This window comes from Pseudonaja textilis, chromosome 4 (assembly GCF_049901715.1).
Source record: "Pseudonaja textilis isolate UNSWEBS1 chromosome 4, rPseTex1.2, whole genome shotgun sequence".
NCBI classification, from domain to species: Eukaryota; Metazoa; Chordata; class Lepidosauria; order Squamata; family Elapidae; genus Pseudonaja; species Pseudonaja textilis.
In genome coordinates this window covers 58,772,557-58,833,504 of record NC_141993.1, presented here as the reverse complement: position 1 = coordinate 58,833,504, position 60,948 = coordinate 58,772,557, and the positions used below count along the sequence as shown (strand labels likewise).

The following is a 60,948-nucleotide window of genomic DNA, read 5'->3' as shown; positions in this document are numbered from 1 at the left end:
AAGGAGGGGGAGGCTTATAATCATGATTTTGATTATAAGCCTCCCCACTCCCCTTGTTTGAATGCTGTCCCAGGCCGGCTGGGAACTGATTTGGAGAACAGTGAGCCCCACCCCCTCTTGCCTTGGAAAAGTCCTCTCCCAGCCTTCGAAATTGGTTCCAAAGGCAGCAAGGAAGCCGCAGGGGGCTGCTGCCAGCCACATTTGAATGTCGCTCCTCTAACTTGGAGATTGGACACCAAATGCCACTTGCATTTGCACAGCATCGGGGAAGGGGTGGGGGGAGGGGAAAGGATCCTCTGAATTGGTGTCACCTCCTGCCTCTTGCCTCTGCACATCGAGGAGGTTGAGCGGCTGCCAGAGATGCTCTCAAGGGAAGATGTTGCAAGTGGGAGGCTCCACCTCCCCCAGAAGCTTCTCTTCCTCCTCGACAGAAGCGCTCATGCGCAAAGCACTCACTGCCCCTCTGTCCCCCAATAAGCTGCATCCTTCCCGCTGAGCGTGAGTGCTTCTGGCGAGGAGGAAGAGGGGGTTGAGCCTCTCCCTTGCAACATCTTCACCTGTGGGCAGCCGCTTCCTACGCATCAGGAGGTCCGCGCTCTTCCCGCTATTGCTCGGCCTCCTCGATGCACTGAGGCAGGAGGCAGCAGCCACGACACAGGAGACTGTAGAATTGCCCCACCTCCCTGCCTCAGCATGCTGAGGCCCACCAAAAATTTCTCATGGCCCACCAGTGGACCACGGCTGACTGGTTGGCAACCGCTGCTCTGAGTAGTTTACAATGTCAGCATATTGGCCCCAACATCTGGGTCCTCATTCTACTGACCTATGAAAGATGGAAGACTGAGTCAACCTTGAGCCCCTGTCAGGACTGAACTCCAGATTGTGAGCACAGTTAGCCTACAATACTGCATTCTAACCACTGTGTCACCAGGGCAGTGAATGCATAGTAGAACATCAATAAAGAAACCTAAGCAGGAAATGAAAAACAATTCAGATAAAGAATTATACTATACATTTTTTTAAAAAAAAATAGCTTGAAGTCAAAGAAAAATTATGTCAGAGTATTACTCAATAATTCCAAAACCAAACAATCCTCACAAAGCCATAGTAGACAAAACTCAAGAAGCAAACATTATTTAATTTGCTGAATTTGCAAATGAACATTCAATAATAAAATTGCAGAAATATCAAGCATTTTTATCAGACTCAAAAATCTCTAATACAATTTCCCCAAACCAGTGGTATTCAGAGGAATTACAATTTTCAGTTTTACAAAATTCTGCATCCCAAACATCTATAAAGATGCCAGATTAGGGAAATAAGCCCTAGTAACGATTATTGAAGATTAGATTCACATCCTATCTGGAAACAGCTTAACTTAGGGTTTTTTATATTTTATACACTGCCCGTGTCAGAGCTGCCTGAAGTTCAGCAGGAGGAAAGACTCCAAACTCAGTGACAATACCACCAGTTATCAGTTCATGAGGAGTGACATCAAAGGCTGGATTCCAAACACCAATGCCTAGGAAGAAAGAAAGTATATGTGCTGTTCCATTAGTGTTATATAACAGATGTATTTATTTCATTAATGATAAATGTTATGGCTTGGTTTTAAAAAAACAGGAAACAAGCATCTCTAAAAAGAGAAGATGCAAAAAGGATGTCTAAATGCTTTACAACTAAAAATATTACACAAATGGTAGGCAACTTGATGTCCTTCAAAAAAACTTGGGACTAAATTTCCATAATCAATTGTCATTCTTCAAAAAGTAGATAATAGCTTACTAGACTGTCATGCATCCAAGGAGATTCAAGTCAGAATATATTTTCTTGATCAATGATGACTTACTCAAAATATATACATCATCTAGATTCATGTAAGCTGGGGCAGCTACTGTTAGATCACTGATTACAAATAATACTGAAAATATTAGTATTCTATCATATCTCCTTTCTTTACATACAACCTTTGTTTACATGTAACCTTCCAACATTTTGCTACCTGGTGCTGCAATTCGTACAGCATTGATGTCTGTCAGTTCCTGGCTTGGCCGCTCCTCAATAATGATCTGCCCTCCATGTTTTAATTGCAGGTCACAGGAAGTGCTGGGTGCTGCCACATAGAAGGGAATCCCGTGGTATCTTGCAGCAATTGCCAGTTGATAAGTACCAACTTTATTGGCAGTGTCTCCATTAGCAACAACCCTGTCTGCTCCCACAATGACAGCTGGATTACAAAAAGAAGGACAATGGCAATTAAAAGCCTAATGCTAAATGTCACTGCCAGACTATTCAGAATAAAGAATAAGGGGAAAGTAGAAGAGAACAAGGAGAGCTTGCTGTGGGTTGTTTTGGGGTTTGTTTGTTTTTACAAAATTTCCCTAGTGCCAATTGTATTCCTGCTCCGCATTTTCCAGAATCAGGTACATGTTCCCAAAAGTTTTTAAAATTTCCTCAATGTGGAAGAGAGGGAACAATTCATTATTTTTCTTGTTCTTTATGCCATCTCCTAGTTGGCTTGTTGATTAAATTCCTAATGGTGGGGTTCACACAATACATAAGATAAAACTTAACAAGTCAGAGGATGGCTTGGCATGTCACGTGTACTAGGCTATTCAGTAAGAAAATATAATTAGGGATCAGCACATAGAAAACAGAACTATACCTTTCACAGAACCAAGCTATATATTTTTATATGCATTGTAGCAGCAGTCCTCCCAGAATTTCAAGCCCTTTCATCTGAAATCCTTTTAAGTGAAGATTAGAGATTCAAACTGAGACTCCTTACATAACAAACACTGCTTTCAACTCTGACTTCCATGTAGCCATATATTCTCCCTTCCAACAAGATTCTCCTTTGGATATCTGTACATGGTTACTATTGCCAATTCTACCAAGGAATTCTGAAGGCTGGAACTAAACTTTTAGTGGTCATTAAGTTTGTTTATTATACAACTAAATAGAATGCCCAATACCAAGACATCAGTATTGCTAAGATGACCCGAGCAGCATTTTCTTTAACAACCTGTGCTCTTGAACTCTTGGCCAACCATTGACTCACATGTACACTCATATCCTAGCATGAAATCTAGAAATGACAGGAGTAATGCGGAAAAAGAAGAAAACAAGACATCTACCTGTTATCTTTTTTTCTTTCATTGCCAAGGAGGCCATGCTATCAGCAATGAGTGTTGAAGGCACCTGCTCATATACTAATTCATAAGCAGTCAGCCGGGCACCCTGATTGTATGGCCGTGTTTCAGTACAGTAAACATGCTCCAGACAACCCCTGGCATGTAACGAGCGAATGATACCTATGAAGCAATGTTACAAACAAGTCAGAATAACAAACCATATAAAAGGCTACAAGTTGTCAACATACCAAGCAATTTGGAGTCTTCCTTCAGATGTTGAGAGCTGAAATCTTAACAAACTTGAAACACTGAGGAAGGCCATTATAAGAGGTGACATCTCTTACAACCAGTACTTGCACTTACAACCACTATAGCATCCCCATGGTCACGTGATCAAAATTCAGATGCTTAACAACTGGCATGCATTTACAATGGTAGCAGCATCCTAGGGTAATATGATCACTATTTACAAACCTTTCCAGCCAGCAAAGTCAATGGGAAAATCTAGATTCATTTAGCAACACAACTCTTTTTACAACTGTAGTGATTTCCTTAACAACCATGACAAAAAAGGGCATAAAATTGGGTCAACTCACTTAAGCCTCTTGCTTGTTTGTTTACTTGTGTCAGAAACATCACAATTAAAATAAGGAATACTTTATGTCATTAAACTGATAAAATTGTATGTCATTTTAATTGTATAAAACATAAAAGGAGCGTGCCCAAAGAATGCATGCTATTAACACATTTGGGAGTCCCCTGGACAACTGCTTATAGCAGGAAATTGCTCATCCTTTCAATCAAGAAGCATCCAAGGTGTGGCAATTTCCAACAATCTTGCTTAGCAATGGAAATTCTGATCCAAACTATGGTTGTAAGTCAAGGACTAACTGTATTACCATAACCTCTTACCCTTTTGTCCCAAAGGACAGAAATGGTAATGCTTCTGGAATGCAGAAATGCCACTTACCAAGTGCAGTGCCATAACCAGCAGTGGCCAATGAGCCAGTGTTGCAGTGAGTCAGGACTCTCACTTTGTCCTGCCCTATGTGTTGCAAAAGATGGCAAGCTCCATGTTCCCCAATGCTTTTGTTGTCTTCCAGGTCTTTGTCCAGCAACGCTTCTGCCCAGTTGATCACACTACAATAAGAGGTTATACAAACTTGCATGTTTCTTGCTAACAGTTTGGGGGCAGAAAGAAGATAGGGTCTTGAACCCTCACCTTTCGCGTAAACTATCTGGAGTAGTCCCTTCATGTTTTGCCTCCTGCTGGACAAAATGTCCCAGCTCCTGAGCTGCCCGGGCCATGTTGACAGCAGTAGGTCTGGCACTTATTAAGTAGCTTAGTGAGTCCAACACGAAAGTCTCCAGGTTACCCAAACTCGGTTCTTCATTTCTTTTATTATGCAATTCCACTGCCAAACACAGACAACCTATAATGGCAATGGCTGGAGCGCCTCGCACCTAAGAAGAGATATTTATTTTCAGTTTAAAATAAACACACATAGAAAGCGAGGAACTTCATATTCAACACAAATAGAATCAGGTAGAAAAGACTGTACACTGGGGTAACAGCAAGCCAAAATTAACACCTAATGGCTGTTCTCATAAAATGACTGTCCAAGGACAGGCTTGACTACTCATCAAATGAGCACCACAAAGTTGCATTTACTAGAAGGCCAATGGGGTAAACTTGCTCCTGGATATCTTTTCAATCCTCCAGCATGCTCTTTTTCATTCCTAGGCTTTCAGTTTACATGTTATTCCCCACCCCCACCCCGCCACATAGATAAGAATATTTCTTATAAGGTCTTGCCTTCAATATCCACTGATTAAAATTTTTCCAATGAGCCAAAGGAATCTATATGAGATCTAGAGACATGAATGTAAATTTAAGAAATACTGCTGTGTCATTTTTTCAATATTTTTTAACTAAAGGAATCTAGAACAAAATAATAAGAGGATAGGAAGCTTCATAGGAAACAAGATAGGTGTATGGTACTCAGGGTTAAAACTGTTTATAAATACTGAAATGTTCCTAAAATAATGGAAAAGATTATTTGGAATTATCTGATCCGAATTTTAAAACGACAACTTCAAACATTTAGAAAAATGACCTGATGGAAATTAAGTCCTACTAAGAACACTTGAAAAGAGAAATAGGAGAGATAAGATCACAGTTTGACAGGTTGCTAACACAGAAGGTGAAACAGAGTGATTTTCTATTAAACTTGAAGACCAAACATGAACCAATAGGTGGAAATATTAAAGTAAACTGAAAGCCTGGGGATGAAAAAGAGCATGCTGGAGATTTGAAAAGATACCCAGGAGCAAGTTTACCCATTGGCCTTCTAGGATAAAGTTACGATAAATTTTGTTCCCCCAGTTAATTGAATGGTTACTTAACCTGATTTTTGTAATTTGCATGTCCCATAAATTAATCAGATTAATTAGGTTTGCAGAAAACAGTAGGCTAAAAAGATTGTACAATATACTGAACATCCATCTTTTTCTTATGAGGAATTTGCTTCAATGCAGGGATGGTTGTCCTCTTCCACTGAGTATGCAGCTTTGGGAGGGACGCACATGGAGCAGTGAGGGAGGAAGGAGATACCCGCCTAGCTAGCCAGATGAGCTGAATCAACCCTGGTGATCAGTGGATGTGAGGGTGATCTGGCTGCGACATCTGTCACCCCATTGATCGCCAGGGTTGATTCGCTTAATGCAGGTAATCTAATAGGGAAAGGATTTCCAGGTATTCATCCTGGAAGAGATCAGGAGGGCCAAGACTTTGTCTGTAGTAGAAAGAGAGTATGCCAACATTCCAAGAATAATAAAAGTGAGATAGATAGAAATAAATAATTTGTAATGCAACAATGGGTTTATTTATATATTTTGCTGGTTTTGTAAATGAATTTACAGTACCATATTACAGTACCATATTATAATGCACTGTTGGAATAGATCATGATGGACACCTATCTATCACTAGAAGTCAAAAAATATTGATGGCATATAGTCATCTGTAAATATATCTTACTGATTAATATTTTATTAATATTAAATTTTGTATTGTAAGATTTCTAGAATCAGAAGAATAGTTGGCATGTAAAATTAGTTTTATAAATCTGCTAAATCTAGCCATATGAACCTCAATATTTCAATGATTTTGTAGTGGAACGGTATGACTTGAGATGAAGCAGATTCTTTCTGGAAATATTTAGTGAGATAAACTAAACAAAAATATGATTCCCAACATCATGCCTATTAATTAGAGTCTACAAAGCCATACTTTATATAAGTATATATTAAATAAGAATCTAAAACTCTTTTTAAGTCCTCACCTATTCTGTTTCTAGGATAGCTAGTGCCTCCAGTTAGATTACTGAAAAACTATTTTTGATGGAAATATTTGTGATGTTTAACATAACATCTTTCCGCTGGCCAAATACCAGTGACTTCTCAAAGACCAACCTACTATGACTTAGTTCACATATTACACTAAAATATAGAAATAAGAAGTCTTCCGTTAACAGTAACTGGGACTGGAATTTCCAATGCTAAGTGATGTAGTTGCAAAAAGTGACAGCATTGCTTAACAATGGCAATCCTGGCAATCCCCACTGCTGTCATTAAGCAAGTATCATTGGTCATTAAGCAAGACCCAGGGAGTCTCAAGGAGGTTGGCAAGCAGGTAAGATGTGGCACACAGCGGAGCTGGGATTGGCTGCTGCCAGGCAGGGGAGGGGGTAAGCGGTAACCAGAACCACTTGTATCCTTTTTTACCAGCTTTCCCATTGACTTTTGTTGTGGGTGGCTAGCAGAGAAAGTCACAAATGGTGATCACTTGACGATAGGACGCTGCAACTATCTAAGTGCAGGCCGGTTGCCAAATGATGATCAAATGACCATACTTAGGGTGCCCAAACTTCAAGAACTGGACATAAGCTTTCTTTTTCAACACCTTGGTAAACAATTTGAACAATTGCTAAATAAATGCTTGGTAAGCAAGAATTGCCTGTAAATTGAATTTAACATAGACGTGCAGTTACTCACTTAAATTAACTAGTTTTCGACTGCCTCCTGGTGGCCAATGTAATTGAAACCCTTACACAGGATATACATAGGGTAACAATAGAAAAATCCCCTTTTCCCCCAAAGGTGGTACCGAAGTCATATAAATCTTTGTAAATAAGGATATAACATAACATCTGTATCTCTTTCTGGTCTGAGAGTTAAAGAAATGGAAAGTAGACTATATTGATACCATTCTAATAATAAACTTGCACAGATTTATAGGATAAGAGATATATACCTTAGTAATGGTACCTGTGAAAAGAGATACTGGGATAGTAATCAATCAACAATATAATCAGCAGCATTGTTTGTTGCAAAAAATGCAAATGCAATTTTAAGGCTGCATCAGGATTTTTAATTCCCAAAAATTTGAACTACTTTTACATTGCTCAAGTCCCATCACAACAGAGGTGGTATTCAGCAGGTTCTGAGCAGTTCTGGAGAATCGGTAGCAGAAATTTTGAGTAGTTCATAGAACCAGCAAATACTACTTCTGACTGGCCCCATTCCTATCTATTCTCTGCCTCCCGAGTCTCAGCTGATCAGCTGGGTCTTCTTTTATTGCCCTGCACAGGATAACCGAGCTGGAAAGCAGGTTAGTGGGGTGGGGTGGGAATGAGATTTTGAAGTAACCTTCCTCCAGGAGTGGGGTGGGAATGGAGATTTTACAGTATCCTTCGCCTGCCTCACCACCAAGTCACGCCCAGAGAACTGGTAGTAAAAAAATTTGAATCCCACCACTGCATCACAAGAATTATATCCACCCAACATAATAAAAAAGTAAAAATACTGTATCAACTGTGGTAAAAATTACCTGTATACAATATCTTATACAATGGCTGAATTTGGGTAAAACATGAACCACAATTCAACCCAAAGCCTTATTTAATCCTAGCGTGGTGAACAATCACTAGATAGCAATAGCACTTAGATTTGTATACTGCTTCCTAGTGTTTTACACCACTTTCTTCGTGGTTTACACAGTCAGCATATTGCTCCCAACAATCTGGGTCCTCCTAGATGGGATCATAACGTTAGTTTTGCTAGCACTGCGTACTGGCTGTTGGGGTTTTTGTAGCTTAAATTTGGTGCTCCAGATGTGGGTTGAATATGGAGTAAGATAATAGTAAGCATACCTGTGCAAATGATTTAGTCATTGTATGTCATATTAAAACCCAAACATGGATTGTTCACTTTGAATTAGCATGCTTTGTGAAGACTGTCCTTGTGGCTGAAAATACGAATTTTGGCTCACCATAGGAGCCAATTATGATTGATTCAACACACTGAAAGACTACTTTATCTTTCTAATATGAACACAATCGCGACTCTTTTATCTGTTGTCTGAAATCCTTATGTTCCCTCACTTTTACTCTTAGCTTTGCAGCACTTTTAACTCTGCAGTTAAAAGTGAGTCAATCCTCAAAATCGCAGAGATTCTACAAAGACTTTGTAACACCAACGCCCCTCGGTACTACGTGGCGGTGAGTCCAATTACCGTGCTTTTTAGAGATACACGTGCAACGTTCTTTAGCTGAACTCGGCAATTGCTATCTGGTCCCACCCCCCTGGCAGCACCTTCATAGACCGAATGGCCTCCCAGCCCTGGCGAACGCTGCTTATTTCCTCATAGAGTGTCTGATGAGGCAGCAGAAGCTGGTTGAGAATCTGCAGGGATCCCCTGCGGTAGCGAAGCGCTTCCAAACTCATGGCGATCGCAATTCTGAAGTTGCATTGGTCGGAAGATCCCTGGTCACCTACGACGCGACTGAATCGGCCCTTTGCCGACGTCTCTGTTGGGTCCTAAGAAACGTCGGCGCAAAATACCTTTTATCTCAGGCTGATTTCATAGCATATCGGGCTACAGAACTCCGGATGATCAAAGGCGGCAGCAAAGCTTTTCTTAATATTTGTATCTGGATTTTGCCAGCGCAGACCTGGCACTCTAACTAAATCAGGATTAATTGTAGAATTTATATCCTTCTGGGAGAAATAGACACTTTCAAGAATATTATGCCTAAAATAATTTTTTGGATTTTTTGCTCAGTTGTCTTAATTACAAAACGTTAATGCAGCTGAATAACAACAACAACAACAACAACAACAACAACAACAACAACAACAACAACAACAACAACAACAATAATAATAATAATAATAAATAATAGACTGGAGCTTTTGAGCTACCAGCCAACCCCAAAGGCTGAGAATCTTACCAAAGATTCACCAATAATAATAATAATAACACTTTATAGTAATTGTATGTGTATACACAGTATACACATACAACGAAATTCACATTTTGGCAGTAATTTGGACAAAAACAAATTAACTAGTGGAACAGTTTGCCTTCAGAAGTTGTGGGTGCTCCATCACTGGGGGTTTTTTAGAAGAGATTGGACAGCCATTTGTCTGGAATGATGTAGGGTCCCCTGCTTGAGCAGGGGGAGTTGGACTAGAAGACCTCCAAGGTCCCTTCCAATTCTGTTATTCTGTATATACTATTGTCCTCAAGAAATTCATTTGAATATCTTTATAAGGGTTCATACTTGTTACTATGCAAAACTGTTAAAAATAAAGTGATTTATTTTGGAATTACTGTCATAGACAGTAGCCATTATGTGATTATTTGTAATAACTTTTTACATGGCTTGAATATACATTTGTATGAAGAATAGCCAATATTCTGATTGGGTTCATATCTTATGATGAACATAACATTAATTGTCCAGTTTTAACAAGGATAAACCATCATTTGTCCTTTGGCACATTAAAAATGTCTATATTAATGTACTAAATTGCTTGAGTTGTGTTTTACCATTTTTCTGGTTAAAAGCCCAAATCCTGATTGGCAGATATAATTAAAATGAATGTTGAAATATATAATCTATAAATATATAATCATAACGAATTGTGCAATCCTTTATTTCATCGAGAACATGCATTTTAAAAGTCCTGTTGGATTCAATGGGCTTATTCGTAAACAAGCATGTAGAGATTATGGCCTTGTTATTCTTTCATGCTAGAACAGTTAAATTTCTGGATATAGATATAGATCTAGATATAAAAACTTATAATTTCTGAACTTTACTGGTCTTGACTGCTTAGTTCATGAGTTCAGCAGCTGGTCAATGGAATAATTAGCAGATGTGTAATGGAACAGATAGATCACACCAAAATCATAAACTGAAATTCAGGCCAGATTTTTAAAATTACCATCTGCTCAATAAAGAGTTAATGAAGTAGATTAATATATTTTCAACAAAAGCCTCTTGAAGGATATTTGACACCCAACCCAACATCTGTCTGGTTGAAAATCATGACATAAAGATTGTTATCCAAATTGCTCTATAAAATAAGGAGGACAGCCATTTCAGATAATTAAAATCTGTGCAAATAACGTTGGCATGCAATGACAGTGTTGTGTTGGAAGATGATTTATGATCATCCAAAAGCAAAAATGAATGTACTAAGTTCCCACTGGTTCATAGCTCTCATTTGTTTTTCCTTCAAGCAAAGCCTCTGATTACAAATTCCACTATTTCATCTTAAACTGATACAAAATAATCTTCTGCCTTTTGCTCATTACTGCTACTACAAAAAATTCCTATTTCATTACCCTTTCCAACTGCACTACACACCAGCAAACCACATAATGAAATGGAAAACATGCAGTAAGGTTTTAACTTAGTTACTTTGTATCAGCTATTATCTGTTGACAACTACTTTTTAGACACTGACATGAAATACCCTCTTCATCTCACTACATTTATACTTTCAAAGTCCAAAACCAAATATTGCATGGTATTATTTGTTAAAATTATACTCAGTGTTTCCTTCAAGGGATAAAAGCAACGTATGGGAGATCTCCCTTCATTTTATTTCTCCATTTTATTAATTTCACTGAGTTTGTGAAGTAAGTTGGATTGAGAGAATAACTAGCCTAAAGCCACTCAATGATTTTCCATTTCTTGGTTCTTTGCAGTAGTAATCCAACAGCTTAATTACTAGTCTTCAATCATTATAGAATTGAATATCCTGAACAGATGGCTTTTCTATTTTCCTATGAATCTACCATATGTACTTAATGTACAGTTGAGGACCAGATAGTAAAAAATAACAATGGTCACATAAAGCAGTTAACAGATTACAAAGAACAGAGAAAAAAATCAAATGTATTTAAAAAATTAAGACTAGATTGTGTGTCAAAAGGCATTCTTTTTTAAATGTTTTATTAGATTTTTATTTTTAATAAATCAATATCAATACATGAACAGTGTTGCCTCGGGTATAATTCATTTTGTTAGACCCAACATTCCTTAATTGTAACAGTAGAGAATATTGTGACTTTCTTAGAGATTTCAATAAGAAAGCTTCAGAATGAACTTTCAATTTAAAAAGCATGGTTTCTGATTATGTTCCTTCCATATAACTACTGATGTGTAAGGAAGTTAGCTCTAAGCCAGGGGTCTTCAAACTTGACAGCTTTAAGACTTGTGGACTTGAACTACCAGAATTCCTCTTCCAGTCATGTTAGCTCAGGAATTCTGGGAGTTGAAGTCCACAAGTCTTAAACTTGCCAAGTTTGAAGACCCTTGATCTAAGCATTAGGTATGGCACAGAGGACAGCTAAGGAAAATATGCAGTCTGCACATACGCAAATATGCTCTTGAAAACAGGTATTTTGAATCTCCACCATCACCTTCAAGGTATCAAATATTTCTGAGATGAGCACTATTCTGTGTGGGGCAGAGGATGTTGTAAGTGTAGACCAAAGTAAAATAGTGATGACTTAAAGGTGTGGATCTATTGTTTTATACATCTGAATCAAATACACTCTTTTTTCACAATAGCAGAAGGTGAGTTAAAAGTTGGCAGTAAGAATCAGGATGCTTGATTCTTTGAGATCTCTTTATTAGTTAGAATCAACTAGGGCAGTAAGAATCAAGATGCTTGATTCTTTGAGATCTCTTTATTAGTTAGAATCAACTAGGGCCACAAGTGTCAAACTTGATCGTGTCACATGATGTATCGTAACGTATCAGATCATGTGACGTATTGCGACTTATCATAAGGTTTTTTGCCTTTGCAGAGCAGTGGTTGGCTTGTGGCCTGCGGGCTGCCAGTTTGGCACCCTGTCTAGGCTAAAGACTCATTCTCCATTTTCCTGGGGATAAAACACTAATGAAAAAAAAATGAAATTTATTGATCATGCATCAGAAGTAGAGGAATAATATCAATAAAGCAGTGACAATGGGAACCTGAACAAAAGACAATCCTATTTTTTTTATTTTTTTATTTGGTTTGTCAATTGCTTACAAGATAATAGGTATAAGTAAAAACATAGTTATGAATGCATGGATACATATAAGAAAAATAAAAGAAACAATAGGACAGGGACGCCCCCTACAGACCTCTTAGGAAAGGGGTAAGGTCAACAGTAGAAAGTCTAAGGTTAAAGTTTTTGGGGTTTGGGGAAGAAACCACAGAGTCAGGTAGAGTATGACCACTCTGTTGCTGAAGCCGTATTTCCTGCAATCAAGTTTGGTGCGATTAACCTTGAGTTTGTATCCATTGTTTGTTCTTGTATTGTTATGGTTGAAGCTGAAGTATTCATTGACAGGTAGGACATTGCAACGTATGGTTTTATATACTATACTTAGATCGACCAAAGGTGGCGTAATACTAGATTTTCTAGGTCTAGAATTTCGAGTCTGGTGGCATAAGGTATTTTGCAATGAGTAGAGGAGTGGAGAACTCTTCTTGTCAAATATTTCTGGACTTTCTCAACTGTGTTAATATCAGATATATAATGTGGGTTCCAGACTGATGAGCTGTATTCGAGTATTGGTCTAGCAAATGTTTTGTATGCTCTAGTTAGTAGTGTAATATTATCAGAGAAATCCTATAGGATGACATACACAATCTTCAAGTAATTCTAGACTGGGTAGCCATTTCATTTCCATTTTTAAACTTAGGTTACTGCATTTGTATTTATTTTACATAAACAATCATTTCATTTCATTTTCCTATATTTAATTATTCCAGTTAAGGCCCGTTTGAGAAAGAAAAATAAGTATCCATATAGAAAAATGCAACTCTTTCATTTTGAACATATTTTTTAAAATCCAATAATTGTTAATCATCAGGAAAAACATGCACAAAGTCTGCAGATTTTTCCAGCCTGGCTTTAAAAGACAGTTCAGTAAATCAGGATTTATTTTATATAGACACAATATGAGCTTTAGCCAGTAAATATGTATGGTACATTTAATAGTTTCTTGTAAATGCTCGGAACGGCTCCATTTAATAGAGAATGTCAAAAGAGTGGAGTAAGCTCCTCTTCACTTTTTCTTATCTCTATCTTTCTTTAATCTCCAAATCCTAGCTCAGAAGGGGCGCCGGAAGAGTATTTGCCCGACATTCTCGTTTAGTTTTTGGTTATCGCGAGAACAATTGAAGCCGGAAACTCCACGTCGGTGAATTGAGCTCGGAGCGGACCTCGGCAAGTTGGGTGGCCTGAGCAGCCGACACCACCGCTATGGTAAGTTGAGAGTCTCAAAAACAGGAGTTTTACTGGAGGCTGCCATATGAATAGTAGGCCCCGGAGGGCAGAGGAACGTAGCTGGATCGAACAAGGGTCGAGTCAGGAATACGTGTGGAAGAGACTCGGTTTGTTTGCTTCCACCTCCATTCATGCAAGAGCCTCCGCGTTGCTCTTCCAAGCAGCTGTTTGTGTAGGTTAGTCGATAGAAGCGAGGCGTGTTCCTGAGCCGTGCAATAAGCAGAAATCCAACCGTGACTTTTATTCCGAATATACTGCGAGAGCAAACCCGTCTTTGATGATTTCTTTGCAAAATCTGTTTTCCGTCGAAAAATGGCAACGCTGTTTAAATGGATAGGGCGAGGAGAACTCTTTTGGTTGATTTGGACCTTGATTTCATTTATTTCTGCCAATTTGCCTTTGCAATAGATGCTGTTGAATCAAAAGAGCCCGCTTGGGTTCATACGATTTGAATTTTTTCGTTTCTCTTTGTTGTGGGAACCTTGTTATCATCATTGTCATCTATGATCTGAGAGAATTTAATAGCTAGGCATTACCTACTGGTTCAATTTTTTGTCAGTTATTTTACCAGGACTTAGCTCATTATCTACTCCAAATGTTGCTGGGGAAAGGAGAGGCTTTGAAGTACATGCTCTGTTATAATATGATAATATGAACAGTCAACAATGCTGTAATGGTTGCTTTCATTCATGCCCTTTTCAGACTGTATAACAGCCTAACCCGACAATCACTGTTGGCAGCAAGGAGACTTTTCTGTTTTGTGGGGTTCCACCCAATGGCCATCCAGATGTTGTCAGTATGGATAATGATTGCCTTAATGTAGAATATTAAATTAAGACTAAAAAATAAGTGCCAGTGCCCCATAGCTAACCCATGTGTTAGGACCTAATAGTTGAGTTATTGGTAAAGTTGCATGATTCTTGTAATGATTTTCCATTATTTGTTCAAAACTAAATCTGCATGTTCCAGAGGTTTAGAGGTAGAAATGTGTATGTTTAAATACATTTTTGAACAGAGTGCAGTTTTATGACTGAGAGGAATGAGACTGCCAGGTTGTTTTTAACTGAAATAGTGTCATGACTTGATCCAGTACCATCAGGTCTGATTAGTTCAACCTTTTCAGAGTGTTCCTTTTTTGATTATTGTATTTCATTTTCAGACATGAGTGAAGGACTAGAAATCTGGAACATAAAAATATAAAATCTTCATGATTTGCCAATGACTTTTGCTCTTAATAGTTATGATTATATTAAAGAGGCATCTCATTTAAAAAAATTATATTGAAGCTTTTGCTTTCAGTGTTTTACAGTTCTCACAAGTTAGAGGTCTCTTGTTCCATTTGTCCAATTGCATTCCTGCCCATTTCTAAGAGCTGTCCAAACTGTTTGCTAATATCACTACTATGATTATTTTGTATTGCCATAAATCTTATTTTGATTAATTTACATAATAGTTGTTCTCTTTTTACACAGTAATGAATGTTTTTGTGAAGTCAATAGCAATATTTGTTTACTTGCTTTGTTTTATGGTCTGGGGTTCATAAATTCATGAAAAACTTCAAACATCACCTGTATGAGAAACTAAACTGACACATTGCAGGAAGAATGATAGTATATTCTTACATAAATATAACTAAGCTTTTATTTTCATTTTTAATAGATCTGCTTGTGTTTGAAATAGCCTAATAAATTTTCTTCTGTTTAGCCTCTCCGACTTGATATAAAGCGGAAACTAACAGCTCGATCTGACCGAGTGAAGAGTGTGGACCTGCATCCCACAGAACCATGGATGTTGGCTAGCCTTTACAATGGCAGTGTTTGTGTTTGGAACCATGAAACACAAGTAAGCCTGATATTAAATATAGTTGGTAACCCTTGTGAAAAGATAATTGTTTTATGGAGATAGATTTATGCAAAAATAATACTCCTTATGTATGTTTTTTTTAATTAATTTGATGCAATACATTTTTTACTTAAGTCTCATGTCCTCCCATTAAAGGTTACATTTATAATATTAGTATTTTTCCTTGTCTCTTTTTGAATTATTCCCCCACCTCTCAATACCAGGTTTATGTAGCATTAGAACAAAATTATTGTAAAATTATAGCTCTAGCCTAAGAAGGCAATAATTTACATGGCAAATAATAACCCTTTGAAAAATCTTATTTGCGTGAAAATAATCAAAACTATTTTATTTTCAGACACTAGTGAAAACTTTTGAAGTATGTGACTTACCTGTCAGAGCAGCTAAATTTGTGGCAAGAAAGAACTGGGTTGTTACAGGAGCTGTAAGTTGTTTCTTTGTGTCATATGTATTTCTGAAAGTCTACTGAGATAAGCTATAGTTTACTTAAGTTAGAGATCCTGATGTTTAAATTTAACTGTGATAATTTTTATGTACAATTATACTTCATATCCACAGTTTAACAATTAAAATTTATTCCTCATCTTAATATGGAAATTTAGAATTTTTAGTTTGCCTGCACTTCTGAATTTTCTCCAAATTAACTATTTCCTAGGGTGAGAACGGCTAATCGTGCATGCTTTACTTTTGTTGTATTTCCCTGATCATATTAGCAATCAATATGTTGACTTTTGGTGCCTGGCCTGGAATTTATGTTTTATTATTAGGGCTCATTTTTGTTCTGTTTATTGATCTGTTTATTAGAGTATTTTAGGTTAGTCTGTCTCTCTGATTTGATATTTTCATGGGGGTGCAATGGGTCAACAGATAAAGACGCTGAGCTTGTCAGCTGAAAAGCTAACAACCTGCTTCAAGACCTGAGTGTCATGCGATGGGGTGAGCTTCCGTTACTTGCCACAGCTCCTGCCTATCTAGCAGTTCAAAAGCATGCAAATGCAAGTAGATAAATAGACACCACTTTGGTAGGAAGTTATCAGCATTTCATGTGCCTTTGCTGGCCACACCACCACAGAAAGGGTCTTCAGACAATGCTGGCTCCCTCTGCTAAGAAACTGATGAGCACCGCCCCTACAGTCTGATAGGACTGGACAAGGAAAACTTTTATCTTTACCTTTATATTTTTTTAAATAATTCTGGACTGTTCATTTTGTTATCTGCCCATTGGAGTTGGGCAGCTAAAAATTCAAATAAAATTATTTTGTCAGTAGTTTAGTAAGTATGCTTTTTTATATATTACATTTCAGATTTTACTAAACACAACACTCAGGATTCCTAATATTTTTTCTCCAACTATCTTCCACATCATCTTCTTTTAATGTACACATTTCATTCACTCTTATCAATTTCATCATTTTTTCATAAATCATTTACTTTTGCTAACTGCAGTAACTGTATTCCATTTCTTTCACTCCTCTCATTTCCTTTAATTTCTATTTTCTCCCAAATTCCACTCTTGATACAACCTCAGTATACTCTTTTATACGTTGAGAACATTTCATCCTCCTTGTATTCTGCACTCATTTTCTCAGTCATTCATCATAACAGTTCAATCGGTGATGCTTTTAATTATTCCTTTGAATTTTTTTCCCCACAGGATGATATGCAAATTAAAGTTTTCAACTATAATACTTTAGAAAGAGTACATATGTTTGAAGCACACTCAGATTACATTCGCTGCATTGCCGTGCATCCTACGCAGCCTTTCATTCTAACTAGCAGTGGTAAGTATATTAATACTTTCTTGGCAGCTTTCTATTTATTCACTGAGGTCAAAACCTTTTTCTGAAGGTTGAAGCACTTTTTTGTAATTGAATAATTCAGTACTATTTCCATCAGTTTTGATGGAAAACTACAGAATGCCAGTATTTATAGTTGTATGCTTGATGTGTTGTCTAGCTTTTATCTTTTTTATCAAGTAGATTTTATAAATTTGTTTCTAAATTTCAAGACTATTTGACTATTGCAAGGTGGTTAAACATGTATACCGCTTAGTTCCTAAGTTAAATTTCTCATTGTAGTAAAATGTGCATTTTTTGTGAAGTGGGTAATAGTTATGATAGAAAAAATTGTAATGATATATGTTCTTTGTCTCCCATAGATGACATGCTTATTAAACTATGGGACTGGGATAAAAAATGGGCTTGTTCTCAAGTGTTTGAAGGGCATACTCATTATGTAATGCAGATTGTCATAAATCCTAAGGACAATAACCAGTTTGCTAGTACCTCTCTGGATAGAACAATCAAGGTATGATATATGCATAACTAATTTCATTTTGGAAATAGCAGCTACTATTACTTGGAAAGTCAAAACTATTGATTTAAAATGAAATAATTTCATCGCTTTGTAAATGTTTAGCTACTTCTGTGGTAGCATTGACAACTTCCAGGTACCTAGTTAAACTAATATATATCGCTTATGGTATTTGGTAGTGAATTTACAGAAGTTGATTATCAATAATACAAGTCTACTTGGTTGCTTTTAAGTATGTGGGGTTATTAAAAGATTTCATTGGAATGCAGTTTTTGCTTTAATTAGCTTTAGCTATTAGTTTTAGCTTTAATTATCTATTGTTTGAGGGTTCAAGGTATGGACTGTGGAGATTCAGTATGATAGCTAAGATCAGCTCATGATGCAGAAAGTGACAGACTTAAGAAAAAAGCTTTTTATGTGTATGCCTTTTGATTAAGCTTGAAATTGTTTCAGCAAGTTCATAATGTATTCAATTTTGTTGTTTATTTGGAAAACTGAACTAACTTCTAATATATTAAGATTTTAAATTCTTCTTAGAATGATCTATTTTTGCTTTCTGATTTAATTTTACTTCAGAATTTGAGCAGAATATTATAAATTTAATGTAGCTGAAGGTTTCAGAATCACTCTGTATTTACTAACTTGTGGCATATCTACTATGCCTACTGTTTTTTAAAGAATCTAATTTCATTTTTTTGCAAGGTGTGGCAGCTTGGCTCTTCTTCACCCAACTTTACTTTAGAAGGACACGAGAAAGGTGTAAATAGTATTGATTATTACAGTGGAGGTGATAAACCTTACCTAATTTCAGGAGCAGATGATCGTCTGGTTAAGATCTGGGATTATCAGGTATGAGATACTGATTTCTAAACCATTTGGGGGTAATAGAAAATAGCTGTACGTGTTGAGTTTTAACTGAAAACTGGATTTATGGTTATGTTTTGTTATTCATCTAAAGATTGTTGGAGAATGCTAAACATGTTTCTAAAAACTCACTGTATCATTTAAGAGTCATTGAGAATTAGCCAGCTCAGGAATTATGGGAGTTGAAGTCCACAGGTCCTAAAAGGTGTATAATTGCCTGTTCCTAGAGGGAGAAAGACATAATTCCATGGCTAGGTGTCCCCAGGAACAGATGGAAAGCTTGGAAAGTGCAAATGGGGATATGCAACCTGGAGCCCTCAAAGTGAAGACAAACCCTTTTGGAACTTGGCCCATGTGTCCATGTTAGCAACACCAAAGCAAAACCACACTATTTTTTCCATTTGTTGATGTTGAAGTCACCATGATTTCTTGAAGGAGGGGTGGGGTTTGGACAGACTGCCTGGACCCATTGCCTTGTCCTAGGCAGAGATCGTGGGCTTCCTTTTGCCGCCAGTGAGTTATCGGTTATTTTTTTCTCTGAATTCTCTCACAGGATTTGCAGCCTGTGGAATGCAAGGGAAAGCTTAAATATATGTTGGGAAAACTTAATCTGTAGGCTCCAGTTGCCTACTTAATAAAGAACTTGTGATGTTCTATCTTAATGTAAAAAGAGAGAGAGAGAGAATTGGACAGCATATAAATTTAGTAAATTATCGTTATTGCTATTATTTTACCAGTGAAATTGAATCTTGATGATAGTAATAATTATGATATGCAATTGAATCTTTTATCAATTATTTTCATTATTTTCTCTTAGAATAAAACATGTGTGCAAATTCTGGAGGGACATGCACAGAATGTTTCTTGTGTCAGTTTTCACCCTGAACTTCCTATTATCATCACTGGCTCTGAAGATGGTAATCTAGATATTCTTCTATGAAACTAATTCAACATTTAGTTTAGAGCAGTATATTATTTACTCCACTCCCATATATTATAACAATAAAAATAGATATGTCTATCACAACCATATTGTATACATTTTTTGCTTTAAGATTATGAATTATTCAAATCCAGATTTCATAGGAATATTCCTGATTTGATTGGTAAAGAAAACCTAATAATAAATCATGGCATAGGTTTATTTATGGTGTCTTTTTTTAAAAAAATACAGGAACCGTTCGCATCTGGCATTCAAGCACTTACCGTCTCGAAAGTACTTTGAATTATGGCATGGAACGTGTGTGGTGTGTTGCAAGCTTAAGAGGATCAAACAATGTGGCCCTTGGATATGATGAGGGTAGCATCATTGTCAAAGTATGTTTGTCTTAGAAAACCTATAATTGATATCCACCAGATGAATAATTGGCTATTTTTCATAAGTGAGAAACAGACACTGGTTAAGCATTTCACATTGGTGATTTTTCTTACTTTTTGTAAATGTCATAGATGTAAGCAAAGTGGTTGGAGAAAGTATAGGATGTTTTATTCTATTTTCATTTTAATTTTCTCCTTACTAGCTTGGTCGGGAAGAGCCAGCCATGTCAATGGATGCAAATGGAAAGATTATTTGGGCCAAGCATTCAGAAATTCAGCAAGCTAATCTCAAAGCAATGGGAGATACAGAAATAAAAGATGGGGAGAGGCTACCGCTTGCAGTGAAAGATATGGGCAGCTGTGAAATATATCCTCAAACTATTCAGCATAATCCGAATGGACGGTAAGGTTCATTTTTCAGAAGGTTTCGGGGGAAAGGTTTGTCTTAAATTATATGTAGAGCTAAAGACATTTTAGGAAAATACTGTATGGAACTCTGTTAATCTAAATTACACCATCACTGCCAAGCCAGTTTTGTTGGCATTGATAAATAATTTTATGAACAAAAAAAACCTTTGAGTGCTATTTGAGTATACCCAGGACTCTGTGCATACAAGACTTGGACCCCGCCACTGTTTTTTTTATATATGTTTTTCTAATACTATTTTGAGTCTTACAGACAAAACATTTTTATATACCTGATTTACTAATGTTTTGTTATGTTCACTTTTTTCAGATTTGTAGTAGTATGTGGGGATGGTGAATATATCATTTATACTGCTATGGCACTGAGAAACAAAAGCTTTGGCTCTGCTCAGGAGTTTGCCTGGGCACATGATTCTTCTGAGTAAGTACAGTAATCATAGTAAGAGTTTTGCATATTAGCTTATGTGACATAATGATCAGTTAAAATGTAAAAACCTATTGTTGGTTGGTTATTATGGGCATTGGCATCTTAAAGTTATATTGAATTCTTTTATGTACAGGTATGCAATCAGAGAAAGCAACAGTAGTGTCAAGATATTTAAAAACTTCAAAGAGAAGAAATCCTTTAAACCTGATTTTGGAGCAGAAGGCAAGCTATGCACTTAATGCTTAGTATTCTATTTAGTCAGATGGGAGCATTTTCTACTAAAATACTAATTTCTGTATCTTTTTGATGCAGGTATATATGGTGGCTTCTTATTGGGTGTCCGATCTGTCAATGGCTTGGCATATTATGACTGGGAAAATACAGAACTGATACGCAGAATTGAAATACAACCCAAACATGTGAGTTGTTTTTTCATCTGAATCTCATTCATTATCTAAAAATCTCCTAATTTTTAGAACGTTGGTGAAAACCTGAAGCCATGGAGATTGTTATGAGTATCCCTCCAGATGAATTTGTTTTATTCTAATGAATGTGAATCTTGGTGTTTATATGTAATAATAATGCACAGCATGATTTTAAATTTTATTATTTACCAATCAGTTTTTAATCCCAAATTATATATTTGGGGAACTGTGTAGCACTCAGTTGATTGTTTGAAATGAGTATAAGTAAATTTTAATTTTTTATAAAACTAAGCTGGTATAAATTTTAATTCTTTGAAGAAAATATTTAAATTCAATAAATACCGTATTATTTATTAATAATACATACAGTATTTCAAATGCAGAATATTCAGCTCAATATATTTACTTTTCGCCACCCATGGCTTCTGTTGTTTTGATTTAGATTTTTTGGTCTGACTCTGGTGAACTTGTCTGCATTGCTACAGAAGAATCATTCTTCATTCTGAAATACCTTTCTGAAAAAGTTGCAACTGCACAAGATACACATGAGGGAGTCACTGAAGATGGCATTGAAGATGCCTTTGAGGTATCTGTACAGTGGGATCTGATCCCTCCTCATACATGTTAATAAATAAAAAATAAACTTGTAATCAGTCGTATTAGTATAGATGAGAGGTGTCAAACTATATGGGCTGCGGACCAGATGCGTCACATGCTGGCTATACCTACTAAAAAAGTCATGATACGTCACATGACAACAACATGACACCGCAAGTTTGACACGCCTGGTATAGATACGTTTTCCTGATAAAATAAGTGAATGTGTAGATCAATATACTTGTGAATTTCTGCTTCGTGATAAAATATCAAACTATGTATGGATAGTGAATGTTCATCTTTTGCTTATTAAGTCACTGTTTTAGCAAAATACTATTCAGTTTGACAAATTCATATTTGAAGAGGTCTTCATTTCAGAGCTTATGAAATAATGCAATCATTTGCCAATGTAGCTAAAGTTCTGTTATCATTTTGCTGAATCTATTGGGATATTACAAAGTATAAAATCTTTATTCTTCCACTAGGTCCTTGGTGAAATTCAAGAAATTGTGAAAACTGGACTTTGGGTGGGAGACTGTTTTATTTATACAAGCTCTGTGAACAGACTAAACTACTATGTTGGAGGAGAAATTGTCACTATTGCACACTTGGACCGGTAAGCATTCTGTAGCTCATAAGGTATAATTGTTATTGATGTAAAATCATTCTGCCATTCTTCTGGATAGATGGACAGAACGGACAGGCATATATGGTCTTGTGCCAGAAATTGACAGAAATATAGTCCTCAGGTTACTGTTCAGGTTGAAATAATGTTGAGAGGACTCCAGAACTCTAGTAAAAGTCTTGATGGTGGGAGTGCTGGTAGTAATATGGTGGAGTTCTAATTGGACTTCAGTAAAGGTCTTGATTGTGGGAGGATTCCATAATCCTAACTCTTTATTGTTTGTTCAATGTTATGCATAAGACTCAATATTTTACACAATTTCTCAGCTTTTTTTCTCAGTATTTTTAAGGTAAAAGAAGAATTATGGAAATTAATCGTTACAGCACAGTTGCTTTTAATTGGGTACTTTGGAAAAACTTTTCCAGTATTGTCAGTGCCCCAGTATGTTTATTATGTTTTGATAATACCTCATTGTTCTAGTCATAATTAGGACAGGCTTGCTGATGCAATTTGCCTATTTACGTTAGATAAATAACTACTTTAATCTTATTTCTCAAACCCAACTTTACATCTGTGTTAAAACATACTTTTCTCTGTCTTTTTATTTTCTTAAAGAACGATGTATTTATTAGGGTATATACCCAAAGACAACAGACTTTACCTTGGTGATAAAGAATTAAATATAGTCAGTTACTCCTTATTAGTATCAGTGCTAGAATATCAGACTGCAGTCATGAGGAGAGACTTCAGTATGGCAGACAAAGTTCTCCCTACAATTCCAAAGGAACAGAGGACCAGAGTTGCACACTTCCTTGAGAAGCAGGTAAAAACGTTTGCCCCAGTCTTTCAATAACAACTAAACATCTAATATGTAGTGGAATTTTATGTTGTGAATAACCAGAGGTTATGTTTAAAATTAAATATCCCAATATTCTTTGCGGAGTGAGAGAGGACCAATTATGAACTCACAAAATATCAGATGTATTAATTAACAAGGAGAAAACCACACTCTGACCAACATTGTCAGAGCAAGCAAGAATGAGATGTCTGCAATCAAACAGCCAAATGCAGAAAATACCAAGGACTCCATGATGTATTAATAAGAAGGGTTATCAGAATTTTCAACCCTTATTTGTAATACCTGGGTGTAAAATAGGTGTAATCAGACTACTGTATTGCTTTTTGAAAAGTGAGCTATACTTTAGCAATTTACAGTTGGAGTTTATTAATGCCATCTTGATATTCTTGAGGTGCCAGGAATTAAGGGGACAGGGGGAATAACAGGCACCCTGTATTGCTTAGTCTTATGTTAGTACTACATAGCTGCATATTTAGAAAAATGAAAATTATCAATTAATATTAATTCTTAAATATTTGAAATTATAGCTAATCAGGAAAAATCACACTTTTCTCTAGGATGTTAAAAAAAATTGTGTTAGTAACAAGTTGCTGTTTTAAAAATGTATTTAGGGTTTCAAACAGCAAGCACTTGCCGTATCAACAGACCCAGAACACCGCTTTGAGCTTGCTCTTCAGCTTGGTGAGCTTAAGATTGCATATCAACTTGCGTTGGAAGCAGAGGTATGTTGGTATCATCTTAAAAATATCATAGTATAAGTACCCCCATCCTCTGGAACAGAATCCTCAACAATATTAGATTGCCCCAACTCCATTTGCTTTTTGGAAAGCAATGAAGAATGGGTCTCAGAAGAGAAGAGACTTCCTTAAAGTTTCAATAATTTACTGTACATTTTGAATTTTGTTTTTATTCTTACTACTGAACTGTTCAGAGTCAGTCATAATGGTAACTGCATATAAGCCTAGTAACAGAATAAATGTTTATATAAATCAGCACCAGATCTGATTTGTGAAAAAGAAATAGAATTGTGAGTGCCTGGGAATAGACTGAATTCCAGTTATTTTTGTGATGGTTGAACTGAATTTAAAAATCATTCCTATCCAAATTATGGATAAATCATGGTCTAAATGACTTGCACTATACTGAAGTAATAGTAAGACACATTTTTCTGAATTGTTTCACATACTCGTCTTGAAAAATTATGAATGATTCAGTTGATTCTTCTCAGATGGGAAATGGTCATGCTTTTAGATAGCTCAAAATCTTCCTAAGTTCTTACTTACCAAGAATTTATGGTTTAGTGATCATCCAAACATTGAATAGGAATAATAATAAAGTCTAGGAATAATTTTCTATAAATCAAACACATTAAACACATCCAAACACTGCTTTTTAGAAAAGGCATATTCATAGCTTTGGTATGATAAACAGTTCATAATATTTTTTCTTAAATTTAATCTTTTTCTTTAAATAATATACAAAAGAGAAAGTGTAAAAAAGAAATAAAAAATAGCCCTAGCAGAACCAAAACCATTTAACATGTTTGATACTCAAAAGAGAAAATATTTTGTTTCTATAGTCTGAGCAGAAGTGGAAGCAGCTAGCTGAACTTGCCATCAATAAGTGCCAATTTGGCCTTGCCCAAGAATGTCTGCATCATGCACAAGACTATGGTGGCTTATTGCTTTTAGCCACAGCTTCAGGAAATACTAGTATGGTGAACAAGCTAGCTGAAGGAGCAGAAAAAGATGGCAAAAACAATGTAGCATTTATGAGCTACTTTCTGCAAGGAGAGTAAGTATCAAACATTCTGTCATATTCAGTAGCATTTCCTAAGTATCCTCAAAAAATAAACATTCCTATGTTGTCTGGGTTATATTTGATATTTATGTTAAAAATTAAATTGATGCAGTGCTGAGTCATTTAATGTCAATTTAATATTCTGTTATTTTTTTCTACATAGGCTGGCAGATTGTTTTAGTGGACCACTGAGAATCATGGGGGACTCCTAGAGTTCCTAGGCCCACATATTAAAAAACACTGTTGTCATCAATGCTCAGCTCTTCTCATTCCTTAGAAGTGATAGACCTGGAGTTTCTCTCTCCTTGCTCTAATAGATCAGGCTTATACAGATGATAGGTGGCAGTGCTACAAGCATCAAGGTGCCAAAGCCTAAAGTACTTAATATATTAAACCTGCATTTTAAATTGTGTCAGGAATTGAATTGGAAACAAGCACAGGCATGTAATATTATTGTTACATAGATCCAATGTCAGGAACACATATTGAACCAATGGTAAATAGGTTTGTTTTGAAGATTTTTACAGTGCTATAAAAATATTGTAGGCACACTTTTCTTTTCACACTTTGTTATATTACTAATTTAAACCCATTTTTTAAAAGAGAACTTGTTTCATTGTAGGCTTGACCATTGTCTTGAACTTTTGATTAAAACTGGACGATTACCAGAAGCAGCTTTCTTAGCACGAACATATTTGCCAAGTCAAGTTTCAAGGTAACTGAACTATGAAATCTATGGTACATAGTATAAATATTTTCTTCAAAATTAAGCTTCTTACAATAGTAATCTGTTTCAGGGTTGTAAAACTATGGAGAGAAAATCTTTCTAAAATCAACCAGAAAGCTGCTGAATCCCTAGCTGATCCCACAGAGTATGAAAATTTGTTTCCTGGATTGAAGGAAGCGTTTGTTGCTGAAGAATACATAAAAAATTCCCAAACCATATCACGGCCAGCCAGTGAATACCCTCTAGTTACTGTAAGTTGATGCAAGTTACCAACAGTTTTGGAATTTAGCAGTCGAGAGTCAGTGAAGTACTGCTGATTCATTATTTATTTTTGTTGTGTTTTTTAGCCAAATGAAGAAAGAAATATCATGCAAGAAACCATAGATTTCACAGTGCAAAACAAAGTATCAGAGGTTAGTATTAATACATTTGAGGAAATCACACATTTTAGAGTGCACCAAGGAAAGAAGGGCTAGACAAATATCCCCCCTACCCACCCACCCCAAGAAAAAGGCTTTTATGATAAATATTTTTGTGAAGCATTGCATGATTTATAAATCCTTTTCCAGTTATGTAATTCAGACCTCTGATAAGTGATCATTCTAGTTTTCTAGTAGGAAAAAAAATTGTTAAGAGAAAAAAAATATGGAAAAAGTACATGATAAATGGTCTCACCCTTTTTGGTATGGACCTCAAAATAGCATCGCACTGCAGAAAATAACGCCAGTCCCTAGTACAAATAAATTCTTTATAGCATTTCAGAGTTTTTGAAAATCCATTTTTATGGATTTATATAGATGATTTTATTTATTTATACAGCATTGTAGAATGCAGAAGATAGTATTTGATAGGCAAGTGTGCCTTTTTTCATTTATTTTCCTTAGAATTGTTTTATTTTGAAATATTTTGGCTATTCGTATCAACTCAAAATGATAAATTCACAGTCCAACATTAACTACTTAATGTGAAGATTTTAAAAGTTCTAGTGTAGAAAAAAATGATCATTGGAATGCTCTGTGGAAAAAAATCAGATTTTAATAAACTTTGGAGGCCAAAAAAATGAGATTAAAGGAAACTAAACTTAGTACAAAATGTATTTCACGCCATGAAGACAATGTATGAAAAACAATACATTCTGGTTACAGCTTGAAAGTTTTGTATATTTAAAAATAAATAAAATACTTGATATTGCACTATAAACGTACTAGCTAATGTCTTTTTCCATAGTCTATTTTAACAGATTCAAAAGAGCCAACAAAAGTTGGAGGAAGAAAAAAAAAAGTCCTGAAATTTCTCACTAGAACAAATTCTTATCTTGCCTTAGCTAGACCCATCTACTTAGAAAAGAACAGAACTGCTATGACGAGTGTTTTTGATTATCACAGATGGTCCAGGCACAAAACTTCCCCATACAGGTCACAACAGTGATGATCTATAAGAGCAATCACTGCTGTGTTTATCCCATATGGATTGAAAAGCATCTAGATCAGGGGTGTCAAATTTGCATCGACAAAGGACATATTGGGACTTTTTTCTCCTTCGCTAAACCGGGCAGGGCCAGCATGTGATGCATCCCGCCTGCAGGCCTCAAGTTTGACATCCCTGATCTAGATGGTGAGTACAATTGATGCAAAGTAGATGGATAACATAACAATGAGCCGGTTTGGTATAGTGCACTGGTGGCGAACCTTTTTGTTCTGGCGTGCTGAAAGCTTGCGCACATGCAATAGCGCATGTACACACATGCCAGCACCCACAATGCAATGTGCCCTGCCCCCCCGCCATGCACACATAACACCCCCACCCCCTTACCTACACTGCGCATATGCATGCCTCCCAGCTGATTTTCGGCTGTTTGAAGCCGTTTTTGCCCTCCCGAAGCTCGAAGGAAGCCCCGGGAGACCGAAAAATGGGCCTTCCAGAAATACCAGAAGTGCCCGTTTTCAGCCTCTGGAGGACCTCTGGAGCTTGGGGGAGGCTGTTTTTGCCCTCCCAGAAGTTCGAGGGAAGCCTCTGGAGCCTTGAAAGGCTGAAAACAGATCCATTTCGGCACTGCCAGTGTTTCTGGAAGGCCAGTTTTTTGGCCCCCCAAGGCTACAGAGGCTTCCTTCGAGCTTCCAGGGAAGTGAAAACAGCCTCAAACGGGCCAAAAATCAGCTGGGAGGCATGCACATGCGTAGTGCAGGTAAGTTTGGCTGGGGCTCATGTGCCCGCACAAATGGCTCTATGTGCCACCTGTAATAAGGGTGGGATAAATCTTTAAAAAGTAGTAACACAAATTGTTCAGATTACTTTAGAAATAACAAGGTGACAAAGTAAATTTTTATCTGGTACTTCTAAAGTCCACTGAATGGATGGCCTAAAGAATTGAGGTTTCACTAAGTTCAGTTTATGTTAGGAGAACAGAATGTCTCTGGTAGATAGCCATAAGTAATGGAAAAAATGTGTCAGTAAAATATTGATTGGTATACATTATTTATTTATTATAAGTGGGTGCTTTCTTCTCTTTATAAGGAACCAGAAGATGAATCAGTCCCATCTCCTAGGCCTCTAATAATGCCTCCAGTTGCTAGAAAGGTTTCAGAGGAGATCAAAGATGAAAAGGTAAATTTACTCAAGAAAAGAATTAGCACTTTGGAAGTTCTAATCTACTACACACCTGCAATTTCCTTGTTTCAAGTTTCTATATGATAGTGTCAAAATTAAATTTGTTTTGTAAGCTATGTAGAGCCAAGTCGTAGCATACATTGACTGTAAGCAAGTAAACTTTCTTTCATGTAAGTTGTCCCTCAATTTACATTAATACATCAGTTTTTTGCCTTAGGACACTTATATCAGTTTTTTGCATTACTTTCTAAAATACTAATTAACTGCCTTCAAAGAGCAGTGGAAATTAAGATATTATTTTTAAATACAGGCTAACTTCATTGTGTTCAAATGTAGGTCCTAGCATGTAGCTACAATTATTGACTTCTAGCATAATATCTTCCTCTTACATTTTAAGTACTATCTTCCTCATTAATGGTTTTAATCAGCTTTAGGTATGAAACTCACTAATAAAGTATATATTGTTTTTAATTAGTGTTTTTTTCTAAAACATTTGTTTTCCAATTTGTTCCTAAGAAATAAATTGTGAATATGGCTAATCATATCAACAGCTTAATGAGTTTCAGCATTGAGCCAACATGATTAAAAACTTCAATAATTGTAGTTCAAAATATTTTTTTTACTAAAATGGCTTTATTATCTTAATTTATTAGGAATTATTTTTTGTATCCCAAGCATGATAGACTGGGGTTTCTTTTACAAGCTTTTTATTACTATATGTACTACTGCACTGTTAATTCCGATACTGATTCTGTGGTAATAGCAATACCAATCCCTTCCACCTACTTATATATAACTATAAAACTAATTGTGACTCTTGAATAAGGATTGTATACTTATTCTAACAAGTTAACACTTTTAAGTCCCAAAGGTGCTTTTTCAGGAGGCAACTGCACTTTTTTCTTTGAAGATGTTTTGCTTTTCATCTAAGAAGCTTCTTCAGCTGTCTAGAGGGTGGGGAATGGAAGGATTCATATTCCTTGCAGAGAGCTGGTCATTTGTATTCTTTTAGAGAGTAGTTGAGGCGACTTGGAGGTTTATCTGTGTCCTCAGGGTCATCTGAGTAGGGCAAATAAGTGTGGAGCCTTGGTTGCAAGATGTTTTCTGCCCTGTGACACAAGATAGAAAACATCCTGCAGCCAAGAAGGCTCCACACCAATTTGCATTACTCAGGTGACCATTACAACTTGCAAAATGGTCTACTTTTTTTTTTTTGCTAAGATAACAGATTTTTTTCTGCCCTAACTACTTATGTCTTGTTTTAGGTTTTATTGGACCTAGATGTAGATCTGGATAACTTGGAATTGGAGGATATTGATACCACCGATATTTTTCTGGATGAAGAAATATCTGACTGAACTTTTAAGCTGATGCACATTCTTACACCTAGTTATGCTTGAGTGTAGTCTTCTTGTTGAAAAGTGGCTCTTTTTATATTTAAGATGAAAAATAAATAGGGTCAGTCTTTTACAGTACAGATATAGATTTCCCCATTTGTGATGTAGGCCTCCTTAGATACAGTAGCAAGCTCATATCACATGATCAAACAATTTTCTAATAAATTTCTTTCAGATTCCCTCAGTCTCTGGTGTATAAAGAAATAAGATTGATTTAAAAGAAAGAAAAAGTAGGCATGCTGAGGAAATTGTGGAATAATTTTTATCATACATGGTATAAAAATGTTCTTTTAGATATTTATGTACATTTTGTATAGGGTACATATGTACTCCTTTCCCACATGACATTAAATGATTTTATTGATCTAGTCATTTTGTGAAGCTGCAGACTTATGCGAAAGTGCTTGATAAGCCTGTAGGATAAGTTCAATGTAGCTAGCTCTTGATGTTTCTGCCTTTGCAAATGCCTGTAAAAAAATTAAAACAATCATCAAGTATCCAATATGATTTTGAAAATAACATCCTGCACTCATACGCAAATGGTGAATTTATGTGACTAAACTTCTAATAAGTATTTGACAGCTATTAGGGCTGAAAAGAATTACACAAAATTGAAAAAATTCTGAATATGAATAAACTGCATTTATTTCCAAAGCCACTAGGAAGATGCAATGTTGTGACTGCCAGCGGATGCTGATGTATGCTTTTTCAACTTTTTTACATTCATAAAAAGTATATACTACCTTAATTAAATCTATCCCTTTGATATCTTGTTCTTGTGCCTCTCTTGCTGATTCACAGTCAGGATGGAGCATATGATAAAGGCTAATTAAACTTATAGCATCTTCAAACCTGAAATTCAGAAATTAATTTGTAACAACTCCCAGATAGTTTCATATATTTAATTTGAACATTTTGATAATTAAGAATGTGGGAAGTGGCTTAATGTTACTAGCATACAGTGAAAGGAATATTGATGAATTTTAAATAAGCCACTACTATATAGCACACTTTAGTTAAAAAATGAGCTTGTCTGTAACTAAAGTTACATTTTAAATCCAGTTCTTAAGAACTAAGATACAACATAAACAACATAAACAGGTAATTATTTATGAAATAGTTGTAACAGTAGCAAGAAAAAATTAAAGAGCAATAAAATTCTAATTAAAATTATGAAGTACATTTTTTTCTACAGACATAATATGCTCTCAACTGAAATTCAACTCCTAGGGATTATACAGAAATCAGTTTTTCAGCAGCTGTATAGAAGAGACTGCCAATGTCAACCAAAAGAAAAAACTTCACAGTCTAGCCCAGAGCAGTGGAATTTCTTGGGAAACTTCCAAAAAATACTAATCAGCTTAGCTTTCAATTTGAATAGATAACATGAATAACATGGGTCATTTTTAATACAATAATGCCAAATGAAATAGTTCAGTGAATTCCTTTCATACAGAAACATTGGCTTACAAAAGTACTTACAAATTTCTTTGAATCATGTCCAGCAGCAATCCTTCTGTTTTCTTTCTACTTACAAGATACCAGACCATCCCACCAAAATATTTTGTTGAACGCAGCAGATCATATTTTCCATTTTTATCAATATCCTCGTATGTCTCATGATGAATCTGTTCAGATATTTAAGCATATTTACAAATCATAATGCATTTGTTTCCAGAAATGTACTGCAAGGCGATTTGTGCTCTCATCTTAGGCCATGAATGAGCTGGTTGAACAAGTGTCATCAAAATTTATACTGTATTATGTACTTACTGAAAATATTGAACTCCTGTCTTTCTGATTTGCAAAGCATACTTCAGGAGGTCAGTAATAACCACAGTTACAGCAAATGAATTGCAGGCCACTCATGTTTTCTAATGTTAATGATCATAACTCTTACTACCAGGATTCCTCAGTGTTTTGCCACCACACCTCTTAGTACAATCTTAATGTATATACCTTCCCTATAAACCAAATGTTTCTACACGGTCTAAAGTTATCAGGAGTTGTTGGACTCTCACAGGATATAAAATACATAAAAATAGTGTAGCCAGAATTAACAATGTTTCAATGAAGTTCAGATCCACTACAGTGCTAAAGAGTTCATGAATTTTCTTCTACTCTACAGTACTTTGATGAGCAATTCCTAAGTTCTACCTCTCCACTGAGCAATACTGATAACTCACTCTGATATAGTCCGCTGAATCTGGCTCAAACTGCAGAAGGCAGCGATCAAGGAGTTCTTCATGTCGGTCCTGAAGAAACATAGTCTAAAACAAGAAACATTGTAGCATTTCATGTCAAAAACCTTCGTTTAAATTTTCCATAAAGCTGTTAAAATGCTTAGCCCAGTTCTGCAGTAAGATTACAGGAATAAAAGCTATTCGGGTAAGTAAATCAAGTGTTCAAATGAAGGTAAACTTTCCTAATTCCACCAGAGAATCATTAGTATTCCGGTATTAACGCTACATACCTGTAGTTTTAATATCAACTTACTAATCAAAACCTTAAATAGACTTCAACTTATTTTTAGTCCAGTTAAACTAGAACACAAGACTGAGAGGGAACGTTTCCCCGTATTCATACTTACATGCTAAATTATGGTTTAACAAGGTGGAGTTAGGTGCCTAATAATTTAAAAGATAATGCTAGACAATTTTTCCCAAATAACAAGCATTTGATAAGCCAACTAAGTCAGTCTAAAGACTATGAAAGGAAAATTAATGTTCTTATATTTACCATTGCACTATTTTTATCACTGAATATAGATGAAGGCACAATTTTACGGCCTTCTTTTGGGAAATAGATCTGTATCATCCTGTCCCGTTCTTCCCAAGTGGCCTTGCGTAATACTCCATTTGTTTCTCGAACCACAATGAATCGCTCCTGAAATTGAAAAAGAAAACATAGGTAAGGTACAATTTTATCAAAGTGCCATGAATTTTTTCACTTTAGACGGGAATTAATATATATTTAAAATATCAACTGGCTTTTGAGAAATTCCTCGCAGCTATTTGAATGAGTAACATATATTGTATTTATATACAATGAGATTATATCCATGATATGTCCAGTCAAAGGACTCACTCATCCTAATGTTATTTCAATGGGAAAATTTAGAAAGTTAACTTGCTGGCTCAATTCTTCTATGACAACTTATTTTTGTTTTTAGAAAACTAATGATAAATAAGTTACAAAGAGATCTTATGTAGAATTCAGTAGCCATTTCCAAACTGTTCTGCCAACATTATTACAGATAGTCCTCGATTTACAACAATTCATTTAGTGCCTGTTCAGTTATGTATGAACATTTTTCACACTGATGACCATTGCAGTATCCCTATGGTCATGTGATCAAAATTTAAATGCTTGGCAACTGACTCAAATTTATGACAGTAGCAGTGGCCCAGGGTCACGTGATCACCTTTTGTGACTTTCTGACAAGCAAAGTCAATAGGGAAGCCTGAATCACTTAACATCAACCATGTTATTAACAACTTCAGTGATTCACTTAACTATGACAAGAAAGGTAACAAAGTGGGACAAAATTCATTAAAGGTCTAGCAACAGAAATGGGCTTCATTGTGGTCGTAACTCGAGGACCACTTTAGTCCATTTTAAAGCTAACTGTACAAGAGACATAGATAATTTACTGCAGAGAGGGATTCTAAATGTTCATTGCATTTGATTTCTTCCAGAATGTTGCAAAGAAAAAATAACAGGCAATTCAGGTCTGAGAAAACGAAAAAAAAGAATGAAAGAACTCATCTAAAAAGTATGGCTCAACCTGTCAATCTTACATTCAATGGGAACATAATGTCATAAATTGGCATGCTTGGAAAAAACTTTGATTTCCTATAAATCCATGAGTGATATCAAAAGCCTCATTCACTGAAATTTAGTCTTAAAAATAAGCTATTAAGCTACTGCTCTGTGTATAACACTGCCTATCAATGAAACAGAAAATAGAATTAAGGTATACATCATTTCAGTGTTATTGCCATGGGTATCTAAAAGACTTACATTGTGTGGGATGTCATATGTTAAATCAGTAAAAACATATTTATAAGGCTCAGATCCATCAATTATCCTGTCTTCAGCTAATACATCATCAATTGGTTCCCGTACATTCAGTACAGGCGGCATTTTGAGATACTTTTTAGCCATCTTAACAGCTTGTTCTGAAGCCTAAGGGGAAAAAAATCACGTAAGTAATCACATAGAAACAAATCAACATATCTTCTATTTATGGTCATAGAACAGTTGAAATACCTCTTCCAGCTGGGATTCTGTCATGACCTTGTATACAGGAGGATTAAGCTCTTGTTTTCTTGCCTTGAAAATCTTCTGCAAATCCATCCCTGTCATCTTGGAAAGCAAGTTCTGAACTTTTTCATCCATGAAACAAGGCTTTGGAACATCAGTTTTGGTTTCTTCTGTAAAACAAGTTGTTCACACAAAATACATAAATGCTAGAACACAACAGTAAAACATTAAATTATATCATGGCTTTTTTTAAAAAAATTAAGTTAATCAACAGTTAAAATCTTATATGCAACTGGGGTTAAGCACAAATAAATATATGTATCATAATTGTACTACAGTGATAGGTTGTTTATGGGTCGAGGAATCATACTGTGAATAAAAGGCAAGAAGCCATGGGGGACAAACAGAAATGCATGGCTTGCAAGGTTCATTCTGGAAAGGCAGGAGAAGATGCAGACACTTTGTATTGCTTAATTTATATTTTCCACCTCACTATTATGCATTATTTCCCATTCTGTCCCATTCTAGTGTTATCTTGGGAGATATAAAGTATCACCAGGCATACCCTCTCTCTTATCTTCCCCATCAAAGTGACAATAGCAGAGCTATTGCGGTAGAGTTTTCCATCCACCTGGAGATGACACTATATAATCTGTGGTTCTTAGGGTGCTTTCCAAGGATATAAGTCAATCCCAAACAGGTGCTGGCTTGGAAGTTGCAGCTCCCTCACAGCTGAAGGGCACAAGAATGGAGATTTCATATTTCAAGGCTCTTAAGTTAATTCTGTACAGCAAATAAATAGTATGAAAGGGATTTCACACAGATATTTAATCTTGATTGAAGAAGTGTTCAAGTCCAGGATACTATTAACAAAGTAATTATTCCCTTAATCTATCCAAGGAGACATGAATCAAAATGGCTTAGATTTATAAACAGTAAAATATAAAGTAAATCACTATATCACACATGTGGCTGTTACCCATTTGTTAGTAGTCACAGAATACTATTCTACTTTATTTTAGTCCTCAATTTACAATCATTTAGTAACCGTTCAAAGTTACAATAGTATCAAAAATATTGGCTTACAATAGGTCTTTGTGCTTACAACTATCACAGCATCACCATGATCAAACGATAAAAAATTTCAAGCATTTGGCAGCATCCAAGAATCATTTGGTCATCATTTGCAACCTTCTCAGCCAGTTCCAACAAGTAAAGTTAACGGAGAAAGTCTGATTCACTTAATGCCCAAATGATTAAGTGCTGTGGAAAAAAAGGTTATAAAATCAGGTGCAATTTGCTTAACAACTGCCTTGCTTAGTATCAGAAATTCAGGCCCCAATTGTAGTTGTAAATAGAGAATTACATATAAAGCAAAAGAAACGCGTCTTTGGGAACTAAAATCTGATCAGACTTCAGGCTCATGGACTGTAGGAGCAAATTGCTCAGAGTTAATACTGATGACTAGATGACCATAACATGAGATGACAGAATTTAGGTCTATTGTCCTTTTGCACTACACTTATAAATACATTAGTAAATCCAGCTGAGCAAAACTGCATTTTTTTTCATTAAGATTTCAGTTAAGCCTTCTCTTTTGGTCTGAGACCCAGGAGAGCCACTCACATACAAAATAATCAACATAGTATTTATTATGATGGATAAACATAGCCTGAGGAAGCAGCTTCCTGTCTTTGCTGTTAGTTTTTACACTTTTACATCCTACTATCATAAAGTCAGATGTTCCAGTAAAAATCACAAAAAATATTTCCCACAGATATCAATTGAACTGCCAACTTAGCAATGAGATCAAAAAGGATAAACCCAATGAACTGACACTTGATCCCATTGAGATGAATAAGGCTTTAAGGCATATTGGTTTTGAAAGAAATCATTTCAGCTTGGCAAATGAACACTTTCTCCAGTCTGATGCCTTCCAAGGATCATGTGCTTCAATTCCTGTAACCCAGGAGGACTCACATTGAGCTGCCAAAATCCTGATGACTTGTTTTCTTTTGCTTTGTGTCATCATCACAATTTAAACTTTTGCTGCTCACATAGGACCGGTCCAGATGATTTCCAGGAAGCCGATAGGAGTTGTGGATGCCTGAACTTAGCAACTTAGATGGGGTTGCAAAAATCTGGTGAGCAATGACAGCAAAGTTTACGGTATCTCCTTGCTGCTACTTAATGGTCTTTTGGATCTTGCAGCCTGAATCAGGCAAAGCATGAAATCCATGAATTCGAGCGGAGAGGAAAGGACGAGCGTCTATCCCACAACCATAGTTTGTTCGTATCCTTTCAATAAGGTTGCTTCCCTCGGAGTACTCTCCTCTACTCCGCTGTCCGTACCTCTAAGAAACGGCCACTCTACCTGATGCCCCCGCCAACACTCACCTGCACCCGGGCCTTCGCAAAAGCCCCTCAATCTTAGCAGACACCTTGGAAGCAACAAAGCCGCCCTCCCGCTTCTAACGCAGCTGCTTATTGCAAACGAAGCCATGCTAGATTGACCCGGAATGGCTCCAACTACCCGTTCCGCAGAAGACGCAGTGTGTCCTGGGAAATGTAGTCTGAAATGGTCGGACTGTCAAACCTTTCTTAACCGGTTCTGCGACCATCCTCCGCGATCTGAGCGGCGTTTTTCTGGGGAGTCGCGCCAATTAGTTCGAAATGAATGTAAAATTGCTTTGCTGGACCAAAATAAAAAATAAAAATAAAATAGACGGAGGATTTAAGTAGGGGGGAACATTCAGAACTGTATTTTTGCAACGCTTACCCAATCGTGGTTTCCTGAACAAACTGGTTTGTAAACCATACTGCGTTCTTCCAACTCCCTAAGCAACAACAACAAAACCCATTAGAATGTTACGAGAATTTTTAAGAAATCAAACGGAAGATAATCGATTTGGCCTGTCTAATTGATTTGTACTAGGCTTTCGAAATTCAAGACAGCAAAATATTGCTCCTTGTCCCCATAATATATTAGTGGCGGTAGTGACATTGCAAAACAAGGAACACAGATCAGAAAATTGGAAGTAGGTGAAGGAATTAGGAATTCTGCCTCTAGATCAGATTGCAGCTTCAAAGAGAAAATTTTAGTTACTTCCCACATTGCAGTGAGCCATATTAGGAAGCTTGTGTAAGTCAAATAATTATGTGCCTGCAGATTTGCTGTGCCAATATTTAAATACGATTAATGGATATATTATAAACATGGCTTATAAACAGGGTGCATTTACCTTAGGCTAAATCAATTGCCATGAAATGTGAGTTAGTCTGTGTATGTATGTTCTGTAATCTAATTTAAATTAGCAATTTAAATCTTATTCCTGAAAAGCTGCATTAGTTTAAAAGCATACACTTTTACAATGACATTTGCATAATGCATAAAAATCTTATTAGGATTCTGTTATGTTCTCAAAGGAGGTTGTTATAAACTGCTTGAACAAGGCCATAAGAATTCCTACCCACACAGGCTCATGGATGATATTGCTAGAAAATATTATGTAATAATGCTGTGGCAATTCTCTTGTTTTTACGACAAAGATCAGGAATTTGGTAGCATCTTTTCCAACTAATGCATTTTATTAAAAGGCATGAGTTTTCAAGTTTTATGCCTTTCAATTAAATTTTAGTATCTGGAGAAGATGCTAACACACTCTTGATTTTTGCACTACTATAGACTAAGATAGCCTTCCTATGTTGGAGGAAGGAACTAATAAAGGAACCAATTCAGAGGTGGTATTCAGCAGGTTCTGACCAGTTCTGGAGAACCGGTAGTGGAAATTTTGAGTAGTTCGGAGAACCGGTGATAACCCCCGGAGTGGGGTGGGAATGGAGATTTTGCAGTATCCTTCCTCTGCCACACCCACCTTGCCACACCCACCAAGCCATACCACACCACCAAGCCACACCCTCAGAACCGGTAGTAAAAAAAAATTTGAATCTCACCAGTGAACCAATTGAATTTACATTTGAATAACTTTTCAATAGTTTATATTATTTTTAGGAATTAAGCAAGCAATTATCTTTTCACTAGAGCTGTGGTCTCCAAAGTTGTGTGTTTGCACCCTGACAATCCATTGGGATGCTGGAAGAAAATATCACAATGTTGTTTATTTTACCTTTATTTCATCATGTTTTAGTTTCTATGTTGGGATATATTTTATGTGGTACATAATATGTTAATTGAATAGCACATATATTTAAATTAGAAGTAAACATGCATATATTATGGATGTATTCACAAATATTTTTTACTATGAAAAAATTGGAAATTAATGTTCTAGAAACTTTAAGCTTCTGTCTTATCCTGCATAGATTGCCACAAGACTGTATCAGAGCAGGATTAGTAGTTTCTGATTTGGGCCATGAAAGAATGGTTTCTCTGCAGTAATAAATTAAATAAAAGTGCCTGTGACTCTCAATTCTGAGAATATGAGGATGCCTGTTATGATTCTGAATTATTTATAATTTTGCTTATATGTTCCTCCATCACTCTCCAGAACAACATGACCAATAATGCTTTCTTTCTATGATTCATTCAGTTATTAAAAATATAACAAAATAATTTGCATTTCATAAAAAAATACAGTAATATTTTTACAAGTTATTTTTACGTATGTATTAATTTCTGCTTTCTGATTACTTTTGATTTAGAAATGCACAATACTTGATAATCCTGCTGATTTTCAAGCAAATTAGACAACTTACCTATGTAAAGCTATACACATTTTAGATGTTGCGATCACTATGTAGAAGTCAGAAGTGGAAATAATTTAAGGAAACAAAAAAAGAACAATTATGAATTTCAGATACAATGTATCATTAACCAGTAAAGGGAAATTCAAGACTTCATTCTTCTTTGAATTCACAAAAACATATTGGATCACATTAAAATCCTTTCATGGACTTGTTAATAAGCCATTAGGAAAGGATTTAACAACCATTAAATAAATTGTTTGTAATGTAAATCACTATAGAAGTAGTTTTATATTATTTGTTATAACAGTTTTCTGTTATTAAACAGTTTTCTGTAACAGTTTTATATATATATTATACATTTATACAAATTATATACTATATATATGTACATTATATAATCAATACTATATATATAGTATGTATGTAAGCAGTCCTCCACTTACGACCACAGTTGAGCCCAAAATTTCTGCTGCTAAGTGAAAAGTTTGTTAAGTGAGCTTTGCCCATTTTACAGATTTTCTTGCCACATTTGTTAAGTGAATCCCTGCAGTTGTTATAGTAACACGGTTGTTAAGTGAATCCGGTTTCCCCATTACTTGTTAGAAGGTCACAAAAGGGGATCACTTAAGCTCAGGACACTGCAACCGTCATAAATATGAGTCAGTTGTCAAGCATCCAAATGTAAATCACAGGACCATGCGGACGCTGCAACAGTCATAAATCACTTTTTTGAGTGCCATTATAACTTTGAGCAGTCCCTGAGTGAAGTACCTGTGCTGTTTTTCAGATAGGTGCAACCCAGAGAAGTATTAAGTATGTGTGTGAAAAGAGCCATTTGTAACTTAAAAAGTCACCTTGTGACTCTGAAGAATGTTGTAAGTGCTCTGGTGATTTTGAGATGCTTTATACGTGCATCTGTTACACCTTCTTTTGAAGGATTTGGAGTAGTGTTATAAATTAGTAATCAGAGATGATAGGAGGCAAATTGCACATTATTTTTGCTACGGGATCACATTCACGGGCCCTGCGGAGGCCTTTTTGACAAGTCTGGGAGATTTTAAAAAGTTTATAAGAGAAATAGGGAACAGTTTGATTTTTATCATTTGGTCAAAGGCTTTTCTAGAGGGAGTGTTATATCCCCTATTAGTGAATTGGGAAGATATTTGGCTACATGCCTAAAAGCCACTCCAGTCCTATATGTGTGCTTATATGTCAACCCTTTAATTCACAGAAGTGCTTAGGAAAACAATAGAATTTATTAGGTTAGATCGAGGTAAATTAAAATCATATTCATTTTGAATTTGAGTGGTAACAGCTGCTGGGAGGATTAGCTTTACTGGCACGTGAGATAAAGTTAATTCTCTATACATTGATATCATAGATGAAAATATATCTAGTTCAGAGCACTGCCAAAAGATCATGCACTTAAGTCACAAAGCCAGATTTCGTGTTTTTCAGACATTTTTAGAAATAATCAGTGAAGCCAAAGAGATTTATCTCTGGTGGGCATCAAGTAAATTTGATAAGAGAAAACCTGTGAGGATTCTGTGAGGCAGCTGTTATCATTTGGAGAAAGTGTCAAAGGTTTCAGTATTTGTACCAATGATACAAAGATGAGAGGTTCTCGATCTTCTGTCCCCTGAATTTATTTATTTATATGTATTTATTTATTAATTATTCATCTAGCCAGCTAGCTCTTTCTCTTCATGAACAATATTTTAGCTTCCACTATAATTGTGTATGTATGCATGTATCCTAGAGATTCACTATTTTGACCATATTACTAATGAAGATGTGTTCCAAGTTGACATCATAACCTCCATATGGAACAATTGAATTCCCAAAATGACACCCACTGATATCAAAAAACCAAGAGGAAAACCTCGAAATGCATGGCAGAGAATGTTCATGGAAGACTTAAAGACTCTAAATACCACATGGGAAGCCACTGAAGTACTCACCCAAAATCAAAAAGTCTGGAGATACGTTGCTACTCAATATGCAAAACAGCATGGGAGGATCTAATGCTAATACTAAAATGTATGTATCTATTTAAATAACTTTATGGATGCCTATCTTTATGCTATTGATTCTATCAGATATAAAAATTAAAAACCAGTCCATAGCTCATGACTCCCAAGTTCTCCAATTGTGAGTACAATCAACCAATGGAACAGCTTGCCTTTGGAAGTTGTGGGAGCATCATCACTTGAGACTTTCAAGAAGAGATTGGACTGCCATTTGCCAGAAATGGTATAGGGTCTCCTGCTTGGGTGGCGGGTTGGACTAGATGACCCACAAGGTCCCTTCCAACTCTGATTATCTGTATCTGTAAGCTAAATAATACATTCAAATCATAAAACCATATTAACAACAGCTTGCCTGAACTATAGCCAGGTTTCGAAGTCTTATGAAAGGCTAAAGATCATCTCAATATTTGCGGAAATGCTGTTCTTTGAGTCAGAGATGCTGCCAGAAAAAATATGATTTGACCTAGTGAGTCAGTGGCAAATTTAGGAGTAATATTTTCATATGCATAACATTTATGTGCAAACACTTATGTATTAATAAAGATTTATATTCAATTATGTCCCAAAACTTGGAATCTAACTATTTTTGAGGAGTTATAGTTATATTAGATTCGAACAAGTATTTTGAGAAAACAAAAATAAATATTCTCGATACAAAGAACTAAATTCAATATACATAATCTATCTGTTTTTGAAACTAATAATGATGCAATAGGTTTTCCTTTGGCACAGATTTCATCATATTTTACAATAATAATTATTTATATTGTTTAATTTAGATTTTGAAACTTAGTTGCTGAGTTTAAAGTAAACACAGTAGACATTCAGTTGCAGATATGGAAGTAAGTGGGAGACAGGATGCACAATTAGAACACCACACAACATGATGATAAATGTGTAAGTGAGGGCAGAAAGGAATTTTACCATGTGCCAAAATTATCTATACTAGAATTAACCTCATAATAGCATTTTTATGAAGCAACTTCTCAGACAACAATACTCAATTTTACAAGAAAGCATAAATCAAAGGAAACTTTTACCTTGTTTAAAAAGAAAACTAGCCTGTAACTTTTTAATAATAGAGATATATTTTCAAAGAAGACCACTAGGCGGCACTGTCTTCTTTCATGTGTTCACCTGGAGCTCTGGATGAACAAAGTAGTAGTATTCCATGCATCACAAAACTTTCAGAAATACAAATTTAGTTTAAAATATTTTAGAGAGCATTGTATTTGCAAAAGTAAGCAATGTTAAACGATTACCGTATATTCTTTTCTTCTAAAAATCGTTCTTATTCTTTGTTGATATTCCTTACTTGTAGTTTTCTAAATACAGAATTTTATTTATTGGATCAGAGCCTCCTTTTTTGTTAAAGGAAAGCCCAGGTAACTGCTAGATATACAGGGTTAGAAAAGACAGGAAAGGAATTTTAAATCCCTGATATCATCAGAACATTCCTTAAAAAACATGAAGGAATGAAATGGTTTCTGCTTGCATATACTTCTGATGATTCATTGACACAAATTTGGGGTTTTTGAAGAAAATCATACCAAAACCTTAAAAGTGGGCATAAAAAGTGTCAAAACATATAGCAAAAGTCACTTTTTATTTTTATTCCCTTCCCTTTTTTCTTCTTTATGTTAGTTTATGTTTTAATGTTTGTTTTTGAAACTGAATAAAGATTTTGTAAAAGTGGAAGTAAAAGTGGATAGAAGATTGAATGCAGATTACTAGTATCAGAGCAAAAGAATTTTTAGAAATTTGGATGATGTTTCTACTCCTATTAGCTTAAGGAATGTATTACAATATAGGCAAATTTTTATTAAAAAAATACTGGAAATGAATTCTTTAGTTTAAAAGCACATTGTGTTACTGTTCAAAATTTTAATGCTGGAAGGAATGTAGATTTGGATTTTTGACATAATGTTGATTTCCTGTGTCCGAAGATAACAAGGAGAGTAGTCCACAGTTTAGAACAGAGTAGGCAATATTATTCAGCTTGAGTACTGAACATTATACATGGGTATTATACATAAGAGTCATGCCAAGTGATACAATGATATCACCAGATATATCAGGATGAATGATATAAGGGTGGAAATGTCTTTTATTTCATACAACTTTAACATGCCTATTTCTCCAGTTATTTTGAGATGGGAAAAAAATCAGCTAAAACATGACACTAAAAAAAAAAAAGCTGCTGGGGCTTATAAGTGGCTTACAAATCATAGGTTGATTTCAGCTTAGTGTGTTAGAATTAGACACTGATCACTTCTGTATTGCAAAAAAGACAGCAACAGGTACAGAGATTGCCATTAAAATGCAAATACTAATGCACAGTTCCTCAACTTTTCTAGCTTTGTGGACTGGGGGGGGAGGCGATGGTTCCACATGAGCGGCCAGCAAGCATATGTATGCACGGGCAGCTCCATTTGCCTGAGCGGCCAGCAAGCGTATGTATGCACGGGCAGCTCCATTTGCCTGAGCAGCATGCACGCGTGCCCGCCTCTCACAGAACTGGAGTGCACATACACGTGCTTGCCTGCTGCCTGGGCAAGTGGGGAGCATGTGTACTCACCCGCCATTTCCAAGATCTGGTCATGGCCCACTAGTGTTAATGTACAGATTTAGGAACACATTTAAAACTAATTACCGTGCACACACCATATTATTCTGTTTTAGGATAAGCAGCATTTAGCAAAAAGGAAGTAAAAATAATAAGGGAAAGGGAATACTACATTCAGTTACCGATCTTCAATTCCATAAATGTGCAAAACATTCCATATTTAATTTAATCATATGCTTTCTCTATAACAATTATACAAAAAGTCTTTTATGAATTCTTATACTTTATATGATCTTGCTGAAGGGTAAAAATGTTACAGTATACGGTATCTGCAGCCTGACCATTTTTCTACATTTCCACATTACTATGTCCTTCTTTTTCATCATTTTTCTTGGACATAAATATTTATTGTGTTTCTTAAACAGTTATTTTTTTAACAAATCACTATCAATCTGATATAGTGCTTTAAACTACCTCAGTTCAATTGTGTCCCAGATAATTTCTTAATTCTAATAAGAAGTCATTCCACTTGTGACTCCCTGTTCAATCTTCTTCACCCACTTCCAAAACAGTGTTATATTGTGGAGTCCCTGGTGTTCTCTGAGCCTAGTTGTTTGTTTCTTTACCCAATTAGATAACATCTCCAGTGCTACCAGTGAATGGAGCTTGCTTTCTGTTTATATACAGTAGCTTGCCCTGTTCTGACCTTTTTGTTTAGCTTTTTTATTGTGTCTTTTGAATCATGTGTAAATGTAAATTATCTCGATGTGCCTGTAGTTGGCTAATTTGTCTAATTGCTGCTAAGTGTTGTATATACATCCAAATATGCAATACTGTGTATGTTATACATCCAAATTGTTCTGGTTTCCCCTTTTTCTCTTTTGTTCTCTTTAACTATATAATTTGCCATTGTCTTTACTTTATAGATATTATATATCTTTCATTTTCATTCACACACACATACACACACACACACACACACACACACACACACACTGTATATCCTGTTTCATTTGATTCCACCAAGTATCACATTCACAGTTCCCATTGGCATCAGTCCGTACGATTGTGGGATACTCTACATAATTCTTACTCTGAGTAGCTTCCATACTCTTTTTCTTTACACATACTTACAATTACTTTTGTTTGAAAATTAATTTATCTTTTAATACTTTTTCAAACAAGATAATTTTTTTTTACCCTGCAATTGTTCTGCTTTAATTCTTTTTTCCTTTTGTTTCATGTCTATTCTTGACACTGCCCAAAATGGTTATCCTATTCAGAACCTCTCATCACCCTTGTATCCTTCACTAATTCTCAATCATCATAAAAAAGACACCAGGCAACTCTTAGTTTTATACTAATTCCTTTTTCATGTATACAAACAAATGGGAATGTTTGAATTACATATTTGAAACATGTATTTTTCTAAGCATAGACTCACTAGTCAACTTTGACATTCATTCTTTATCCAAGTGACCCATTCCCTGTTTCTTTTTTTTTAATGTGATTTTATTGAAAATGTTAAAAAGAAGTTAAAAACTAATCCAAACTAATATAAGGAAGAAAAAAGAAGAAAAACAAAGAGAACACAAAAAGATCCAGAAAAAAATGTTTAAGAAAAACAGAAGAAAAAAGATACAAAAAAGTGACTTCCAATATTCTTTACAATGATAATAAATATCTTTATCTTTTTAAAACTTTTTTTCTCAAAGGTTAAATCATCATAATCTTTTTTCTATAATCTATCCTGTCTAATCATCAAAAATAATCATTATAAATCACAAAATGTGCACAGAAAGTCTATAAGAGACACCAATAAATGTAGTTAGTGTCTTTTCTACAGTATAATCAAAGCAACTAGTTTATCTCTCTCTCTCGGCAAGATTTGTCAGTTTCACCAACTATTCTTCCATAGTAGGTAGTGTTGAATCTTTCCATCTCTGTACATATAATAATGTTACCACAGTAATTGTATATTGAAATAATTTTCCTTGGCTTCTTTCTAACTGCTATTCCTTCATCCAAAGGGGAAAAGTTCTGGCTTCAGTTGAATCTCTCAGTTCCAGTAATGCTAATTGTCCAAACCTTTGTTCTATTTATAACTTCTATCATGTTCCAAGTCTTCCACTTTGTGTCCTACTTTGCAGCAAATTGCCCTATGGAACCTTCTTCCATTTCATTTTTAAGCATTGTAGTCATCTTTTGACACATTTTTCAGACATTTTCCTGCAATAAATCTGGAGAAATGCCTTTATCTTTAGGTTGTTCTAGTGAAACCCTGTGTCTTCTAATTTAGCAGCTTTTCTTGTGGTTGCCATGTTGGAAAAATGTGTTTATTTTAATGGTAAAAATAAAAGGCAGGCTTTTTTCTATTTTGTTTTTGTTTTGTTTTTTGTCTTTAACATGTTAGTCTCAGCTCTACATAGTTACAGACTCAGAGTTTAGCTAGTACTATTCTTATCTTTTTCTTTTATAAATCCACCAATTGTCTACTAATCAATCAGCTTTCCCATGAAGGTCTAGTCTGGAAGTCTAATTTGCTATATTTGCTATTTTCAAAGGAAATATTTCTTCTATTTTTTTAAAATCACTGTCACCTTCATCTGTTTAAAACTTTCTTGGATCACAATCCTGTTAAGCGTTTGTCTTTTAAATTAAAATCCTTTAAGGTAGTGTGTTTTTCCTCTTTCTAATTTCAAAAAGAAGGTACTAAGTGAAAATCTTTGATCTTCACTGCCATTCAGGGTATTTTTCTGTGGTTGTAAAATAATTAAACTGTAAATAATTTAAACTCAGTTCCTGTGATCTCCTTGCAAGAAGCAGACCTTCCCAAGTAAAAGTGAGCAATCCCAGGTATCTCTCCTTATTTTCAGATGGATTTTCATCACCTGGAAACTGGCTTTTGGCCAGTGTTGTCCCCACTTGCAGAGATGCTCACAGGGACACTCAACACATCAACAGAATTTCATTCATTTAGAATGTTATACAATTATTCCCTAAATTCATCTCTGGTTATCTCATTATTACCATTCATTGAAGTGAAATGTCATTGTTGCACAGATTCCTATTTTCTACATGCCCATAGCTACTTAGAATATATACATTTCAACTATTTCATTCACAATTTAAGGTTATACCTTCTTTTCTTTCATGTATTATCCATGTATTATCCAACTCCACAGGATCAAATAACTTCATTCAGATCCTTTCCCTATATTTTATTTTCATCAATAATGTAACCTTTTATTTTCTTTTTCTGGTCATGACTAGATGAGCCCTAATTTCATCATCATGGTTTGGTCATTCAACAGTTTTACACCTATTATCATTAAATATTTATATATCCAGACTTCCTGTTCATTATAAGGAAATATTGCTCTGTTTTTGCATTTTGGGGGCAATTCCAGTTTACCCAAGCATGCTCACATTATTAATGGGCAATCTAGTATTTTTAATACAGAGATTATGTTGCAAGATGATGCACTATTGCTGCATCCCATCAGATTAGTGTACTGACACATATTCAGAATGCATTACTAATACAGTCTTTCAGAAATGCAATACATCTCATCAGAAAGGGAAATTAGGTGACATATCTCAGTTTGCTCTTCAGGAATTAAATAATGATGGACAACATTTTGATTTTCCTTTTACAGTTCTTTATCTAACTGGACTTGGATTTGGCAGACTTTCACAGACTATGCTTCTGCCAGTCCGTCAAACAGAAACATAACCATTTAATATATTTTTAGAGAGTAACTTACCCTTATATTTGATTTTTGATTTCTCTGGTGAGTGAAATAAACTTATTCAATTTTTTCACCAATGAGCAATCACAAAACTACAGTGCCTTCATACAGGGGTGGAATTCTACCACTTCGTACCTATTCGCTATAACCGATGTTAACATTCTAAGCAGTTCGGAGAACCAGTTGTTAGAATAAATTACTGATCTAATCCTGTAAGGAACATTCTGGTGTTGCTTATAGAAACTGCCTCTCCATTAACCCTTATTACATTCTTGGCAGGACTAGACTTCCTGTCTCTGGAACGTCTCTGGGGTTTTTTTCCTCTCCTTTGCTGGTACTTTGCTTGTGTGGAGTGACCATTGAAAAAATTGACTTATGACCCTTTTTCACACTTATGACTGTTGCAGCATCCCCACAGTCACAAGAGGCCAGGCGAGGAGATGCGTGCCACGATATGAGTGATGTTGAGTTGGCCATGCCCAGCCAGTAACATGACCATCAAGCCATGTCCACTCAGTCACATGTCCACCAAGCCATGCCCACCAACTAAGCCATGGCCACAGAACTGGTTGTTAAAAAATTTGAATCCCACCCCTGCCTTCATATGACTAAGAAATGCAGCATTAGTGTTGCATCAGATAAAAAACAAGCAGGTACATTTGCCTAACATGATCAGAATTAATTGATTTCCTGAGGTCCATGTGTTAATATAGCCTGTTGATACACAGCCTATAATAATGGATTATACAATATGTATTAATTTGGTAACTAGGTTGAATAGTTGCGGATTAAGTCATTTTTAAGGGCATACACATGTGCACATGTGGACACACAGAGACACAGACACAGACACAAACACATATATGGGGTTTCCTTAGTGCTATCTGACCTTGATAGTTTTGTTGCAGATGTTTCTTTACCAAACTAGGTAATATCATCAGTTCATAGAGAGCATTGAGGACCCCACAACTTAACCCTGAACTACAAATTTTCACTTCCATTGATATTCAAATGTGAATACAACAGACACATTTGTCACACATCAATCCCTTTGACTAACATCAATCCCTTTGAGTGACATTTCTGGATTTGCTACTATATTACATGTGTAAAAATTATTTATTTTATTGGTAAAATTTACATCCTGCCTGTCCTCCAGGAAAGTATTGCAATGTACAAAGCACTCCTTTCTGCTCCACACAATCATCCCTGTTACGTAGACAGAGCTATCTAACTCACGAGCTGGATATTGATTGACCCAAAGAAACCAGTAGGCTTCCTAACAATATTATCATCTAATATCTTAACCAGTAATTCTTTATTAAAGTTTTAAATCTTTCTAAGAAATTGAATGTTGCAGTGCCTTAAAGTTTATTCATGGTAATGCTTTGATCATAGTGGACTAAAGCCCTGGAAAATGAAAAGAGAAGAAGTCCAAAAATAAAACAGCACTTTATTTTTAATCTTGCTTTACCAATACAGTAAGTAATAGAGAGATGAAGAATCTGCTCAGGAAGAAGGAAGAAATAGATACAGTTTTACATATGGCAAAAATCAATTGTTACAATCGTAAAATTACATTACCTTTTTGTTGGGTATTGAGATTTAAACTGAATGCTTACAACAACCCCCAGTTTGTTAAATAATTAAAAACAAATTTAAGAACAAGTTTCCCAAATTTTACTACCAAATTTTTAAAATATAAAAATGTCAGAAGAGCTATATTGGTTTATTCAAAGTTTTTTTTCTAATTTAATATCTTGGAAATAATGGAAAATGAATCAAAAACAGCTCCTGACTTCTCAGTAAAATCCTGTGTTGAGACTAGAGTTCAAATTATGTCCATTTACAGATTACACAGCTGATTACATGTTCTTGGTTATAACTAGGCCCATGCCTAATGTTATCCCATCTTCATTAAAGTTCAGTAGTATTTCTTCTTGACACTGGTCTTCACTTCTTATAGTGAACATAGTCTTATTCTGTCTTTCCTCCTACAATGAACTACAGTAGAAGTCCAGATTTATTCTTTCTTATTTAGATCTCCCCACGGCTCCCAAATTAAATCTTTGGATTGTTTTCAGATGTTGTTCAGCCTGTTACCCTCTAGGTGTTGTTAAACAGTAGTTACCAGATACCACAGACCAATGTTGATTGGTATTTCTAATTCTTTTAAATTTATTTTGGTAGTGTGTTCAAGCTTATTTCATACACAGCAACCAACAGTGTTGCTATATCTATTATATATATAAAACCAACACTTTAAGGTCATCTTGCTGTCTCTATTGATAATCTTTCTTTCAGATTTTATTGAAGGGAATTTATCTGAATGGCAAGAGATTGTAGATGGCTATGGAAATAATTATACAATGAGTTGCAGGATTCATTTACTCACAACCCTTGAACACTTCACAACAAAAGTAAATGCATTATTCTCATTATTCTACCACAGTAAGGGAATGTGAAATATGACACTACTACCATTTTTATAATAGTTGAATATTAGTTTTCATTTAAATGATTTTTCTTTAAATAAATTAATATTTATATGGCAAATCCTAATGAATGTTAAGATAGTCATATTTTAAATAAAGCCATACCAAACTCAGTACAGAGAGAAAAAGATGGCAACAAACATATAGACATTTAGCCATTCTGAGATATATAGCACAGTCCTGTTCATGTTAATTCAGATGTGAATCCAAGATTACTGATTAAGCTTATTACTCTTTGTAGGTGAACATAGCCTTGCATTGATACCATTTCTATTTTGGATTTTAATTGAACTAAACATGCATATGTCCAACTTTTTTTGTAAATATGTTGAACATGTTTTTTAATTTACTCTGTCTCAAAAAAAAGAAAGAAACTCAGATGGTATAAGAAATCCAGCTAAAATGCGTGTGGTCATGGCTGAAGCTCTTAGCAGTGAGTATTCTTTAAAATATTCTTGGAATGGAAAATGCAACTAGAATGTGTTAAATCAAACCAATAAAGACTTCAACGGCTATTCTATAATGAGTCTTTAATGACAAATGAATCATTCTGGCAAGATAATGAATAAATATAATCAGGAAGTCAAAGTGCAATGAATTAAACAAACAGAGAAATATTTTTCTTTTCAGTCAGGCACTCCTTTAGATTTATTTTTTTTCCAAGTTAAAAAAAAATACATTTATTGCTTTTTTTTTCTGCTACAGAAATTGATTTCTAGCTCATTGTCTCCCTATAATACTGAGGTTGACAAACATTAGACTTGTTTATCAACTGACACAAGCAAACAAACTTAAGACAGCCTCTTAATTGATGTCTTCCAGATCTGCCAATTATAATACAATATATTAAATGCCACAGCCAATCCATGACCTGATGAATACAGGGACAATGAATAGTGATTAGTTTTACAGAGAATCTTAATTAAATCCTGAAATAAATACAGAGATAATGGTCTATGCACACTTCTTTAAGTAATATTTTAAAGTAGTTCATTATCATTGTGTATTTTATTATAAAAATGATGGCATGGTTATGGCCTAGACTGTTCTTAATTTGGGATCTCTGAAAACAAACATCCAGGTTCTGTTTCAAGGAAAAGTGCATTCCATTATACAGAACAGGTCTTGTGCTATAAATATTTCCAGAATAAATATTGTGCATAGTATAGTGAATATCTGTGTAATATACACAATGATTCCCTTTTAAGAGTAAAGAGGCATTTTGGTAAAAACTCTAGTTCCATATTTAAATATGAAGTGGTGCTCTATAAATGATTGGCCCCCAAGTTCTGAAATTTTTAAAGGAACATGCATTCAATTTTATACATGTGTGCCCTTTGCACTGGATGGGTGGGATTGTATATTTTGTGCTGGGGTATACATATCAAATTGCAAAATGCAAATCTGGAATCAGATTGCCCCTCACCCTACCACACACAGTGACAGATATAGCTGAAACACATCAAATTTTATACACATGTGCCCTTCACTTTTGATTATCCATTTTGTACTCTACTATTTTGTGCTCTGATATCTGTACAAAAGTAAACAAAAATGTGAAGTAGAATTGATGTTGATGAGTGTTCAAGTCTGGACCTTCATCAGTATTCCAGGACATACTACCATAGCTTTCCAGCTTTGCAGTATGTCTATCTGCCTGTTATCATATCAAACAATGTACACAGAGCACCTGCATATCATTTTTAACAACTTTGTATGGTTTTGTCTTCATTTTTTTTGAAACAAGTTTTATTAGCTGTTATTTTTCTATTTTATTAAATTAATTTCGTAAAGTTAGGTTAAGGCATCCTAAAAAGATTTGGAATGAGACAATTTACCTTTTAATTCCAGCATCAGACTGATGACCAATAAAAATGAAAGTTATGAATTTGTTGTTAAGTGCCATGAGAATAGAAAAGCATTGTAAGGATTCGATCTGCAGTATGAAAGTCTTCATTCGGTTCCCAGTAGTTTGACCATGTCATTTAAATGTCATACCATGGGTCACATTTCTTCAGGACAGACATTTAGGGTTAACTCCCAGGTCTTGGTTTGGCTGTGAACTTTTGAAGCAGCCTCTGGGGCACATGAGTAGTTAGCTTTCTGCTAGCTTGTCATTTTTTTATGCATTTCATTTCCCTCAAAGTCAATTTTGATTAAAGAGTGTTTCATCTAAGTTTGAAAATACTTCCAGAGATCTGGTAGAGATTAATGCAGAGAATCTTTTTATAGTTGTCAAGTTGTGGCAATATATATGTATGTATGTATGTGTGTATGTATATCCTTGAATATTGAGTCATCTTTCAAGATATTGCCTAGTACATGGCAAGATTTATTGCATTAAAAATTGCTTAATTTTGTGACAGTATACATTTTAAGGTCAACATCATCTTCAGTTTTCACATTCTAAATAGCTGCTTAATAGGTGTGATTATATAGCATTTCATCAACTCAGTACACACCCAACCTCCTAATTGGATATTTAGTCACATCACAATTATTGAGTACAACATCAGCACCCAATTAGTTTCTATTAATCCAGTCAACAATAAGAAATTTTAGGTCCCAATAATATTATTGGAAGAAAGTATTGATTTATAATGACAAGATTTAGCACATAGTTTCTAATGGAAGCCTATCTCATTTCATTATAGACAACCTTCTGGAAATTAGTAAAGATCTTCCCTTGAAACAGGGAAATAATTTTTGGTTGATGGTGACATATTTTTAATGACCTCTGATGGTAGCAGGAGATTTACTAATGATAAGGTGACTTTACTGGAGATCTGAATTCTTCAACTTTTGTTTTTTGTTTTTGTTTTTACAGTGTCAGGAACTAAAGTAAAATAAAATCTGAACCTGTGGCAGGCTTGAATCTGGCAAGACCAAAAACAAGTAGTTTAGGTCCAGATAAACTCACAAAAAGTGGAAAAGAAGCTCAGAATTAAACCATACATTACCTACATACAGAAATCTATGTAGAAGCTGTCCATAGTCTTCACTAGTATCTATAATAAAGTATCTGGGTTTTTTCAAATGCTGTTCCTGTTTTCCCATGAGAATTCTAAATTCAAAACAGAGAATTATTATGAAGATCAGTAGCACCCTATGACACCTGTTTACTGCAAACAAGAAAGATACTATTTAGCCTTCAGTGTTATGAAATGCAATTTTTTAGGACTCCATACCTCAAAGAAAGAAAGTTACAGCTTTTCCATTCTTGCAATTCAGCTGCTCTTTTGCATTTTATTTTTTATTTAATATTTAATTACCATTGTCTAGAATTATATGAATGAATGTCAAATGTTTACAATCCATAAAATATTTTGTTATTCGAGATATCAGTAGAACCTAAAGAGATATTTGCTTAATATGGAAGTAATCTTGTTTGGAAATTGATCAGAATTTAAATTTAAAAGGAATAATGTTTGTTTATTTCTAATATGCACATTATAACTCTGATTAAATTCAGATGAGAGTGCCATTACACTTATTATTGTTTTCCATTATCAAGAAATTGATCTTTTATTATCTGAGATATTGAACAACTTCATCTAGTCTATCTGAGTTAATGCTAAGTTAACAGTTTTAAGATGATGTAAGATGATTGGTTCAAATCCAACAAAGAAAGAAATTGTTTTATTATGATGACTCACTCAGTTGTATGGCTGTGGCCCAGTCTGTATTGTCAGCTGATTTATAAAATATGTACTAGATTATTTCTCAATCTTATCAGGAGAGCAAAACTATGAATTTAAACATTGCAGGAATCCTTTATTTTTAAAGGAATACTTTTACTCTATAGTCTTAGTACCTCATTAACTGGATGGTAATACACAGGTCAGTGATCGTAGTTATAATCTAAGCAGTCTTTGAAAAATGTTTGAAAAAAAATACTATTCCATCTTTTTCTAGTACTCAGATGTTGAGCGCTAATGCTGACATAATCAAAATAAAACCATCCAGGCTCAAGCCACTTTGTTAAACTTCAGGTTTTTAGAAAAATAAACCATAAATTGAAAAGTGAAAATAGCCCACTGAAGACTGACAGCCTAATCCTGGGAGGTAATAGCTGGTGCAGGACAAGAGGTTCCCACATTGCAACATTGTTCTCTAAGGTTGCACACAAAATTCAATTTGTGTAATAAATATTTCTCTATACAAATCTGCATGCATAGCAATGGAATCGATAGAATGAACAATTGGGGTTAACCATGGATAAACTATTTGCCAAACATTGCTGTGCCAGGTAATACAACAAACTAAGTCCAGATGACGTACTGGTCAACAGCCATTTCAATTGGCATCCCAATAGCTGCATTTTTGTAGTTGATTAACAAATACTTCTTGATTTACATTAGTTTCATTTTTAAAAAATATACGGCTTGCTCATAACTGAACTGATAACTGATAATCATAGCTGATTATCTCAGAATTAATCTGAGATAATATGGAGAGTCATTGCAAAAATATTGGTTTCAAGTTCTCCAAGAGTTCTTAGAAACCAAGAATATTTCTAGATCATTTAGAGGATTTGGAACCCACGCTTCAAGTAATTTAACCCTTCTCTTCCTCAACATCTCAAGTTTCTCTTGGTCTCCATATGTAGTATTTGTTGAAACAATATTTGCTTTTTCAGCCTAAGACAGAGGACTTGTTTTTATCTCTCCTTCTGCAATGTTTGTTGTTGAAAAAGCTGCACCTTTTGGGGCAATTTTGCCCATCAATATTCTGAGGGTTCCTCTTCAAAATGAAAGCTGAGGTTTAGCTATTTGTATGTCATGTATTTCCATTCAGTAATCCTGTCAGTAGCTTGCAAAACAATTATTCACACATAGTTGCTCTGTGATGGATCTTGCTCATAATATTTTATGCTAAGAGACCAACTCAGAATAAGTTTCTATGGCTCTGCCTCAGTGGTGGGTTTCAAAAATTTTTACTACCAGTTCTGTGAGCGTGGCTTGGTGGGTGTGACAGGGGAACGCTGCTGTAAAATCTCCAGTCAGATGTGGTATTTGCCAATTCTCTGAACTACTCAAAATTTCTGCTACTGGTTCTCCAGAACTGGTCAGAACCTGAATACAATCTCTGATCTGCTTCTACTTTTCTATTGTGGCAAATCCAACAGCATGAAAGAGGCTGATGGATTTCTCCAAAGCACCAAACTGTTCAATATTCTGATGAAGGATCTATATGACTTTGTGTGAATGCATTAGAACATGTTGTTATCTAGTTTACATCTCAGGGCAAATGTAGTAACATATATGGAACATCTGAGGTCTGTGATAGAGAATAGTAAAAAGTAGGAAGTAATAGGAACACTTTCAAAAGTGAGCTGGAAAACATGGTACCAGATATCTCTCTAACTCAGAGGTTGATAACCTGAAGGCTATAATATGGTCCAGCAACAGACATTCTGCCCAGCTCCCATGCTATCCTCAAATCATTTGTTTTGGAGGTTTGAGTCTTTCTCCCTTCAAATTACATACATTCACCCCACTGATTTGAGTATATCATAAGCCAATTGTAAGTTGCCCTTCCCTATTGTGGGATAAGAAAATGATTCATTTGAAATATAGTTTTTCATCCAAGGTGCTTATTATAGCTCATCAAAGATCCAGATATATAGAAACATGGAGGTAGTTCATATAATAAAAAGAATTATTTCATGAGTTTTGTTTAAATATTTTTGTTTTAAAATTGTTATCCAAACAATAGTTGGTTAAAGACGTGCTAAATAATATTTTAATTAATAAGTTTGTTTAACATTTGTTTTTATTTTAATAAGCTAATTCAGTAAATCCTATTTCAGCTGGCTGCAGTTGCTGAACTAGCTGTTGTTATTTAGATTATCTTAATTTAATGATATGGTTGGCCGGTGGGATTGAGGATCATGATGTGTTGCTCCTTTCCATGCAGCTAATTCAACTAATGTTTTACTAACAGTGATTAAAGTTGAAACCTGCCTTCATGGTTACTTGAAAATTGTGTATACTGTGTTTTGTTAAGTAGATTGGAAGATTGGGTAAGGAATTCAGAATTCAGCATGTCCCAAATTCAGTATTTGTACTGTTGTTATATGGTAATCACATTAACTGAAACCTGCATTTTTCTAGTGATAGCAAATGATACAACTTGAAATATAATTCTTTTCCACAGCTCTTAACCTACCACATACATGGACATTGCTAGCCATACCAAATTTGTATCATCATAATATATCCAGTAAATTCAGCTATTTTACATTAACCACGCATATTGAATCCATGGATAACTGCTGCTTTTCCTGCCAATAATGTAGTTCCATCTATATTTGCTTAATTTAGTTGACATACTGTGGAGAAATTTGGTATGAATCATTTCATAACTGGCTGTGCTAAATTCAACAGTGGTCCTTTGGTTTCATGCAGCAGAGACATTTAGAGGGGTTATCTGCAACAATTTCTGGTATAAAATATTGATGCCTCCCCTTCATTATTTCTTCCTTCTTCATGTGGCAGACTTCTTTGAACCAATAGTCACAGCTAATCCAAAATGTGTGTGTTGCTGCAATAGTTTTGGGATCATGCCACAGGAATGTTGGAGGGGGTGGGGACGGATCTGGATAAATTAACCAAAACTTTGATTTATTTTACTATAAGATACCTAAGATATCTTGAGAGCCAATCCTTCAAATATATAAGGATCTATGGCTGATTCTTTAAAGGTAAGTTTGCCTCTAGCTTCAGCTTTAATCATTTTCATTCTGTGCTGCTCAATTTGCTCTCATATGTTTTTCCTTTAGATAAAGTTACTTGTACAAATTCCAACCTAAGCTGAACTGGTAAGACTCAGAAGGATTTTCTGGCATTTCTTATGCAACAAAGCTTAGCTTACCTTTTTGTGCATTGCATTTTAGTTTTACAAAGTGCATTGCCCTGTCTGTGACTATCCAGGATTTTTGAATCTTAAGCAATCCTCCTGGAATCAAATAAAGATTAGTTGCTGCTTTATGGGTAACTGAGAGCAGCAGACCTATTATATACATGCATTTGAATTAAACAGACAATCAGGCAATACAATGGAAAACAGCAGTACCCAAGTAGATTCTTGCCCTTTTCTGTCATTAGATGTATTGTAATGTTTCCCTGACTTTACATGACAATGTGGTTGCTACTTTATGGATATATTGCACTGGTCAATATATTCTTTATTAGCTTTGAATCTGGACCTATAATTGGCTTAGAGCCTAGATATCAGATCTTCCTCCAAATGAGCAACTATCTGGAATTTAAGCTAGGAGTCATGGTGATGGTGACATTACAGCTAGCATATATATGGATTGCTTTCTTCCTTCTCCTATTCCTGAAAAATGTTGTGGCTAATGTGAAATGAATACTGTGAATGCCCCATTTGATCCTGGATACCTTCAATTAATTTGTTTTCTTAATAGCATTGTTTTCCTTTGTTTTATTTTTTCATATCAAATATGAATATTTGGACATTCCTTTGAGTAGCCTTATTTATGTGCATATCCAAGTATCGGTTAAGAATTACAGTATTTGAAATAGCAAAAAATAATATTCACCAGTGATTAGCAATACTATACTTCTTTTCTGTCTTTCATAGAAGCCATGAACAACTCTGGCTGCTGAGCATAAGTTACCTAAAATGAGAGCTCCTATTTCTCAACCTTGGGAATCTTAAGAAGCATGAACTCCCAGAATTCCCCAATCAGAATGGCTGGCTGAAGAATTCTGGGAGTTAAAGTTCACATATCTTAAAGTTCCCAATTTGAGGAACACTGCCTCTCTGGAACATCCTTATGTATTACTTGGATGGTTATGTTTCTGTGGGTCTTCAACTATTTCTGGATGAAACCTGGAAACAAACTTTATGCAGTTTGTACCATATCAGGACAAGCTGATAATGTCTGTATTCTTTTTCGTTAGGCACATCATGGGTTTGCTTCTTTTGTATAGAACTTATTCAGGTGCTAATGAGAATGCTTTGGACACAATTCTATACTTGGTTCTATAGTGCAGTATTTCTCAAACTCTTACAGTTTTAAAATGTGTGGACTTGAACTCCCAGAATTCTTCAGCTGGCTGAGAATTCTGAGAGTTGAAATTCACACATCTTAAAGTTGTGAAAGTTGAGAAACACTGCTCCAGTGGGAGAAAAGTTTTTCTCTGACACAGATTATTAATACTTATCAGCATCCCAAGGCTGGTAACTCCCTGTGCTTGTAATATCTTGCAGCTTCTTTCAGATAACTGGATTGTTAGCCACACCTGCACACACAGATGCCGCTAAAAATATTCTTTTTTGTCAATTCCATGGTTCATTTTAAATATTTCTAATTAATCCAAGCATTTCAAAAATATATTTGACTCTGAGTTTGATGTAAATTTTGTAACACTCCAGTTATTTATATTCAGTTTAAAAATTGTTTTAATTTTTTAAATTTCCTTTAAAAACTGATCATGTCTATATATATTAAATTAGATAAGCATGTAAATTAGGCTCACACTGTATTTTTATATAATTTTAGAAGTTAGAACACTATTTTTGCAAGATTTCTTTCCCTTTCCCTATGAATTGAGTTATTCTACTCAAATTACATAGCATAATAATTCCTTTACCTCAGATATATAGGCTAAAAATGTGTGTGTTGTTTTTAATAATCCAGCTGGTACTCATGCATAAAAAAGATCTAATGACCATCTCAGAGAAACCTAAAAATACTAGGGGAGTAGCAACAGTAAATGAGAACTGAAGATGCTCACTGACTACAGATTAATGACTGGAGAGAGAATGAGTGGGCGTAAGGAGAATGGAATGTAAGATGTGGAAAAGGAAATGTCTGTCTGGCAAGAACCCTAAATAGAAGAATTTGATTTTAGCTGTTGTTGTTTCAGGCTACTTATTATTTGTCTGAAGCCTTGCAGGATGGATGCTGTCCATTATTCACTGCTGAGTAGAGAGAGTTCCTATGAACATATAGATGTACATGCATAATGTTTTTCCATATAAAAGTAGATGTTCTCAATAATCACAATCTCTTCATATCCATCTACATCTTTTCAATTCTGTTTTGTCCATTGGTGAGTTGTTAAGAACTAACCTTACACATTGGTTGTTTTTTCATCTTTCATTTTAGTCAATGGTATTATTTGGAGCAATGATACTTTATTTTCCTAATAGACTCGTGATATCATAATATAGCATGAACAAACAGAGTAATAACATAAAAACACACAGATATTTTTTAAATGATCCATTTGTTTCTTAAATCTCTTGCTGACAATTAAGGAAGTGAAGTAAGCTTCAGGTCAATTTTAGTTTGTCAAATTGCCCAAAATCAATCAATCAATCTATCTATCTATCTATCTATCTATCTATCTATCTATCTATCTATCTATCTATCTATCTACACACACATACACATTTATTAAACATAACCTCGTTCCTTCCCTCCCTCCCTCCCTTTCTCTGTCTCTCTCTATGTCTCTATGTCTCTCTCTCTCTCTCTCTCTCACACACACACACACACACACACGTATTAAATCTGAAAAAGAGCCAGTTCACTGAAACAAAGAAACAATATATATCTGAAGAAGAACTAGACATAGTAGACCATTACCTTGGCCAACAGATCTCAATGGAAGATCGTACAATAAAGAAAATTGAATGGCATGTTAAATGTGGTTGGCAGGCATTCAGCAAGCTAAGTATTATTTTCCAAGAACAACCTTCTCCTATGTCTGAAAAGAACAAAATTACATCAGTGTATGCTACCTGCTCTTAATATATGCTGGTGAAACATGGGCACTAACTTCAAAGAGCCATGGAAAGATACAGGCTTGGTATTACAAGACAGAAAGACCTGCACATGGATTAGAGAACAAACAAAAGTATACAATATCATCAAGACAGTAAAAGAATTGAAATGGAAATGGGCAGGTCACATAACAAGAAGAACTGATGATAGGTGGACAAGCCAGTCATAGAAGGGATACCACTTGATAAAAAGCATCCACAAAAATGACCTAAAACAAGATGGATTGATATCATCAGCAAATATTGTGGATCCAATTGGCAGAAGAAAGCTCAGGACCACATAGGATAGAAACATGTGGAAGAGGCCTTCATCCTGCATGGATAGACAATGATGATGATGATGATGACAAATATGTAAACACACACACATACATTGCTAATTACGGCACATTTAACAAACCATGATTGAATGCTCAAGTCCTCACATATTTTGCAAGCCTAAATTAAACAATTCACAGTCAGATTTAGCACACTGGTTAAACTCCAGAATCTAATATAGATAAACACATAAGCCACTCTATGGAAGAAAAGGGAATACAAATATGATGGATACATAAAAGTCAATGATAAGAATATCTATTTAGATGTTGCTCCAAATCTTTGGAAAAATCTGAAATCATTCTAGTATTCATATGGAGGGTAATAAACAGAATGGTATCTCAGGAAGAATTTATTTCTAATATAACTAAACTTTGACATAACTAGAAAAGTCCTTGTTAACAGCTGGGAACACCTGGTACATCCTTTTTCTCTCCAAATAATCTCTTGCTCCTTTTTAAATTGGCACATTTTTCTTTTAACTTTCAAAAACATTATTTTCTAAACCTATTTCAGGCATAGAGATATAAATTCAGTGAGCACTTCTTTTATTCAATTTCTTTCTAAAAATATTAAGAAATGAACTCTTTCCTTTAAGAGTAAAGAAATGTACAATTGTGCTTTGATTTTCCAATAAATGAAGAAAAGGGAGAAATGGTGTAAGCTACTATGGGCTATGTAAAAAATTATGTGTCAGTAGATAATCACTTGCTTTGTTAAAAATTTTCCACTGAATTGTGTCAAGGTTTGTTTGGCTATAATAATTAAATAAACATACTTTAACAAAAGGTGTGCTGATCTTTTTTAATTTTCTTGACACTATTTGCTGTTCAATGGGATGAGAACCTTGGCAACTTCAAAAAGATGGGCAGATAATTAAGAATTTAATGGGCAATTTTAAAGCAAAGTAACTTTTTTTTTTACTTTTTTAACATGAACTTTAACAATTGTTGAAAATGCTTTGTGCAT

The 60,948-nt window shown here is 35.1% G+C and overlaps 3 protein-coding genes across 5 annotated transcripts; 1 reads left to right on the top strand and 2 right to left on the bottom strand.

The window, feature by feature from the left end:
* Positions 1–1,121: 1,121 nt before the first annotated feature.
* MRI1 (methylthioribose-1-phosphate isomerase 1) lies at positions 1,122–9,011 on the bottom strand. The gene is made up of 6 exons (XM_026701494.2): positions 8,790–9,011; positions 4,357–4,598; positions 4,105–4,274; positions 3,138–3,314; positions 2,003–2,227; positions 1,122–1,522 (listed from the first exon to the last, which is right to left on the bottom strand). The coding sequence occupies exons 1-6, from the start codon at positions 8,919–8,921 to the stop codon at positions 1,389–1,391; spliced, it is 1,080 nt and encodes a 359-aa protein (XP_026557279.1). The 5' UTR covers positions 8,922–9,011; the 3' UTR covers positions 1,122–1,388.
* A 4,673-nt stretch (positions 9,012–13,684) lies between these two features.
* COPB2 (coat protein complex I subunit beta 2) lies at positions 13,685–30,789 on the top strand. Its single transcript, XM_026701492.2, has 22 exons — positions 13,685–13,755; positions 15,481–15,618; positions 15,977–16,063; positions 17,294–17,420; positions 17,798–17,946; positions 18,655–18,801; positions 19,634–19,733; positions 19,991–20,133; positions 20,337–20,536; positions 20,870–20,980; positions 21,120–21,208; positions 21,299–21,405; positions 21,854–21,997; positions 22,494–22,624; positions 23,249–23,456; positions 24,104–24,214; positions 25,072–25,286; positions 25,915–26,007; positions 26,090–26,270; positions 26,367–26,432; positions 28,534–28,623; positions 29,892–30,789. Exons 1-22 carry the CDS (start codon positions 13,753–13,755, stop codon positions 29,982–29,984), a joined length of 2,733 nt encoding a protein of 910 aa, XP_026557277.1. The 5' UTR covers positions 13,685–13,752; the 3' UTR covers positions 29,985–30,789.
* Positions 30,268–36,810, bottom strand: MRPS22 (mitochondrial ribosomal protein S22). Of its 3 annotated transcripts, XM_087933168.1 has the most exons (9): positions 36,687–36,810; positions 35,376–35,552; positions 34,296–34,459; positions 34,047–34,211; positions 32,763–32,909; positions 32,210–32,293; positions 31,506–31,651; positions 30,767–30,875; positions 30,268–30,490 (listed from the first exon to the last, which is right to left on the bottom strand). In XM_087933168.1, exons 3-9 carry the CDS (start codon positions 34,422–34,424, stop codon positions 30,389–30,391), a joined length of 882 nt encoding a protein of 293 aa, XP_087789294.1. In that variant the 5' UTR covers positions 34,425–34,459; positions 35,376–35,552; positions 36,687–36,810; the 3' UTR covers positions 30,268–30,388. The 3 variants fall into 3 exon arrangements, with proteins under 3 accessions (XP_087789294.1, XP_026557278.1, XP_087789293.1); XM_026701493.2 differs by lacking the exon at positions 35,376–35,552; XM_087933167.1 differs by lacking the exons at positions 30,268–30,490; positions 35,376–35,552 and having other exon boundaries at positions 30,572–30,875.
* Positions 36,811–60,948: the final 24,138 nt, after the last annotated feature.

What these genes read in the sequence shown, in the direction of transcription:
- COPB2 (XM_026701492.2), top strand. An exon ending in TTTGGAACCATGAAACACAA is followed by an intron (nt 15,619 to 15,976) that starts GTAAGCCTGATA and finishes TTTTATTTTCAG; the next exon opens with ACACTAGTGAAAACTTTTGA. An exon ending in TTTCATTCTAACTAGCAGTG is followed by an intron (nt 17,421 to 17,797) that starts GTAAGTATATTA and finishes TGTCTCCCATAG; the next exon opens with ATGACATGCTTATTAAACTA.
- MRPS22 (XM_087933167.1), bottom strand. Translation starts at nt 36,792, where the DNA reads ATGGCTTCGTTTGCAATAAGCAGCTGCGTTAGAAGCGGGAGGGCGGCT. An exon ending in CAGAATCCCAGCTGGAAGAG is followed by an intron (nt 34,212 to 34,295) that starts GTATTTCAACTG and finishes TTTTCCCCTTAG; the next exon opens with GCTTCAGAACAAGCTGTTAA. An exon ending in GTGATAAAAATAGTGCAATG is followed by an intron (nt 32,294 to 32,762) that starts GTAAATATAAGA and finishes TTCTTGTTTTAG; the next exon opens with ACTATGTTTCTTCAGGACCG.
- MRI1 (XM_026701494.2), bottom strand. Translation starts at nt 8,921, where the DNA reads ATGAGTTTGGAAGCGCTTCGCTACCGCAGGGGATCCCTGCAGATTCTC. An exon ending in AGGCCATTCGGTCTATGAAG is followed by an intron (nt 4,599 to 8,789) that starts GTGCTGCCAGGG and finishes ATCTCTTCTTAG; the next exon opens with GTGCGAGGCGCTCCAGCCAT. An exon ending in CCAGATAGTTTACGCGAAAG is followed by an intron (nt 4,275 to 4,356) that starts GTGAGGGTTCAA and finishes CTCTTATTGTAG; the next exon opens with TGTGATCAACTGGGCAGAAG.